We start from the raw sequence: 62,091 nt of genomic DNA, 5'->3' as shown, positions 1-62,091 counted from the left end.
CGAGATCCGCTCCTCGAGAGCAACGACTGCGACTCCGAGTCCGTCTCCGACTGGGACGCCGTCCCATGGCCCTGCTGTTGTTGTTGTTGTTGTTGTTGCTGCCTTCGATTGACTTCGATTGCATTGGCATTGCCGCCGCGTCATACGATTTAATTGCTGCGATTGTGTCAGCAGTTTTCTTGTTACTTGTCTTCATCAGCCGCAGCAGCAGCCGCAGCAGCAACAGTTGCTGGCGCAGTCACCTCCATCGCCTCCTTAGCCTGGCCGCATTTGTTGCGGAAGGGGGCGTTTTGTGCCCAATCCCAATCCCAATCGAAATCCAAGCCTTATAGGCGCTCAATAATTTGTTGATCATAATCAATGGTTGACTGACATTTGCCGCTGCCTGTGCTCAGCGAGGCTCAGCTTTTCCTTTTCTTTTTTTTGCCGCTTTGATTTTGTTTATTTTATTTGTGTTATTTGTACCCGCACAAAGGCTTTGTTCGGTTTTCGATGGATTTCGTCTAACAAAAGGCAGCCAAACTTGTTGAAAGCCGTTTTATCCTTTTGATGAGGCGCTCCACACACACACACACACATCTTCGGGCCATGACGTGCTGCAAAGTCAAGTATGCGGCGGCGGGCAAATGAAAAGCAAATGCCGCTGCCACTGGAGTAAGCCACAGGATAACTTGGCAGCGTGGGAGACGCCCAAAAAGAAAACTATATATAAAGCTATACATATCTATATATACCTATATATATAGTCCAACGACAGCAGCTCTTGTATTTGTTTCTATAAGAAACGAAAATCCGTTTGTTTTGTTTCAGTTTAATGCTCGAATCGCATGCGTAGGTTTTCCATAACGATTAAAACCCTCATATGTCAACTTGGCCCATTCATCATCAGACGCCCGAGACAGGAATTGGAACTGAGACTCGGGTTCTGGGGCTGGGATTGGGATTGGGAGACACAGTCGCCAGACACTTGTCTCGCAGACACGAAATGCTGATGAGCTGAAATCTCATCAAGAAGTGTCTGCATTAAGCCACAAGCTGCACTCACAATAAATACTAGTTACCTTAAATAAAATAACAATTATTTAGACAAATATCTATAGCTACATTTTACAGGCTTCATTTAGGCAAAAACTATTGAAAAATAGTCCAAATACATATTTAAATTTAATGCGCTCTCTTTGCTAGGCGGGTTTTTCTCTCAGTGTATGTTGTTGCGCTTGTATCTGTATAGATTTTGGGACTTACAGCACCTACTTCAGCATTGAGAGACACTAGCTGGCTGGCTGACTGGCTGACTGGCTGGCTGGGCTTGATGACTTAATTTTCATTTCAGTCTGTAGGCTCCATAGACCCAGCATAGCTGGGGCTTCCATAACAGCAGCTGCTACAGGTGCTGCCTGCTGTTTACGGAGTGCAGTTGGAGTTGGAGTTGGACTTGGCGTTGGAGTTGGAGTTTGAGTTGGTGCCGTCGACCACTTGAGCGTCAGCGCAGTGACACACGCAAGTGTTTGGCTTGTCTCTGGATATGTTAGCTGCAGCTTCAAGCTCTCTCCTTGCTGCACTCGTACCCTCATCAGGGGCTCAATGATGCAGCGTTTTTTTGTTTTGTTTCTCTTCTACGCATCTCTTTTCTAGGCACATCTTCAGCTCTTGAGTATTTGCTTAAATCATTATGGTAGCGCCTGCAGATGATAAATCTATCTTTTATTAGCATTTCCAAAATGTTGCACACGTGTTGCGCTAAATGAGTTGTTTGGACTTGACTTCGGCCAATCCAATTAATTCAATTAAATGTACATTTTTCTCTACATAGAACCTTGGCCAAAAGTCGATCGCCATTTGCCACAAGAAGACAACTCAAAACTTCAGACAAATTCAAGTGAAATCATTAATAAAAATAAAGTTTTTTTTGGTTCTTTCTTTTTTTTTTTTTAGTTGGAGATTTATAGAACCGTAAGGAAACACCCCGAGCGACTCGTGCTGTCTGTGTCTCTGCGTTATTTCCTTTGCATGGAGCATCGGGTGTCGTATATAAATCGCGTGCTGCACTGGAGGTCTTCAAAAACGCTTACGAGTTGATGCCCAGCGGCCAGGCTGTGCGTCCGCATCCACATCCACATCATCAGTGGCAGCGGCAGTGGCAGCCGCCTGTCTGCCGCTCTGTGGCCAGCTCTCATTCATTTGGGGGCTGTGGCACTGGGTGTTAACCGGCCACGGAAGAAGACCAAAGACCCAGCCCTGCCTGCGGTCATGTTGAACGAACAAATACGCCACGGTGCTGTCCGTTGCCCCTCCATATCCTCCCTGACTGTCTGCCTTGGCCTGGCTAATGATGAGCGCATTGTTGCCGGCTAGAACGCGACTCGGTTGCTCAGATCGACGAGTTGAGGGCTGCTCGAGTTGTAAAACAATAAACACGAATTGCCAAATACCGAATGCCATGCGATTTAATGGCAACAAGATTGATTTCCTGAAATCCACAATTTCGCACACTATATAGTATATATATATATATATTCGAGTGATATGCGCCGAAACTGAAAAACCTTGAAACACAGTCACGCAATGAGCGTGGTCCAAGCAACCAGTTCGTCGCACTGAACCTGACTCCAAATCTTGGCCCGATCGTGATAATGATGTTGAGTGCGTGGTATGGGGCAGATTCCATGTTTTTCAGTCTTCACTCTTCAGCTTCCATCCACACAAACACACACACACCCTTGTCTGTGGGTCTAACAGCTTTGTTAACAACTTTGCGCCATGCAAGAAAAATTGCCTCTTTTGGTGTGCAGCGTGGGCCTCAGCATCGTAGAAACCAGATCAAGAAGTTGGGACTCTTTTGCAGTCAGTTGCCATATTGAATAATAAAAGCATCCATTAAACTTATTATTCAAATTAATAATGGTAAGCAAAGTAACTAACAGCGTTACAATTCGGACTATAACCATTCACATCCATTCCCATAGAACTCTTGTTCACTTTGCGTACTTATACTCATTTCACTCATGCTCGTACACATGCTGCTCTTTCCTGTACTCATATTATCCATGCTCATAGTCAAACTACTCATTATTGTACATATTCTACCATTGATCATACTCATACTCATGCTACTTAATCTTTTTTTTTTATATTTATGCTCATAGTTTTACTACTCATTCATGTACTTATTATTCAAATGCTTACCTATGCCCATACTCATACTACTCATTCTTAGACTTATTTTACACATGCCCATACTCAGACGACCCATACTTAAATTCACTTTACGTAAGCCTGTATGCAAATATTTATTCTACTCACACTTTTACTCATACTATTCCAGCTCATACTCATAGCATTAATGTTATACTTATACTACTCATAAATTTCTCATGCTACTCATAATTATTACCTTTGTTGCGAATAGTCATACCACATATATACAATCTTCTACTACTCAAACTCACCCTGTATAATTGGCAAGGGTATTCAGAATTGGGTGCGACTCGATATTTTCCATATTTTTTTTCCTTTTCTTTTTTTGGGTGGCAGCTATCATAGTCAGTCGCTGTGTAAGCCCCGCTAGCGAAATGCAAAAACAAATTGTTTGTGGGTCAGCCAACAACAGCGAAAAAACCAAAGTGGAAGAGGAGCCAGCAGAGGGAGGAGCTGGCAAAAAAAAACGAGCTTTTGGGCTGCCCTAACAAGAAGGACGCGGACGCGAACGCGGAGGCGAACGCGGACGAGGGCGTTTGCCATGTTGCTGCGCCGAAAGCTGTGTCCGCTGCGAAATTCAAGGAAAACGAGGCGATGCAGCAGAAGGAGCAGCTCTTGGTACATTTGGCCGCAGGCGGCAACTCGCCTCGTCTGGGCTACCAGGCTGCATGGGCGACTAGGCAGCACGGAAGCCTAATGGCCGCTGCCAATGTGATTTGTGATTTGTGTTTTTCGGTATTTGCTGCCCAGTTTCCATGGAAAACGTTGGCGAGAAAACTGCAGCAAGCCAGTCGCATTCTATGCCAAGCGCTGGGCTATGGCAATGACAAAGCGCTGCAAATGGAGCACAGTGCAGACGGGAGGGACTTGCAGCATGCGGCATGCTAATTTATGAAGTAGCAACTGGCAGCGACATGGATGCGGTAATTATAGAGCTTGGCAACTTGTTGCCAAACCCGAACACGCCAAAGTGCATGAATGAAAAGAAAGCCAAAGCCAATGCCAAAGCCAAAGCCGAAGCCAGTTCCAGTTTCAGTTTTCGTCTCAAGACTGCGGCAAGCGGCAGCTTCTTCGGCCAATGTTGGCCATGTTGCACAGAAGCTGTTCTACGGCTGGCAACTGCTGCTGCTGCTGCTGATGCTGCTGCTGCTGCTGCTGCTGCTGTAGCTGCCGCTCGGCGAGGCAACATCAGGTGAACGCGCCCACTTGGTTAGCGCACTTGGTAGTCCCTCTTGTCGAGGGAGAACGACTAGCAGATACCCTACTACGAAGAGCATGCAAACTCTTCTTTATTTAGTTCCACATTTAGAAAACTTTTTAATAACTTCGGAGATATTATTTCGCTCTTTGGGACTCGAATTTGACAGATAAGCCGGTGCATATAACAGAAAACTAGGTTAGATCTTTAATTGAAGAGGTTGCCGGAGATGGTATCTATGCTTTAAAAATCATAGAGATATGCATATAGAAAATCGATATTAATCGATTTTGAGGAAATGGTATATAAAAACTGAGAAATTCACGATTTTTGCATACGTTACAAGAACACGCTTGCCAAGTTTCCTATATATCTAGCTTAATAAACTATAAGATACTCTTGGAAGAATTTATGGTTAATCTGATATTTATCGATTATAAGGAAATGTCTATACATGGTATATAATAAGTGGCGTAGTTTAGGATTTGCATATGTTTTACAGAAACCCATTATCCTTTAGCTATAATTATTCAAGAGCAATACTTAAGCTAACTGTCGATATTTATCGATTTTGTGCAATTATACAAAGATAACGATAATTCAAACTTATTACGGACTGTCGGGCGCTTAATTCTGCCTGTTACAAGCACATGCCGCAGAGCAATATATCCCATTGTCAGCCATTTGCAATGGGTATTGGGCATGCCAAAAAGGTACTGGGCCCCGTGGCGATTTTTTGTAGTTTGTTGGCCAGCCAACAACGTACGTACGTGGCAGCAACATTTTCACAGCAACATGCGGCAGCAACATAGTTTACACACCTACCGAATGCTGGAGCCGCCAGCAACATGCACTTAACTGGTAGCCGAGCTGCACTTTATAATGCACAACATGGCCATGTCGGCCATGTGGCTGTAGCCAGTCGACGCTGCCTTGATAGATGCTGCCTAACGGCTGCGGGCGCTGGGGCGTTGGGGCGTGGCCGCCGCACAGCAACAACTTGCACAAGCAGCAGCAGCAGCGGCAGCGGCGATCCGTTAGCTGACTTGTGAGCTTGGGCCTCATTTGCATGGCACAAACTGGGCCAGAATTAGCATTAACCCAGTTGGCCGTGGCGAAATTGCGCCCTGGCGCTAGCAATGACCTTGCCGGGCCAAGGATCAGTCAACTGATCCGGCAACCTGCGGTGCGCTGCACAAGCTCTCAACGCACTCTGACAAATTAGAGCAGCGACAGCGGCAGGCAAACTGCAGGCGGCTCATTAGCGCAGCGTTCACCTGTACAGGTAAAGCTGATTATAATTAACATCAGAGCCCTTTCGCACAAATGCAAAAATTTGTGTGCATGTCGAATTTCGATACGTTTGCAATTTGACATAAATTGTGCCTCGGATTAGTGCGGCAGGCGGAGGAATACAGAAACTGGAGCGCTAAGGTGTGAAGGTTGCATGCGGCGAGAGGCTGAAGCCTTGCTGCGGCGTTTCATTAAGGGTGTCTACACACAAAATTCTGAAAACGAGCTAAAACAGAAATTAAAAGCGCAGCCGCCTCTCATCATCATCAACCCACACAAGCACACACACACACACACGCACACACAGAAAGGGAGATACATCGATTCAAAGCAGACTTTAAAGATGCCGCCGTGGTTGGCCGTGGCGCCGCCGCTCAAGACAATATAAATCATATCACCCATAAGGCTAAAAAGGCTGCCTCGCTGCCTGTCCCTCATCCTGGCAATTAATTTTATCTACACACACATATACATGCACATATACATGTATATATATTCGACTTTATCAAATCAAACAAACTTCGTTTTTACTTTCGGACCATTTTGTATATTTGTTTTGATAATTTCCCGCGACAAGTCTAATTGATTCCATGTACCCGTTGTTCCTTCTGCTGCTGCTGCCGCCGCTGGTATTGCTACTGCATGAGAGCCATGGATACAGGTGTGATTTGCCACACGCCCCGTATTACTATGCGCCGCCAATGAATGCCAGCTGTAAGCTGGAGTTGGAGTCCACTCAACTGATGAATCGCAGCAACTCCATGCAGAGCGTGACGGCGGAGCGTCTGCAGCTCAGCTGCTGTTTTGTTCTCTTCGAGAGTGTGGTACTCTGGCTGGCGGCCAGGCTGCTCATAGCCTAGCGAGCTGATCTTTATGGGATGCCACTTGAGCGCGGCGGATGCGATGAATCGATCAACAACAACAGCTAAAGCTAACAGAATGTCGTACATGCAGCTGCGCTTTGCCAGAAACACACGCACATGCCCTCACCCACACACACACACACTCACACACAACCAGTGCAAATTTGTACTACTCTAATTGCGCTTTTGGTCGACTTCCATCTCCATCACGTCCGAGTTGTACGCGTAGAGGGCCCCAAATCTAATTAAATTGTTTAGTTGTATTTTTTTTTTTTTACAATACAAGCCGCATTATTAATTTTTTATATATTTGTTTTGTTGTTTTCTTCTTTTTTTTGGGGGGGAATATTTGTGCAGCCGTGCGGCGCCCATGTCGCCCATTTGGGCGCCATAAATGGCGGCAAAAACGCTGACAAATGTTTTCTGTCAAAACACAAATTTCACCTCACTTGTTGTTATTGTTGTTGTTGTTGTTGTTGTTGTAGTTGTATTTGCCTATTTGATAATAGAGCATAGGGCACGTTGCACAGTGGTGCAGAAGTACGATAAAAGGGCGGCACTCAGGACCAGTGTGACCAGCTGTAGCCAAGAGAACTGCTGCCAGCTGACGAGCCGGCGAAAATAGCCACATTTAGCTATAAATAGCTATATATGGCTGCGAATTGCAAGTGTACTTAATTGTTTCAAGGCCAGGGACAATAAGATTTTAGTTAATTTACGCGCTTCTATATATACACATATCTATCTTTATACACATATATATTTTTGATTTAAATTTACATGTTCGCGTTTATAAATAAAGTGCCAAAAAAAAAATGTTTTTGACAAGCGCTTGTTAACTATATATAGATTGATATGCTGCTGTGACAGCTCGCACAATTAGCATAAATTAAAAATCAAGTATTTCGATTTCTACAGCTGCGTGACACTGTGCAGGCGCATAGTGTGCCATGTTTTTGTTAACTCTCAACTTGGCTCTGTCAAATGTGATTCAATGCTAAATTAAACTTTGGCTGGCCGAAGCAAGGAAGCCAAGCGCTGAAAAATAAAAAGAAATGTATATAAAAAAAAAAGCAACAAGTACAATATAATTTAAAACGAATTAAAAGCGCAGCCATTTGAAACCCCAACCCCCAAACGCAAACCGCAGCAGAAGTAGACAGCAGAGTCACAGTTTTAAATGCCGGGGTTGCCAGTTGTGACGCTTCCAATCAAAAATAGCAACAAGTTAATTTGAGCCAAACGCCCCCACCAAGAAAAAAATGAAAAAAAAAAAAACAGTGTACTTTGTCTATTTTTAGTTTTTTTTATAATTTTTTTTTTGAAAAGTCATTAAATAAAATGTGAGCCAAGCAATTTGAATATTTGATGGCACGTTGTGCGCTGTGCGCTGTGCACGTTGGTTAATTTAAGGTGATAATTGCTTTTTAATGTGACACAACTAAATTTCGTGGCTGTGCCGGAAGTTTTTCCTATTTTCCTATGCGCATGTGCAGTCAAGAGGCGCGCACACACACAAGCAGTTGTTACGTGGCTGGCCAGGTAACAACAATGGCAGCAACAACAACAACAGCAACAACAACAACTTGTGCGACAGACAAAAAGTGTCAACAATTATTTTCAAATTTGAAAACATTTCATTTTGGCCTTTTTTTTGGGTGACGCTGCTTAAAAGGTTTCCCAGGTGTGAAATTGTTTAACACTGGAGGTTGAGCTCAGTTGATTTATTTTTGGTAACACACAAATAATAAAAAAAAAATAAATAAATACGTAGCGCGCAGCGTTGCCAGACAGCGCAACGAACGGATATCCTGACTAGGCGCGCAAGTTTGTTGCCTAAGTCTTTCGTTTTGCACTTGGTTGGGGACTGGTTTTTCATTTTCTTCTCTTCATTTTGCCCAATTGACGCCGCAGGAATTCGCCAAATTGTGTGCCAAAGTCACGCGTTCGTCCGGGCATGATCCAGTGGCACTTGCGCAGGCGCCACAACACGCACACACACACACACACACACACAACAACAACAACAACGACAACAGCATCGATACTTTTCAATGAAAACATCAACAATGAGTAAGAGTCGTCGCCGTTGGCGCTGAAAATTTATTGGCATTGACGTCCAATGGCGGCCAATTAACGCAGGATGCTCGAAGCGCCAACGCCACCAGCGTTGTTCGCTTGAAAGATGCCGCCCGGCTGACCGGCTGCCCGGCCGCCAGACATTCAGCCCGCAGCTGCAGTGCTCTCTCGGCGTGCAATGAAGTCGTTTCGCGCTAGTCGTAAAGTCTGATTTATTTCGAATTGTATGTCAATACACAGGCACAGACACACACACACACACATACGGAAGCAGCGGCAGAGTTGGTTCCTTTTGGCAGGCAACATGGGGGCCGCAGCTAATGCCCAACCACGGGCGGTCCGTGCGCGCTCAGCCTGACCCAATTTGGCGCCTGCTGCGGCGCTTTCATCAGACTCCTCGTACATCATAAACAAATTCATAAAAGTCTGCCGTCCGCCAAAATCCGCCGAAGATGCATGCATAAAATTTATGGCGTTGAAAGGCGCATCGAATGGCTTTTATTTTTGTTGGCTTTGCTTATTCTTCTTCGTATTCTTCTTTTTGTTGTTGTTGTTGCTGTTGTGAGGTCAGCGCGTAGTTGTTGCTACTAGAGCGCGCACTCATTAAAATGTAATTTGAGCGCATTGTTTCGCATTTCATTTGGTCAAGTGAACAGCACATTCTCCGTTTCCATTTCACTTCATTGAGTTTGCCAACAACAACCCCCAAAATAAAATAACTCAAACTCCGACCACGGACATTGTCCGGCTCGCTCTAGCTGCCGTCGTTTAATGCGCTCGATTTGATTGATTTATAGGCGCTTGCCATCTCGCTCGGTACGCGCGACCCGTCGCGACCCTCGCGGTCCTTCGTTTCCCTCTCGGCATTTGTGGCACATTATTATTTAAATGATAAATTGTATTGCCCGGGAACTTTGGCTTTTACGGAGTTATAGAAGGGTGGGGGGGGGGGGGGGGGGGGAGGCTCATTGCATTCCATTTGCTTTTATTGCCCACCTTTGTAGGTGTTTCCGTGTTGTTGCTTCTTCTTCGCTTCGCTCTTCTCTCTTGTGACCTCTGCTGAACATTTGTGAAGAACCCTTGACGTTTTGCGCTTTCTCAATGCCTTCTCTTGTGGGCGTTTTGCTGTGCATTTCAAATTTTCCGTTGATTTTGGGGTCGTTTCGAGTGGTATTTTTTTCTTTCTTTGTATTTATTTTGTGCTAGGCCTATGCGCAGCAGCGACGCGTCAGCAAACAAAATTAATCGTCTCATTTGTTCAACAGCAATGCGGCGCTTGGCTTTAATTTTACTGGGCCTTAATGTTATTTGGTAATAAAATCGATTAGGCTACCGTATTTGAATGCCACGTTTATATAGTGGTGATTTTTTCTTCTGATTTAGTTACTGGGGCGTAAAGTGAGACATCAATGGCAGAAGAAGTGCGGGCCATAGTTAGCTACTTATTTAGTTGATTTTGACGAAGCCTAGTTTACGCTTCTAATTATAATATAATTAGCGCATAGAACCTAATTTAATTTCGATTGAATAAAAACTAGTTTGGTCAATACATATATTCTACATATTTTAATAGTATATTATTGTGATATGTGCTTCGAGAGGTCTTTAAGGCAATTGCCTGAATAGGCTTCCATATTGTTTTTGCAATCGTTAAATTAATATATTTAATTTCATATTATACTATTATAACTCAAATCTATATTTGATCTATGTTTAGCTAGATTTACGCAGGCAAATTTATATAGTATTTGTTCTTATGGAGGACTTTAAAGTATTATGTGAAGCCTTATAAAGTATACTTTATGAATTCGCATAAAACACAACCTCAAGCAATATTAGACCGTTTTGTGCTTAAGATCAAATTAATATATGTATATCGTGTCATATATCATATCTAATAAGCAATTGATAGAATAAATGTTAAAAGTTAACTTCAATAGATTAACTGTCTGCAAGGCTTTTAGATAAGCACCCGCGATTAGGAATCGAAATTTTATTGTTAAGCCAATAAAACATTAAACATTTTGTGCAAGCTTTTGTCGTAGACGATTTAATTGAATGGACAATTTTTCAAATTGACTTGCAAACGTGTTTATTTAATATATTTGCACGTGTTGCCCGCGTTCAATGAAGATTGCAATTCGATTTATGTGCAATTATTTGGGATATACGTAGGGCACAAGCACAGACACACACAAACACAAGCACACACACACACACACGCACACACGGACAGTGGGAAAGTAAACAGTGGCAAAAGCCAATCATAATTTGCATTTAATAAATATTTCATTAACTAATTGCAACAATTACGTTCATTTGAGTTTCTGCCCTCAAATTAGCGCAGCGCAGCCGTTTGCCAGGGATTACAATTTTAATCGGATCAGTCGGTACGGTACGGTTTGTCCAATAGAATTTGATTTTAGTTATTGATCGTTGCACGTTTCTTGTCTAACAGTAAGACTGCGCTTAACTTGGCTAACGCTAATTGCTTCAGCGCGCTGCTTATGAATATGCAACAGCAGCAACAGCAGCAACAGCAGCGGCAAAAAACAAATAATAACAAAAAAAAAAGCCCCGCCAAAGCGGAAATCCTCCTCGGGCGCACAGGTGACAACTTCTGTGCGGTCAGGCGGTTGGCGTCGGGGAAGGGGGGGGGGGGGGCACGTCGTTTGCTGACGTGCGCCGCTGCCAAAGGTTCTGCTTGTCTTGTGTTTCTTTCAAAAAGTGACCCGGCTCGGCCGCCGTCTTGTGAATGAAGCATTTTTTGTTGCGCGGCATTGAACGCTGCAAAGCGACAGCGACGCGTCGCCATTTTGAATTTCTTGCTCACCAGTGGGCGGCGTCAGTGAGAGAGCGAGAGAGCGCACGCGCTCTTTGCGTATGCATGTAGATATGGCTGTATGTGTATGTGTGTGAGTGTGCTGTGCTGTGCGCTGTGCTGGGGGCGTGAATAGCGCAGTGCAAGAGTATGTGTGAGTGAGCGAGTATATATATAAAGATGTGCGTGTGTGTGCATGTGTGTGCGAGTGCTTGTGTGTATTGTGTTTTTGTACCTGTGCAGTTGAGCGACGTCAAGTTGTGGGCCAGTTTGACTGGTTTGTTGCTTTCATTGTTGCTGTTGTTGCTGCCGCCTGTCAAGTTGCTCAGTTTGGGCAAGTAGATGGCGCTAGTTGTCTTGAAGTGACTTTAATATTAAAGTCAGGCCGCAAAACATGACAAATTTCAACTATTTTGCAGCTCTCACGAACAAATATATTTTATGCATTGACAAATATAAGCTGACTGGCTTTATTTCTTACACTCCTTTGGCTAACAGACACACATTTGCTAAAATCATAAATGTACTAGCTTCGTTTGTTTACCTAAATGCAACTGTTGGTTGCGTGCCACAACGAAATAACAAAAAATTATAGGTTCAACAATCAATTTAATAATTGAGACCATTGCATTTAATCAACATTATTTAAAATGTCAAAATATTTGCACTTTCAATGGCAGCGCGCGTCGTCGTCGTTGTCGTTGTCGTTATCCAAAAACCGTAAAACCCATAAGAATGCCAGCTCAAAAAAAAACAAATTTGCATACAAATAAATGTTGATAATGCTGTAAATCCCCCAAAGAGGGCCGCTGCTGCTGGCCACGCCCCAATTGGGTGGCTGGAAGGGGAGCGTCACAAAACTAGACGACTGCCAACAACACAGTTGATACACAAACGAATACAAAAATGAAAACAACAACAACAAAAACAACATTATAAAACACAGAAACACATCAGCACAACGCTATGGGCGCCCCCCGTCCGCGTTATGTCCATTGATAAAATTTATGGTATTGGTGCGGTTTCAACGCCAACCGCTGCCGCGACAGCTCACACCGATGCACACACACACACAGTGCGGTGGCAGCGACGCGACAGCAAACCGGTTGCCTCAATTGCCATTGGTGTTGGCCAGTGAGCGCTGCCAACCGTACAGCTGCCGTCTCGCTCGCACCAAGCGTGCAGCAAGGGCAACCGTTGCGCTCGCACGCGACAGCGACAACGCGGCAAAGCGACAGCTGTCGTTGCCAGCCACGACAACGACGACGACGGCGGGCAGCGCGCAATCGCAGCGCTGAGCTCGTACCTAGTCGTATACGCACTTTGTTCGTGGTTGGTCGTTGTTGCTGTCGCTCGTCGCAGCGCCGTGTTCGCCCGGTTCGTCTCGAGTCTCGTTTCACGATTTACAATACACGTTTTTTATTGCCCCGATTCACTGGAGGAGATTCTCTTTCTGATTCTGTTTCTGATATCGTGCCCGTCGCGTTTGCCGTCGCGCAAATTGCATAGATTGTTGTTTGCCGGATTGATTGTTCAGTGTCTCCCTTGTCTTGGAGTGTGTGCATTTTATTCCTGAATGCCAATTAAATGCGGGCAACGCGAAAGAAAGGCATTCAAATACAAATTGTTACAAGTGGTGTCATCAAAAGCAACAGCAACATCAACTACAGCAACAACAACAACAACAACAACAACAAGTACAACAACAACAGCAGCAACAACAACATCAACAACAACAACAACTGTAACAACAACAAAAGCAACATCATTATTATTATGATTAAAAGTTGACCCAATTGCGAGTGCAACAGTTCTCGAGTGCAAACCCAAATACAACAAAAGGAAAGAAAATATAATATTCCAAGTGTCTTCGCCACAAATGCTCCAAAAGGATTTACGCGCCCAACTAAATAACAGTTAATACTCTAGAAACTTGTTTAATGTGCAGTTAAAACTCAAGCACACACACACACGTACACATACACACACACACACACACACACACATCAATATCACACCTTTACACCCAAACACACACAGGCAGCTGCATTTGTTGTCTTTTGCATTGATTTCCTGCGCGCGCGTTCCGAAGAAAAGCCGTCAAAATTCTTGATAAAGTGGCCTCAATAGGCGCCAACACGCTCAATTTTACGGACCTAGGGAGCCCCTACGAGGGGCCTCCCAGCACACCACAATCGGGCATGGATGCGCCGGACGCACCGCATACGCCCAAATATATGGACGGCGGCAGCACCGTGCCCGTCAGCGCCAGCATCACGCCCGGCGTCAATATACCCGGCAAATCAGCATTTGTCGAGCTGCAGCAGCATGCCGCCGCCGGGTAAGTCAACGTACCACATACATGCCACATGCCACATGCCACATGCCCCAAGCATCAAAGTGCATTCATTGTTTGCCTATCAGCGCCACAGAATCAACCGGCAAAAATGTCAAAAGGACAAACACAACGCTCTCATGCAACTGACAAGCTGCATGTCTGACTGACGGACTGACGGACTGACGGACTGACGGACTGACTGACTGACAACTGCCTGCCCCGTTCAGTTTTAGCCTGCAACTCGTAAGCGCTTTGTTATCAACTCGGCGTCATCAGCTCTTAATTTAACACACCCAAAAAGAATTGACTTTAGGGCGTTAACCAGATCTTTATTGGACTTTAATTTGGTCCCAATTGTATTGCTCCCTGCTCCTATCTTGGGCTGATATGCAAAGTAATAAGTTATTTGTCAGTTATAGATACATATTAATAGATGTTATAGAAAACTAATATCATAAGAGCTTGAGCTAAATAAGCAATACAATTTGTTGAAGAGCATGATATGAACACCATCAATAAGTACTTGAAGATTAGCAAAAGCTTTTAAATAAATATTTGTGAAGTTGTATCTGTTAGCTTTAAGCAGATCAAGATATATCTAGCGAAAAATGTATCACAAGCACATTATTTGTATTTCTGTTTGATAATATTAAATCTTAGTCTTAGATGAAGATTTGAAGCCTTTAGATTAGATAAAGATTGCCTTCGACTAGATACAAAAGAGTTCCGCTTTATTTATGCCTGCCCAAAAGAGTTAGTTTTAGCCTTGACTGTCAAAATAGAAAGTATGGCAAAAAAGTTTGCTTTTAAAACCAAAACTAAATGAATAAAGAACAAGTTTGAGACAGTAAATTAAAATATTTGAATGGTACGTGAATCCTTCACGTACCTATTATAAGAAACCAGATACTTCCATGTTGCGATCAGGTCTTCGTTTGTGTTCACTTTCGAACGACTTTCAATTTGTAGTTGCAATATGGATTATCATATAAAATATTCATATTTATATATTCAATCAAGTCCAACTTATAAGATCTAATAAATAAAACGATTCATATTATTATATTAGAAATATATGTTTAGCAATCAAGTCAAACTTGTAAGATCTACTTAAATTACCGAACCATTAATATGGATAATATTTGAAATATATGCCCAGCAATCATGTCAAATTTATTGAATAATGTAATACCAGATCCATATCAATAAATTCCAAATATACGCTCAACATTCAAGTCAAACTTATTCGATCTACACAAATGACAGATCCATAAATATGGATAATATGCGAAATATATGCTAGGAAATCAAGTCAAACTTATTGGAACTATTGAAAATATATGCCCAGCAATCAAGTCAAACTTATTGGATAATGTAATGCCAGGCTTCATATGTATATATTCAAAAGATCAAGTCAAACGAATGATCCATATTAATATATATTTACAATATATGTCTAGCAATAAAGTCAAACATGGACAGCTGTCAATGCATTTACTTTTATCTGAAGTATAAAATCTTCGGCTCAGTTCACCGCTGGCTATTGGGCATAATAAAAAGCGAGTTTTATCAGATTGCAAAACAACATATTTTTAACATGAGGATAACTTTTATCAGCTGATCAAAACAGCTATCAGCATATATGTACGATACACTACACTTGTGTACACATACTTGCCCTTACTTTAATATTTCACTTTATTTATTTTTTTTTGTTTCTTGATTAAAGAAGTCACTTGATGTAGTTGTTGCATTTATGCCAAATGGTACTTAAATGTATCGGGGCAACTTTTCCGGATTTATTTTATGCTGGTTGTCCCCATTGCCTAGGGGTAACCGGGGCACCCGGGCTTTGGCTCCCCGATTTGCCTGCGGCAATGGCAACGGAAGCCAAAAATAAATTCAATTAAGTGCAGTTTAGTAAAGTTCGCTTTAACTTGATATATGTATGCATATATATTTGTGAAGAACTGTAGGGGTGCGTTAACATTCGTAGAGCACTGTACATATTAGTTATGCTAGTTGTGAGTGTTTCCCTGCCTCTGTGTAAATTGTTTTTTGCAACGCACGATTCGATTGTTCATTATGTGTACATATTTCATTGCATTTTGCGGTTTGCGTTTTGTCAAGTTTTGTTTTTGTTTTTGTTTTTTTTTAATATTTTTTCGTGGTGCGTGTGGAACTTGGCTCGTCGGTTCGTCGGTTGGTTGCCCAGTTGCCATATTGCGGAGTTGAGTTGCGGTTTCACTTTGCCAGTTGTCAGTTGTTTCCGTTTCCGTGTTGCCTTTGCCCTGCCCCCCTACCCATTCCCCTATCCACGCACCGCACCGCGCCTTATTGAATATTTCATGGCTTATTATTGGGCAATCGGTTAGAAATGTTCCAACTCTTTGGAAAGCCCTGGGAAACTGTTCAACTGTTTCGACTGTTTCGACTCACTTTAAGGCCCGCGGCTAAAGAAGTGTTAACAAAATATTTACTAGCTGCATGCTCTCTGCCGCCTCTGGGCCCGAAACAATTTTTATTGATTTTCCTTTAGCCATATCAAGTTTAGGGCTTTAACTAAATAAAGTCATGGCAAAAGTTGTTGTTGTTGTTGTTGTGAGAAATAAAGTTTCGTTTGGACGCTTTGTGCATTAAACATGATATTTCTAGTGGAACTGAGGTTTTATTTTGAGGTACGCTGGCATTTCATACACGTTGTACAGCACTGAAAATGTGTACACAAAACACGCAAACTTCGCCCGGCTCAGGTTCGATATAGTTTTCCATGCATTTGTTGTACTCTGACCTGAACTGGCGTGCCAAAAGGCCGACAATGAATATGCCATGAGCCACAAATGGGCAAATAGTGAAAACTTTTACCTTTCCGCCTTTCAGCTCTGATTTTATATATATTTGTATATATTTTCTGGTTTGTCTTTGCAGTTACGGCGGCATACGCAGCACCTATCAGCATTTTGGTCCGCAGGGCGGCCAGGATTCGGGCTTCCCGAGTCCGCGCAGCGCCCTTGGCTATCCATTCCCGCCCATGCATCAGAATTCCTACTCCGGCTATCATTTAGGCAGCTATGCGCCGCCCTGCGCCAGTCCACCCAAGGATGGTAAGTACCCAAAAAACAAAACTCATTTAATGCTCACCACTTTTTGCCTCAATTGTTCGGCTGCGCACATCATTTAACGTTGATCAGCAGCTGTGGCGATATCTTGAGCTCAGGCTGTGCCTTTGGCCTCAACTCAAGCTCTTTAAATTCGCACTTTTTGGCGACACTTGAACTCGAGTGGGCAACGCTCGCTCAAGCGCTTTTGTTGTCATCCAAAATGGGCTTGACTTTGACAAGAAATACCCTACGTTCAATAACACCACAATCTTATTTAATAATAATCAAGCAGTTGGCACTTCAAATCAAAACTTTCCAAGAAGAGAGCAGCTGTGCGGGCAAACACACTTTCAATCGGAAGATTTATCCAAAAACTGAACTTAACTTAAATAATTCTAGATATAAAAAAACCAACTGCATCAGCTTTAAGCAGCATTTGTGTATTGTTTTTACTTTATTATTATATAAAAGACTTTATTGTGCCAAAACGAGTCTCATTAAATTTCATAGTCCATTAGGCTTAATTTTAATTATTTTCCGCACCTGCTTTGTTTTTATAGAGCTCTAATATTGTTTTTATATAGCAACATATTTGCCATGTAGTTTAAAATGTAGGTTTGCAGCAAAACCTTGATAGAAGATTTTTTGAGCGAGATCGCAAAGTTCCTTTTGAAGCAAGCCGAAGTTTCAATTGATTTTTAAACTATGTGTCACAGCTTAAGCCAATTAAAATTGGTCTCAAAATAAGCGAAATAATACAAATATTAAAATAGGAAACTATTGAGCACTAGAACAAGTTACTTAACTTGGGGCCCCAAGCATTCAACTCAACAAATTTTTGGGCAGAGAACAAATCTAGCCCGCGATTTCTTCTTTGAAAATATTTAAGGCCTGCAATATTTTCAGCAGAGCGGGCAATTGTATTATAGAAAATTTTATTGTTTTATTAAATGTTTTAAAAATATATGCTAATTAGAAATTAGATGTGCAAAGTTAGTTTCAAGCAAACGTGTCCAAAGAGAGTTGACAAAAATACAGAGAAGCTAAGATATTTGGTAGAGACAAATTGATCGCGATATTCACAGTGACTGGCATAATTATAATACAAATTTTATGAATATATATAATTTTTAGAAAATATATGCCAAACAGAAAAGGCTCACATAAAGATATATATAGAGAAGTTAAGACATCTTCTATGTATATATTTATTCTGATAATCGGAATATAGAATTCATTCAAAAGTTTTGTTAACAAATATGCCATATAGAATATATATAGATGTGTACAAATAAACATATCTATTAGAGTTCGAATCGAGCCATGAGCCGAACTGACAAATATATAGAGAGAATATATCTTTATGTGATATTCACAGTGTCTGGCATAATTGCGCGCTTGACTGTGACATTTTGTTTAACTATTCGCATTTTGTTAAACAATTTAGTTGTGTTTGTTGGTTTTTTGTTTCGTTTTGTGTTTCGCTTGAGCAGTTTTGTTCGTAAGTGAAAAGCAATTCATTTGCCCAGCTATAAATGCCTATACAATATACACTTATATATATATATATGTATGTATAGTTCTCTGGATTGAACTGCAGCTTGACATTTGTCACACATTTATCGCGCATACGCCGCATTGGGCAGGGGCGGCAATCAACCTTGCCTGTTGTCTCCGGCTCAATTGAATGCCGTCAACAGCTGATCGCTAGCCAAAAAGTTTTGCGCGCCAAAAATGCTAAATATACGCCTAATAATAAATGGCCCACTGACACACACACACACACCAACACACACATATGCGGCTGTTTGTGTAATTATAATTGCCGTAATTACGCTTTCGTTTGGCGTAATTAATTACACCATTCTTTGCTGTAGCTGCCAACGGCCAGCGACATGTGCAGCAGCGATCCAATAGCTGCGACTCACACACACACGCACACACACGCACGCACACACACGCACGCACACACACGCACCAGGGACCTGGTGTCAGTCTGACTAATGGCCCATGTGGCACGTCGTCTGTTGGGTGGTCACCAAATATATATATATATATATATCCATCTCGCTCGCACGCAGCCATTTTGTCATTATAGCGGGCAGCACGTGCTGCGGCGCCAATATTTTCGACTCAAACACACACACACTCAGGCGTACACTCAGGTAAGGGTAACGTTTACCTTATATAGGCGCTTAATAATAGTCGCTGGATATTTGTGCTTTTTTTTGTGTGTGTGTGGCAACAATTAGCAATTGCAGTTGAACCTGGGCAGCGAGTGCTTTGAACTTTTGCTTTTGTTTATGCCGCATTTGTTAATTAAACTTAATTGCGGCAACAGTTTTACAAGTTACTTAACGTTCGATTTGGCACTGCCCAAAATGCGAGCTGCTCTCCATTTGGTTGCCCGTTGCGACTCGCTGTCTGTCTGTTTGTTATGCATTCCAGCTCGGAGCTCATAAATATGCATTAGCTTTAAGTTATGCACAGTACGTACACACACACACACACACATAGACACACACACACAACAAATCGTAGTCGTTGCCATAATTCTTAGGCCTAATTATAAATTCATCATTGAGCCCTTTTACAGCGCATAAATGTCTTCGTTTTTGCTGCCTTTTTGTTTCTTTGTGGCGCTCGAAAAATATGCACTCCTCATACGTTTCGTTTCGTTTTGGTTTCTTTTGCAGACTTTTCAATCTCAGACAAATGCGAGGACTCCGGCCTACGCGTCAATGGCAAGGGCAAGAAAATGCGCAAGCCACGCACCATTTACAGTTCACTGCAGCTCCAGCAACTGAATCGACGTTTCCAACGCACCCAATATCTGGCACTGCCCGAACGTGCCGAGCTGGCGGCGAGTTTGGGCCTCACGCAGACGCAGGTGAGTCCTCTACACAATATCTATATCTATATCTATATATACACATAGATAAATTAAGTATAATGTAATGTAAGTTGAAAAGGGGCGCAGACTTTTCAGCAGCAGTGTTTGCTCGCTTTGATTTCTTTTCTTGCTTGCAATTCTCATTCTGTTAAAGCTGTGAAGAGGCCTAAAGCCTCGATTCCAGCGACAGCTGCAGCAGCAGACTTTTTTGTGCAGATTTTTTGCAGCTTTATTCTTTGCTCTCAATTAAGGTTTTATTATTATGATATATTTACAAAATATATAGTATTTGAGCTTAGCTATTGGCTTGAAGGCTAGTTTTGTTAATTGAATTTTTAGTTAGAGAGAAAATCAAGAATTCTTAGCTAGAGTCAAGCAAAAATATAAAAATCGTCCTAAATGAGGTTATTTCTTAAGCTAAGAAGAATATTCTTTTTTCTAAAACTCTTTATAATGCCAATCCCTAAATGATATTCCCAAATATAGTACTCAACCTAAGCAAGTATCTACTTACAATTAGAATGATTTACATTTATTTAAAGTATGTAAATTCCTTTTTGATTTATGCTTAATTCCCAATGCTCAATGCTTAAATATTTTTAAATATTGAAGAAAGAAATGCACCTGAAATCTCTTATAATTTCAAGTACATTTCTTTCGCTCTTTCTTCAAAAGAGTTATCAGAAGTTTTTAGATTTAGAGCTTCGGCTCAGTCGAGTAATTCCCTGAAAGCTATACGCTGCAATATGGCAAAAAGGGAACTTTCATGAGATATGCAAACATTACTGGTCTCAGAGGTCCTCTAAGCGCCGACTCAATTCCCTGGCGACAGGGTCCTGCCCCTGGGCAGAAACAACAAAAAAACCGAGAGCAGCAGCTAAATGCATTTCAAATTGAATTGTTGACATGCCGCTAATGTTGACTGACAAACGAGCCAAGGCAGTCGCAAGTAACAACAACAACAGCAACAACGCCCACGCCTGTGACCCACACACACATACATACAGTATCTATGCATGCATATAGATGTAGATACATAGATACATAGATGCACATATACATGGTTACAAGCCGACAGACGGGGCACTAACGACTGTGTTTAATATCATAATGTATGCGCGCTCTTCCCCTTGTTGTTGTTGCCTTTTCACTCATTTTGCACGTGTGTCAATGTCAACTTTTGTATGACGACTCAGCAAAAACAACAAAAAAAAACAGCAACAACTGCGACGAGTATCTTTTAAATGCACGCGCTACTGCCCACGACTAAAAGAGAGAAAGATACAAAAAAAAAAGAAAAATAATTGTTGTGAAAAGGCAAAAACAAGGCCTGCCTCTGCCATTGTGGCTGGCTTGGGCGACACCCACCCAGTTTTCAGTTCAAGTTCCCGTCCATAGTGCGCGATTCCCGTACCGAGTCTCCACGTCAAACTGTGCCGCATTGTTTTTCCACAAAAACTTTTCCACATCAACAGCAAAAATAGTTGCAAAAATAAATATAAAAAAAAAAAACGAAAAACAGCAACAAAATTGTAACAAAAAGGAAAACAAATAGATGTGAATGAGTCTCGTTTTTGAGAAATTTATTGATAGTGGGCGTGGGCTTCCTAATTGAATTAGTGTGCCACAAAAGTTCACGCACACAGACTGAGGCACATTGTAACTCAGCTGAAATGAAACTTGTAAAACAAGTTGAAGACCCTGTTGTGTGTGTGTGTTGGTGTGTTGGTGTGTGTGTGTTGCGTGGGTGTTGCTCAGCCGCAAGTTGTTTATCAAGATAGTTATTTGAATACGGCTGCGTTGCAGACACAAGTCTCGGCGTCTTCGGCGTCTGAGGCGGGGCGTGCCACACGGCGGCTGTGTAATAAATTCTTGTGCCAGGCCAAAAGCAGTTTACTTAGTCACCCCATAAACGCTGATTTACAAGAGGGCTCAAATGCACACATAGAGAGAGAGATATGTATATATATAGAGGCCTAGACGCGGGCGCCATAAAATGTGGCGGGCACAGCCGAGCGAGGTTTTTGGCCGGGCAGCTGTCAATCGATGTCCGCATTGTCAGCGCATGCAGCTTTTTCGAGCTTGGCCAAAAAACAGCTAACTAAACAAACAGCCACGCCCACTGCTGTATATTGCAGTCAGTCAGTCAGTCAGTCAGCCGCAGGCTGCGACCACAATCAATTTGCCTTTATCTGGCTGACCCTGCGGCATTTGCTGCACTATGCAAGAGGGGTTATTTAATTTATGACTGCAACAGAGGGTGTCCAACAAAAAAAAAAAAAATGCAAAAGAAACTAACTGTTTCTTTGAGCCAAGTCCTGGCCGGGCCAGGTCCTGTCACTGTGTGTGGCCGGCCGGGATAACTTTCGCTTTCGGCGGCGCGTGTTAATTAAAACCGCCCTCGCAGTTAAGTTCAGTTCGGCAGCCGCAGCGGAAGTTTTTTATTGATTTGCCAGCCATATAGCTTAGCCATAGCTAAGTTTTGTAATTGTTATTGTTGTTGTCCAAAGCCACGCCAATGTTTGACCCGTGCAAACAAACCATTGTGCTTTGCCTCAAGATTTATGCGTTACACAAACAACAACTGCATTGGCCACTCGAGCCCCAGCGCCAGCCCCATGTCTTAATGGCCTTCAGCGGGCAACGCCGGACAAGTTGGCCAAGTTAAAGCTTTTAGACGTTTCTTTCTTAGCTATATACTAGCGTATATTAATATGGGTTTGTCATGAACCAGGTAACGTTCAGCAAGGAATCGTTTTTTCTGAGCCGCACTCAAGTACAAGTTCCAAGTTTTGTCAGCCTATCTATGTGAACTGGGCTAACAGCTCGATATTGTGGCTGAAACTAGGCATAGCTGGAGCGGGGTTATGTATATATCAAGCAGCCAGCTCGATCGTAGCACTATATATTTTAGCTGTCATGGGCATTAATTGAGAAATTTTTGATGTTTTTATATGAAACAAGTTTTTAGTATTTGTGGACAGATTCTAGATTTGCAGCGGTTATGTTTGCATAGAGGCTTACTGCAAAATTTTAATTTAATTTTAAATAATTTTTCATTAAATTTTGCTTAAGATCCGACTGCCATATAACAATATTCAATACCCCAGAGCAGAGCATTAAAACTTCGTTAGCTTGCAACTGGTTTTTCACTCCTGCCTTTATTTTTTTTGTGTTGTTGTTTTGTTTTGTTTAGTGTTTTTTTTTTTTTTTTGGGCGTGTTGTACAATTTGTTGTTCTTAAAGTTTTGCATGTCGAATACACGTATTCGCATTTCACAAAATGCAGGCAGGCAACGTTTAGCTGAGAGCTCGGAGCTCGCAGCTCTCGACTCACGGCTGACACTGACAGCTCGTCGTCCGGCCTAGCCTCAATCTGGCGACACGTTCTAACACCTGCTAATGAAAAATGCAACAGCAATGGGCAATAGCTATAGATATTGCCGTATATAAAACTGTACTATACAAAACTGTGGCAAATTAAGCTTTTGTTTTTGTATTTGCCGCTGTTTTTTTTATAGCTGCTGGTTTTTTATTTTCATTTTTTTTTAATGCTGGCTGCAAAATATAATTATGGTAATTTCATTATTATTATTTTTTGCGTCTTCTGCTGCTGCAAAGACTATATATAAAACTTGTTTCTGCTGTCGGCCGTCAGCTGCCTTCCCAGACAGCCCCCCGCTCCCCTTCACACTCTAGTCGGATCTTTCACTTGGCTTTAAGTACGCGCACTTGTAGTTTGATTTTGAAAGTGCATCCGGTGGCGGCTGGATGCCAGATCAATATGCTACTATATGCCTATATACAAACACATATCTATATACATGTGTGTGTTCCTGTGTTGGCGAATCGCTTTCGCTTTGATTCAGTTTCAATTAGAGCTAAATGCTGGCTACTGTTTTCGTGTTTTCTTGGCTTACACCGCCTGCCGCCTAATTGAATAATTACATAGAACGTTGGCAGCTGATCGCCAATGCTTCAATATCAAACAACAAAAAAAGAAAGAAGAAGGCACCCAAAAAAAAAAACACACACAAGCTCGAAAAACTCAAACTCAAAGCTGACAGCGCGAGACAAACGCAAACACTCCAAAAATAATAATGTATACAATAAAAAATCTGTGAAAAAAGCCGAAATTAAACAGCGCTGCTGTCCGTGCGAACCGCTCAACAAGCTGATCTGGAAACGCAAAGAAGAACCTTTTAAACTGCGTGTTTATGAGCTCATATCGGCACATTTTGATCTGGCTGTGCCTGCTCCCACAATAACAACACGTTGGCAAGAAGAGGCCCCGGCTGGAAAGGGCGCAACGGCTGGCTAAGATTTTGTAGGAGGCCACGCTGACTCGAAAACAAAGGATTTTGAGGATTTTGGCAGCAACATCAAGTTTATGTTTAGCAGATGAACTGCCAAAACGGCGCTTGTGAGCGCTAAAAAAGATTCCAGACTCCGCGCAAAATGTTCGCACGACAAATATAATAAATATATATAGAAATTCATAGAGTTAGCAAAGAAAATGAGTTAAGGCGAGCTTTCGCTGAAACTTACTTAATTAGAACTTTTTCTAAAATAATTGTAATTCAAAAAGTGACTATAATTAAGTTTACATGTTCAGAAACCAGGAGAAGCAAAAATAACAAATAATAATAATAATAATAATAATAATAATAATAATAATAATAATAATAATAATAATAATAATAATAATAATAATAATAATTATAATAATAATAATAATAACAATAATAATAATAATAATAAATTAGAATAAAAAAAAATAATGAAACTAATAATACAAATGTGTATAACAATAATACAAATCATCGACAACAATAATACAAAAATAATATTAATAGGAAAATTAATAAGAACAAAAAAAAAAAAATACAAATCATATTAATAAGAAAGTCAACACAATAATATTAATAATGAAAATACAAAAAAGAATAATATTTATTATAAAATTAATAATGATCACAATAATAATAATAAAATAAAATATTAATAATGCAAATAAAATCGGTGTAATAATAATACAATTTAATAATATTTCAATCATTTTATATTCTCCCAAAACGACTTTAAGTGTGTGAGGTCAGAGCATAGCAAAAGGACTATGCTTTCCATACACAAATATTTGGTATATGTGTGTGAGTAATTATGTATGTATGTGTCGCTTTTTCTTGGCCTTAAAAAATTATTGAAAATGAATAATTTCTTTAAGCAACTCTTATAACTAAAAGGCTGTGCTAACATTTTTTGGCTGGTTTGTTCAGCTGCCCTGGCCTGTCTGCAAAAATCAACAACGCCTGCTGTGCGTGTGTGTGTGTGTGCGAGTGTGTGTGTGTGTGTGTGTTGGCTGCTGCACGCAGACGTAGACGCATCGCCCACGGTGCACACCTTTGCAGCAGCCTTTGTTGCGCTTGTTGCTGTTGTTGCTGTTGTTGCTGCTGGCAGCGATAAGTCTGCTCCACCCCTAGCCCCAAAAGAGCGCTGGCACTGATATACAGCAAAGGTCATGGACTTGAAAAAAAGCGAAAAGCACACACACACGCACACACACGCACACGCACTGACCAAAAGTTTCCGTGGAATTCCAAAGAAACTTTTACAAACATATTTGCAGGCATTAAAATAAAAATTAAAATTAATTTGCACAGCAACCGCATTGCGTTTAGTTTTATTAACTAAACTAAATGTGTGGCAAAAAAAAAAAACTAGCACAACTCGATTTAAATAATACAAGTGTCGAGTTAGTATCAGCGGCTAACTTGGAGCGACAGCAACGAAAAAAAAAACAAACTAAAATGAAAATGAAAAACTGGCTGACCGCATTTAAATGCTCAGGCAACGAACGTGACGGCAGCAGCAGCAGACACAGCAGCAACAACAGTAGCAACAACAGCAGCAACAACAACAGCAGCAACAACAATGGCAACAACACATCGTATATCAGTGATTGCCTGATTTACGCGCGCAATGTCAATTAAATTATGGCACATAATACAATGTAACTCAACAACAACAGCAATAACAACAACAACATGTCTTAATCACACGCACATTGCAACAGCAACAACAACACCAGCAACAACAGCAACAACTTTGAGTGACCCACCAGCAGCAGTTGCTGATCGTCGTCGCCTCCCTATGTCGAAATTTTGCACCGTGCGTTCGCGTAACAGGAACTTTGAATTAAGTTTGATCAGCGCAGTTGCTGTTGTTGTTGCTGTTGCTACTGATGCTGGTACTAGTACCTACATCAACAACAGCAACAAGAGCAACAACAACAAACAAGTTGCCATTAACAATGATGCATTGCCCCGAACCGGAGCGACTCAGTGTCTCAGCTCCAGCCGGGCAACAGACACGGACAAACTAGCGGGTCGGGACGGGCGGGGCGGGGCACTTGGGCAATTGCTCACACTCTCGGCTCAGCTCGTTGGCAGAGTGTCGCCTCATCTCTCAATCATCTGGCCCGATCGCCATCGAGTGACAAGTGACCGCATTTGCATTTGAGCGAGCGCATCTAATGCATAGTAAAAGTATCTGCGGCTCGTACAGATACAAATGTATCTTGCGCATAGTATAAGTACAGATACATAAATGTATCTTGCGCCGAGCGTGCCTTTAATTTGATTATATAGTCAACATTTGTGTATTGTTTTACGTGCTGTTTGCGCAATCTTGATGCGGCTTGACATCATTTTGGGCAATCAAAAATAAAATAGAAAAAAAACAGACAAATGTGTGCCAATGGTTGTTGATTTAAGTATTCGAGAAGTTCTTTCCTGAGCAGTTCTCGAAACTGATTCGTTTCGGTTTAGTTCTTCAGCGGAAGCTCTTTGAAAGGTTCCATAACGAATTTGTGTTTTTTTGGAAAGCTCTTCGAACTAATTCATTTCGATTGATTCCATAACGAATTTCAATTATGGGCAAAGGTATACCTCTTGTCGCTAGGAACTATGCTCCTGAACTAATCCACATTTGATCTACCTTCCACGCCGCAATAGGGAGCTCTTCTTCCAGCTACTCTTAAAATCATAACAATTTTGCATCTCATATATTTTCATGCCTGACTGCGTCTATTTGTCGCATTTGAATGTTTGCTCTCACTTTTTTTGCCTCTACTTTTGTCTTGACTCCTTGCGGGATTTACCTGCTTCGCTTATAACAGGTTGTATCTATCCAGTCGGGGCAACTTCTGCTGCAGCAACTCATCAACTTGTGGCTATCTATATCAACAGCATCTATCTTAATAGCAATAGAAAGCAAGTTGGGCTCCTTTTCTTCTAAGTTTTTACTTATCATTAAGTTTTCTGTGTTACAATCGCCTGCAATATCCTGTCCTGGCCACTTCCTATTAGTTGGCCCAGCTGTGGCCCAAGAGATTTTGCCGCTTGTTGAAAGCAAGTTTCGCATTTCATTCACAATATTTACAATATTCACAATGCACCAAACTGGTCAGCGGCTCAACGGTGCAGCCTCATCAAATGTGGACAGCTGTGGTGCAGGAAATTACAAAATACAAAAAGTGTGCAAAAAACCGGGCGACAGTTTTAAGCGTTGAAGCCTGCTCAGCCCCTGGCTCCAATATGGCTAAGTGAGAGTATTCAAATAAATAAAATTTTATGTTTATTGCGCATAGCAAAAATGCCGCCGAGTGAGCCAAAAAGAGAGGGAGACAGAGAGAGAGAGAGGGAGCCTGGCAGACGACGGCGTCTATCTGGCTGGCAATAGATCTGAGCCAAGACTTGGGCATGGCTCAAAGTATTGACAAATAAAACGTGGCGGTTGCGTTAAAGGCTGTTGGCTTAATTACGCGCATATTTGTTGACACAAACACACACACACACACACACACACACACACTACAGACTGTGGCCTCAAGGATGCGTGCCCGTCCATGTCTTTGTGTCTGTGTTTACAGCTCAAGATTTCAGTTACGCGATAATCACAATAATTATTATTTTATTATGAAAAGAGAAACAAAAAGAATCAACTTTATGACGACGAGGCATTGACGGCACAAAACCAACTTGGCAACACCCCGCCCAGGCTCGAGCTCGAGCTGGAGCCCGTTTCTGTCTTCTGATGTATTCTTAATCGATTCGTCGAGATTTGCGCGCTGTGGCCTCTGGCTTTGGGTGGGTGCACCACGAGGCAGCGCATCGGGCTGGAGTAGGAGTGCGGGAAGAGTACGGGACTGAGGATGAGTCAGCGCGAGCTCATGTTATAATTGGTTCTCAAATTTGCGAATCTGTCTCGTGCAATAGTTGGCAATACGAAGCGGCTGCAACCCTTAGGAAAACCCTTAAACCCCTTCAGCCAGCCCCAACTCCTGCTGCTGCCTTGGCCTTGTAAATGCGATGCCAATTAAACTGCTCGAATATCTGTTCGTTGTTCTTGTCATGGGGCCATGTACTTTGACACCCCAATTAATGTTGCTTGTTTTTTTTGGGGGGTTTCTCGATGCGAGATGCGCGCACTGAAAATCTTTAGAGACAGCAACAACAACAACAACAACAACAGCAAATGACAACAATAGCAGACAACTTTTAACGCTTGGTTAATTTTGTACATTTTTCCACTCTTTTGTTTGTTTTCTGTACTTTTTTTTTTGTAGTTTTCCGTGTGCTGTTTTTCCATTATCATGATCGCTGTTTTGTGATATCCGTTTGTGCTGTGTGAAAATGCATAGAAAAAAGTCAACAACAACAACGAAAACGAAAACCTTAAATAAAACGACAAATAATAGTTAGCTGGCCATGATTTCATTTGGCTTGGTGAAAAAAAAATATTTAAATTACGACTAAACAAAACAAAACACAACTAAACAAAAACGACAAAAAAAAAACCCCAAAGAATGCGCTTATATAAATTGTGCAATTACCCGCCACACTTTTTTTTTTTTTTTTAAATATTGTTATCTGTTTTTTAAGATCTCATAAAGTGAAATGAGATCGTCACCAGGGCGTAATTATGAATTGCTGACCACAAATATGATTTGTATACAACGCATATACCCATTTAATAAGGGCTAAAGCAGGGCATGATGTGCTGCAGTGGACACATACAAGCTTTACAAATATCTATACATATACCTCTTAATTATTAAGAGCCCATCTGAGCTCAGGATATTAGCTATCTAGATATATATCCATATGTAACCCATTTGAGTTAACAAGTCTTGGATGTAGGGTATAGCAGGGCATGATGAGCAGTAATATATCCCCTAATATATCCTAATATATCATTAATCATTAAAAGACCATCTGAACTCAGGAACTATAAGAGCTAGAGTCAGCTAATTTTATATAAAATATGGGGTATAGCAGGGTATGATTTTTTCTAGTAGTCTCATGTAACCTATCAAGATATAAAACCATATATATCCCATTAATTATGAAGAGAGCCCATCTGAACTCTGAAACTATAAGTGCTAGAGTTAAGTCCTAGGTATACCTAACTGTAGACCATATCTCACGTTTTATTTTCAAGATAATGTCTCTTTACGCCTTTCAATAATTCTTATTCTTGTCAAGCTGTTTACAGGGTAACCTTTCTTCTACTATGCTCACTATTTGAATAAACATTTATAAACCTCAATGTTTCGTGCTTTTTGTCCGTTTCACTTAATTTGTTAGTATGAATTGTTTTAGTTATTTAATAGTATATATATATAATTTTTTGTCTTCTCCCAGCGCCAGGCCCGTTCCAATTTAGTGGAGTCGGTGTGCGACGGCCTGGAAAATGTTTCAAGTGCATTTTTATGAGCGCTCTTTAATTTTGTGGCTATGCAACGCCGCAAAAGAATTTGTGCGAGCAGAAATTTAAATAGCGGTAATTAAAGTTGTGGTTAAATAATTGACCAAGTGCAGAGCAGCAGCTTTTAATAAGGGGGAAAATATGGACAAAGAATTTCTAACTATCCAAACAAAACATGCTCCGATATTCACATAAGTTCGAAGATTTCAGAATATCTGGACAGCAGTAACAGATCTTGCAATATATATATATATATATATATAAATGCTCGTTATAGAGTTGAGCTATGATCTATTATTGAATATAGATTTCTGAAAATTTCCTCTCGCAACATCCGAGCAAAGTACAGGGTACATTTCCGTACAACTCAACGTTATCCAATTTACGTCTTTGCAAGCGGCGCATTGTTACATTTCCAGCTTGAGTTGGGCTTCCCAGAATATAAATCTCACAAACTTTTCGTATATATAGTATACAATAACGAATAGATACGTCAGTATCGACACGTGATCGAGTATATTAATCAGAGACAACAAGTATGCGGGTATTTCTTTCAATGGAATCGCATTAATATTAAACAGACAGCTTGGCTTTAAGTATTTACCAAAACAGCAACAGCTGCGTCTTAAGCGCTGGCAACCAAAAAAGAAAAAAAAAATAGTAAAAAATATATATACTTTTTGTTAGATTGTCAGTTAGCTGCCCCTAGCCCCTAGCGAGCTGAAATGTACTTTTAGCTGGTTCGACTGTCACCTGCTGCAGGCAGCGAAGCCGAAACTAAATTAAATATGACTAATATTTTGCAGTGACTGTAGCACACACACACACACATACACACACACGCTGAGATAACAAAAACAACAATAAGCAGAGACAGAAAGCACAACAACAACAACAACAACAACGTTGACTAAGTAAAACTTAAATGCGCGTCGCGCTCTCGAGTTTTGTTCGACAAAAATTTTTATTATTTTTGCTGTTGTTATTGTTGTTGTTGTTGTTGTGCGCGTTCCGCCCCGTCACGCCCTCCTCACAAGCCAGCAGCGACGCGACGTCAACTTGGAACTTGGAACTGCAGCAGCAACTGCTCCGCAGTCCCCCCTCCCTGCTGCTGCTGCCGCTGCTGCTGTTGTATCTGCTTAGAATCTCACCTTGACAATTGTTGATCAAATGTTGCCGCCAATTTATTGTTGAAAAATTTTTGCGTCAGCTGCTGCTGCCGCTGCTGCTGCTGCTGCTGCTGCTGTTTTTCATCATAATTTTTGAGCAGTTGTTGTTGCTGTTGTTGATGGATTACAAAAGCACAACTGCAACACTGACTCAGTTTTAGTTGCTGGCTACAAATTAGAATTACAAAATTTCAAGGCCTTGCAGGTGAATCAAAAACGAATGAGATTTCAAATTCGCTGCTGACGTCGCAGTCGCTGCCGCTGCCGCTGCCGCAGCCGCAGTCGCATTTGTGTTCGTTTACGTATTCGCAATTCGCATTGCATGCTGCTGTTGTACAATTTTCAATAGTTCACAGACAAAACTGTGACTGGAGTGTACATGGGAACAGTTTCCGGATTTGACAACAATGTTGCACAACAGAAAAACACGGCTTTAAGAATGGCAACGGATACGCATCATCCGTTGGGCTGTGAACAGTCGCGAGATTTGTCGCAGCAGCAACTGTTGCTCCCGCAGCTGTTTGCTGTTGCTCCCGCTGCTGTCGCTGCTGCTGTTTAATTGTTTCTGCGTATGCGGCCAGGAATGGCAAAAGGCGCATTTCGATGTGCCTATAAAGCACTAATTGAGTTAGTAAAATGCTCGATTTGTCGCTAGAAATTCTCTAACTTGGTCAATTGGCATGCGGCTGACTTGTTTGCCACTTCGCTGGAATACACAGCCCAAAATGCAACACAAGCTGTGACCAGAACGAGGGCTGGCTCCTGGGGCAAACGTCTAACAACTTTATCAACTTATTGTATATTAACGTATTAATATAAATGGGCCGTGTTCAATCGAAACTTGCTGAAAGTATCTGAATGCGTGTATCTTTCTCCTGTCACATTTTATGGCTCGCTTCAAGTACGTGACTGAAAGCCAACAGCAGCAGCAGCAGCAGCAGCGGCAGCTGGTGAAATGCTCATGCGTGGCAGCGATTAAGCAATCACCGTAGCAACAGCAACAGCAGCAACAGCAACAGCAGCAACAGCAGCAACAGCATCATGTGCCTATATAGAAATTAGATCAATATCTTTATTTATTTATAAATTGTTTTACGTGGCTGCCTCCAAGGAGTGCGCTCATTTCTCATTAAGCGCAACGCCGGCAACAACCAGCAGCAGCAACAGCAACTGCGGCAACAGCAACTTGTTAATTGTTGTTGCTGTGTTAGAGACGTTATATAAACTGGCCGCTGACTGTTGCAGAGTCCGCTCCGGCCTTGCCTAATTGCATATTTATTGTTTATTAAGCAGCGTTTCCCGCGGGGCAAGCTCATAACTTGCCACTGGCTGCTGTTGCTGTTGCTGTTGCTGCTGCTGCTGCTGCTGTTGCGTCTCATTCACTTTTACGCATTGCCTATATATGCATAAATTAATGAAGCGCGCGCCATTCATTGCACTGCGTCTAGTTGCTCATTGATAAAGATCAATGGCATAGCCGAGACAACGTCACACAACACCCCGGGGAACACAGCACCGTAGTCGGAGATCGTAGTCTAGGCCAAAATGGTCAACTTGTCGCATACTTTGCATGGCCACGGCTTGAGCTTCACTGAGCAACAGTCGGCAGCATAATTCCAGCCACGTGCGTGGCCAAGCCGGGCTCCGTTTGAGGTCAACTAGCTGCAATCTCTGGCAAGCTGGGCAAACATGCCCGCCGGCCACGTGTTTCAACTTTGAACGTGGCTGCTGCTGCTGCTGCTGATAATGTTGCTGCTGCTGCTGATGTTGGGGCACGGGCTGCCATCGATTTGCTTTCAATTTGTTTGGCAGCGGCTGGCCAGGCGGTGTTAACTTGCGTTCATTTGCCGTGCTCCAAAGGCTAAGATGCTGCTGCTGCCTCTGCTGCTGCTTCTGCTGTTGCTGTTGCGTTGCCGCCTGGCCTTGAAGCCTTTGAGCGTTTTTTGTTGAAACTGTTGCCGTTGCTTTCTACTTTAGTTTATTTTTCTGATTTTTACTTTTTGGGTTTTCTTGTTTTTCGGCGCTTTTGGCATGCACATGGGGTAGGCGTTGCCCAAAACAGCCCGCAACGATTTTATTTGGAAATCACTTTTGTTGCACCTACCCAGACCCAGACCCGGGCCCAGGCCCAAAGTTCCAGTCCAGGGCCAGAGAGCTGTGTCTGTGGATGTGTATTAGTGTCTGCTTTTTCGGATTTTTTCTCTTTTAGTTAAGGTTAAGCAGCCGCTGTTAACAAGCGGCGGGGCAAACGAAAGACTTAGGCAACGAACTTGAAATAAAAAAAAACTACCTTTCGCCTTGACTGTAGAACGTTTGCATGCGGCCTTTAATGAGCTGTATAGCTGAGGCTGAATACTGAAGACCGCGTTCGACTGTACAGCATGTGCGTGACACTTGACTCTAGGGCATGGCACATGGCTCCACCGAACGACAGAGCGAGACAGAGAGAGAGAGCGCGAGAGAGAGAGAGAGCGCGAGAGAGAGAGAGGGAGGGGTAGGGTTAGAGACGTGCGCTTTTCAAAAGAAAACTTTTTTTCTCTTTGCCACGACATGGCATTGTGTTCATTATTATTTATATATATATTTTTCGTTTTCGTTTTCTTTTTTTTTTTTTTTTAATTTTTGTAGTACTTTTTTAAGTCATTGCCTGCCCTGCGGCGCAACGGCAACAGTTGCTGCCGCTGTTGCTGGCTGCATATAAAATTATAAACAAATTTTGCCGTTGCCAGCACGTAAAACAACAACATGAGCAGCAGCAACAGCAGACAATCGCATGCAATGTACAAATTTTCCAACAATGAAAAGGCAGCAACAACAACACAAACAGCAACAGCAACAGCAAAATAATAACAATAATAAAATGAAAATGCTACGGCCGGCAAGTTGCGTAATCCGTCAACCATGGCAGTCAAAAGAGCAACGCAGCGAGAAGAGCTAAAACAACAGCAACAACAACAGCAGCAACAACATCTACACACAATCTCAGCTTAGACTCTTGTGTCTTTGGCAGTGGGTGGGGCTGCAGCTAGTTGTGGTTTCTCTTGCACGCAACAATTGTGTAGCCCAAAGACAACATGCAAAGCGACAACAGCAGCAGCTGACACAAGAGCAACTGTTGCTGCTGCTGTTGCTGATGTTTGCTGCTGCTGTCGGCAATCGCGAATTTGCAATCTATTCCTTAAACATTAAATAATAAATGCGTTTTGTTTTTGAGTTTATTTGGCTTTTACTTTTTTGTGTTTTTGTGCTAGATAAAAATCTTTGCCGCGTTTTATGAATGATCGCCAGCAAGTGGCCGCTCAACCCCTTCCAACGTCTTCCCCTCAACTGCCCCCCCCTGCCCCTGCTGTCAGTGCCAAAAAGCACTTGTTGCGCCAGCTTCAACTTGTTATTGTTGTTGTTGCTGTTGCTGCTGCCCGTCGCCGGCTGTTGACGAACAACTTTAGCGACAAGATCATAAATCAAAATTTTATTTCATTTCGCTTCCCCTCTCTCCCCCCCTCTCTCTCTCTCTGTCTCTCTCTCTCTGTTGCGCACATTTAAATTTTTATGATTTTAGTTTTTTTTTTATTTCTGCTTCTTTTGCGCATAAATTAAAAATTGCCGCTGCGCTGGCGATTGCAGCGCGATTAAAATAGATTGTCCGTTGGCCGCCGCCTGGCGACCGGCGACCGGCCAGCGCTGGAGGATGACGTCGCTGCCTAAGCACGTCGCCATCAAATACCCACTGACTAACTGACTAACTGTCTTAGTGGCTGACTACCTGGCTACCTGGCTACCAGTCTTGAGCGCAGCTGGCGCGTGCTTGTGTTGTTGCAAGGAAAGTTTATGGCCGTTAGCTGTCATAAAAACAAAAAGCTGAAAAGGAAAACAAAAGCCGAGATCAGCGAGTGAGCGACGCAAAATTCAAATGATGCCAAAATGAAAGTGAACACGGTGCGTATGCGCAATCTGAAGCTCAGGAAATTATCAATGGATCAGCAGTTGCTGCCGTGGCAATTGCTGCTGCTGCTGCTGCTGCTGCTGCTTCTGCTGCTGTCAATTTGGCTGCTTCGCAGGGGCCGCATTTGAATGTGCCATTAATCAGGCTAAACAAAATGTTTACAAAATGTAACAGCAGGCGGGCTGGCAAAATGCGGCAAGAGCTAATTCAAAGAGCCGCCAGCAGCGGGCCGGCAAGTAAAATGGTTTTAATGTTGGCCGCTTTTGCAAATTCGCGCACCAAAAATGTGCTGAAAATATGTTAAAATCTTGTTGCATGGAATTTATGAATGAAAAGCCAAGAGCCACAGCAACAAAAAGCCAACTTATTGTTGCCAACATAACAAGCAACAAGCTGAGAACAATGCGGGAAAAACACACCAGGCAGCCCAGATTGTTGCTGCCGCTGCTGTTGCTGCTGGCCATAAATTTGTGAACAGCAACAGCAACAGCAAGAGCCAAGTGCAACGCTCGAGAAGTAACAAAATTGCACATTTTGCAGACAACATTTGCAGCTGGAAAATGCAACAACAACAACAACAACAACAACAACAACAACAAGCGTCGCAATTGCTTTTGTTATATATTTTTGGGGGGCGTTGTTGTTGTCATTAGCCGGGCGCAGCGCTGCTGTCTCGTCTATTTACTTTTAGACAACGGAGCAGCAGCAGCAGCAGCAGCAGCAGCTAATAAAGTGGTAACTTCCTTGGAGCTGCATTATTTATGGCCAGCGAGCGCGGTCCGGGCCCTTAGCCGGGGCGTGGCATTGCCATAATTTATCATAGAAAAGGCAAAAGTGACGGCGACTGTTGTCAGTTTCTAAAGAAACTGAAAACGGTTTCTTTTTTGGCTTTTTTTGCAGTGTTTTTTTTTCTTTTTTTTTTGTTGCTCCCACACAAATCATGCAAAAAGCACACACACGAATATGTTTGGTTTGTTCAATAATCAATTGCGTTATCTTTTCCCACGTTTTAAATGCTCAACTGTCAAATGAATTAAATGCCCAGCCGCCAGGCGATTTGAATTAAGAACAAAAAATAAATAAAACGCACTTTGGCTAAGTCCCACAGAAACCAGTTTCAGCTGCGCGCACACACAGGTGCGCAAAGCTCTGATATGCAACAGCAGCAACAACAACTGCAACAACAACAATTGCAACAACAACTGTTACAGCTTGACTATTAGAAAGCCTGGACATTTGGCCGCTGTGGCGCATCTGTTGGCTGTCGACTGGCCATCAATTGTGGTTCTGCCACGCATAAATTATATGCCCAAGTGACATATTGCGGAAGTGATCAACCAACAAGATGCGGCAGAAGAAGAAGCAGCAGCAACAGTAGAAGTGTTGCCATATGACTATAAGCACGCTACAAAGTGGGTTAAAAGGATAATGCCAAAGACTTAACGCAGATTTTCGTTGGATTAGCCGAAGAGCTGATACCCTTGCAATATGCGAAATTCGCTGAGCGAGCAACAATTATGTTCTATGACAGCTAAATGATTTAGTGGGAAGATTTTAATTGAATTTGGTGAAGGTTTTTAATATATGCATACACGCCTTTAATATATATATGTATAGAAAATGTTATCCCATATCTGGCGGATGCTTTTCATCTATACATTATATGTATAGAATATTTTATCTGCTATCTCCAGTTTGAAGAACATAACTTTTAGTGGAGTCCAGCTCCTGTAGAACATATAGACACATAAATGGATAAACATGAACAAGTGTCTCTTCAATGTGCCTCGCACTTCTTGATCATATAATACCTAATATACCCTCTTTGGCTGAAGGGTATAAGCAAAAGTCTGGCTAAGAAGACAGATCTGTCGGTTGCTGTGGCTGCTGCTTCAAGTGACACAGTGACATGCTAATTTCTCGTTTCAGTTTTTTCTTCTTCTTCTGCTTCTTCTTTTCGCCGTTGTTTGCCATATTTGTCCATATGAAAGTGGTACAAATTGATGCCACAGAAACCCATGGAGCTGCAGATGTGGACGACGAGTACCTCATTGCCATGACATAAGGCTGATTGACATTTGACAGACTGTCCGTCCGTCTAGCTGTCAGACAGTCTGTCCGACTACACTTTTACTCTCGTGCGTGGTTTCTACTCTTATTTTTTTTGCATAAATATTCGAGTGGGGCACATCTCTCTAGAGTTTGGCTAAAGTATTCTTCAGGAAATATGCCAAATATTTGGGTGTGTTCATATTTTCCGGGCAATTGCCGCTTTTAGTTTGTGTTATGTAATTTGTGTTAACACACTTTTTCTCAAGCTGTCAAAACATATTTCAAATGCAAATCCGACACTTGAGCAGCCGTTGGACAAGTCAATTTGAAAGTTTATCATTTTATATACATATTATGAAAATTATTCACATTATTTTATGTGGCGCTCTCTCGCTTTTATTTGTTGTTATTTAAAAATCTAAGAGCTAAAGATATTTGTGGTTTATTTTGGAAACGCTTTTCGACAATATTTTATCATCGAGCTCATATTTTGCGCTTGGTTTCTCTTGCGTAACCGCTGACAAAAACTGTGGCGGCAACAACAAAAACAAAAGAAGTACTAGAAAATAATAATAATTATTAAAAGCTGCTGTAAATTGTGTCTTAGGCATCTTATGTATATAGAGAGTTATATATTCGCAAGAACTAGCTAAACGATGCTCGTGAGCAGCTCAATTGAAGCGCTTCACTTGCCCCCGTTCCCAATTCGATATCGTGTGCCGCTTGATTGCGCATTCAATCGACATGAAAATGAAAATGAAAATCAACAATAAACAGACACAACATTTTTTGGCTACCGTCGCCGCCCAGTGCCAACGTCGTCAATGTCAACGATCCGACAGCGCGAGGCGACAATCCAGCGATCCAGCGATCCGGCGATCCGGCGATCCGAGCGATTAGCGCACATGTCTGCCATAGTCAATACCGGTAGTTATCGCTTAATTGAATCAACTGCCGGCGGAATGCACATAAAACTCAAGCCCAGTCGCAGGCGCAGGCCCAGAGTCAAGCTCCAAACATTGCCAAAAGTCTTTTTATGGGGCGACATAAAACGCAGCCAGTGAAATTCGATGGCAAAAGCCACATCAAAATAGGCAGCAAAACGGCTGTAAGAAGTTGAGCATCTCAGAAAGTAGCAGACTGACAGATACCCTATAACTAATTCTGATGTGACCCTGTGCTAGCTTATAACTTGTGTGCGATTGTCCAACAACTTTTGACATACTTGGATTGAGTAGAAAGATAAAGCATATCAAAAACTAGCAGACTGACAGATACCCTATAGCTGCGGTAGCTTATTGCTTGAATGCGATTGTCCGAATACTTTTGGCAAGCTTAGATTAGATAGAAATATAGAGAATGTCTAAGAGTGAAAGATACCCTGTAAACAAGTCTGAAGATTATTTCAGAAATAATGTGTTGTGTTTTCTGTGCGAAAACTTTTGGCACACTTAAATAAAGCAGAAAAATATACAATTTTAAACAGTAGCAGACTGGCAGATATCCTAAACCAAATATCAAATATCCACCTATATCTACCCAAAACCAACCCGAAGACCAGGCGTTGCTGCTGTTTAGAAATACACCGAAGGTTTCTGCTGTTCGTTACATACTTACACAAACGTTAAGCATGCCCTGTTCCCGTTTACGGGGTATATAAAGAGTTAAACAAAAAGAAAAGAGCGCATGCTACGCTATAAAAATTCAGCCAACCGCGAAGAACGACCTTGAACAAGTCGGCTATAGATAAATATATGTATTGGAATACGGCTATATACACATACATATATGACAATATATATATATATATATATATATACGGCTACAATGTACGCCAGGTCTATGTGAAAGATTGCAAACTGTAGATACAGTTAAAAGCGCGCATAAATAGCATTAGATACAGATACGCGCTGCCGTTTTGTATCTATATTTATACATACACTTCAGTCAGAGCCGGAGCCAGAGATTGAGCTGCTGCGGCAAATGCTGCCGTTGGCTTTCAAAAGTGAAGTGCGCACAGCTCAGCGCACAATTAGTTCTACACAACAACAGCAACAACAGCAACAACAATAACAACAACAAGAGATACACGTCTCGACTCGCTGCGATTCGAAAATGAAAATTGAAAGTAACTGTGAGATACATTTTTGGCTCATTTGCTGTCGCTTCAAGTGTGTGTGTGTGTGTGTGTGATTTTTTTTTAATCGACTCTGATGACGAAATTAAACTCATGAATATACTCAGACTCATAATCACACTCACACTCACACTCACACTCAGACTCAGACTCTTAGCTGCTGACAAGATTTTTCTGCTGGTGTCACACGCTGCCAAAATGTGTTTCTGTTTTCTGTTCCTGCTGTTGGATGCATTTTAGCTGCCAGCTGCTTTTCACAAGCGTTCACTTTTAATTTCATATGAAAAGCTGTTTGAAAAGCCGTCGCCGCAATATAAAATAAAACTGTAACTAACTTAGTCAATAGATCAATCGATTTACAATCGATTCTCTTTTGAATGTTAATCGCTGCGATACTGGGCTATTACTTAATTAAAGCCGGGTCTGCGCTTTTTATAGCCAAACAGACAACTTAATTTCTATTTACGGTAATTCACAACACAAACTGAAACTCATGCTGACTTGTTGACGGCCTAGAAATTGCGTCACAAGTGCTTAGAATATCTGTACATCGAAATAGATTGTATGCAAATACAATACAAATATATGTATGTTTTTTGTTTATTTATGTCTTGTTCTTTGGGTTTTGCAGGTGAAAATCTGGTTCCAGAATCGTCGCTCCAAGTACAAAAAGATGATGAAGGCCGCTCAGGGTCCGGGCACCAACAGCGGCATGCCTTTGGGCGGCGGTGGACCCAATCCTGGTCAGCATAGTCCTAATCAAATGCACAGCGGTAAGTGCACAGCACAACACAAGGCTTTATATATACGATAATAGTACTCATAGAGCACACATATCTATTCTCTTTTGGTCTTCGAACAGGCGGTAATAACGGCGGTGGCTCAAATAGCGGCTCACCCTCACATTATCTACCTCCCGGACATAGTCCAACGCCATCAAGTACGCCTGTGTCTGAGTTATCACCCGGTAAGTGCTTAAGATTTATATATATAACCTTAATGACTAACTGATTGACGGACTGCATGATTGACCGACTTACTGATTGACTGTCAGACTGACAGACTGATGAACACAGAGCCCAAGCTGTAGGAGCTTGCTTTATTTTTCCACTTGTATGATTTTGGAAAGGACGTTCTGCCAAGGACCAAGAAAATTGTTAACTTCAGAAGTGAATCCATTTCTATCCCGAGCTAAGATCTGATATGCCTTAGAGCTTAGTTATTATCACTGTTAAGACGCTCCGCCTAAAACTTTCCCATTATCGGTCCTATCTAATTCGCAGAGTTCCCACCAACGGGTCTTAGTCCGCCAACGCAAGCGCCATGGGACCAGAAACCGCATTGGATCGATCATAAGCCACCGCCGCAAATGACACCGCAGCCACCTCATCCAGCGGCGCCGCATCCGCAAACGCATCACCACAATCCGCCACCTCAAATGGGCGGTTATGTGCCGCAGTATTGGTATCAGCCCGAGACGAATCCTTCATTACTAACGTGAGTACGCAGCCCAAGGCCGAAACCAACTACTGCCAAAATATTGTCGCCGCCTGCTAACTGACCAACAATTTTCTTTGCTTTCTTCTTGTGTTTCTTCATTTTCCTTGCAGCGTGTGGCCGGCGGTTTAACAGCACCAGAATCAGCTGCACCCGCCGCCAACCCCCGCCGCTGCCGCCGCCGCTGCCGCTGCTGCTGCTGCCTCCTGGCCGCAGACTGCGGCAGCGCAGTGCTACGAGGCAAGGCCCTGCGCCGAACTGAATCTGCACCACAATGCCCATCCTCATCATCATCAGCATCAGCATCATCATCAGCAACAGCAACATCATCATCATATACACAATGATGCGGTTTTCGTGGGCGATGGCGACGGGGTCGCGACGGGCCAGTGAATGTGACCCAAAAAAGAAAACAAAAACAAAAACAAAAATATATATATATATATACATAAACAAATCTTAGCCAATAATTGATTATTGATTGAGCATTGATTGATGGATATATAAGAACATTGTAAAATATTAAATAATTTTGTATATTTAAATTTGAAAATGTGAATGAGTCGTTTTAAAGTAAGTCTCTCTAAGAAATAAGAATAACAACAAATTCAAATAATTAAAAAAAAAAAACATTCCTCAATATAATTTTATGCAAGTATAAAACGTGTCCTTCACATTGTTTCTATATAAATATATATACTTTTTTTATGTAAACTATAGCAAATTGCATATTGTATAAATATGAACAATAAAAAAAAAAACAAACGAAAAAAAAACACAAAAAAATAAACAATTTAAAAAGAAATCAGCTGTTGATCTTAAGCCCTTTTTTTGTAGAGCCCAGCAAACGCAAAGGTATAATTTGTTTTTGTTTAGCTTTTTAACCGCTAAAAAAACAAAAACAAAAAAAAGAATCAGTAAAAATCAGATCTCAACGGAATATTTTGCATATAATCTTTTATAATGAACTCTCAAATGCACTCGAAAACAACAACAACAATAACAAAAGCAGAACAAATATTTTTTTCATGTTATGTGCAATATAATTAATAAAAAAAAAACAAATGAAAATAAAAATTGAAAAGCCGCTGTCAAGTTCATAAAAAAAATAAAGCTAACAACAAACTAAAATGTGTAAAAAAAGCGTTTAAAACATTTTTATTGTAAATTTGTGTAAAAAAAGAACAAATAACTTAAGCTAAATTAATATTAAAAAAAAAAACGCAAAACAAAATGTTAAATTAAAAAAAAAAAAAACACACACACAACATAAAAACTGCATAAAATGTAAATTAAATATAAATATATAATTAAAGGCAAACCAACAATAAGTATATAAAGCAGCAACAAAATATATATTAATATATATATATATGTATATATATATATGTATATGTATATTCATGTAGAGCTTGCTGTAGCTGTAATTAGTAATTTAATTAATTAAGGCGGTAATTAGTGCTTGCGGTTAACTGTAGTTTGATTTAAAGGAGCAGCAAGAACAACAACAACAACAAGAACAAGAGCAGAGACACATGAATTTAGTTACGTGTAATTTTCAGTTGCATTGTAAACTATTTAATTAACAACAAATTAACAACAAATTGAAGAGAACAAGAACAGTTCATAAATAGTTATGTATATGCTAGCATTTAATTAATTAAATAGTTTTAATCTAGAAAATGGCAACTACTTTCTAAATAAAATAACAATGAACAAGAGCAACAACAACTCCCAGCTCGCACACACATGTGCATATGCACACACATACATATACATACATATATATATATGTACATGTATATATGTAGTTGTGTGTGTGTGTGTGTGTGCTACAGAGCCAGAAACCAAGCGTAAGAAAACCCCATTTAAGTTGTAGTAATTGTCGTAATTTTTAAAAACTAAACAAATCAAATCAAACAAAACAATAAAAACACACAAAACAAATGAACAAAATAAAAACGAAAAAAAAAAACAATTATATATATAAATACATGTATTTGAAGATGAAATTTATTGTTGAATCAAAGCCAAAAAGCGCAGACACTTGACTGCATTGCCTGGCGGGGGGGGTGGGTGTGGGATGGGGTTAGGGGTAGGGTTTGGGCTGTGGCTGGCACGCGTCGCACATTAATGCATTTACATTTGCACACTTTAGAGTTGAACAAAAAAAAAAAGAGAAGAGAAGAGAAGAGAAAGAAGTTAAGTGGCATTTGGTCGGCGGCACGGCGGGCCGACGGAAGGAAGCATAAAATCTGTTCCATTAATCATAAAGAATGCAACAGGATACGCTTGAGGCTTACAGGCTTTTATCCAGGCTGAATGGTTACATTATGTGCTCAAGTCAAGTGAGTGCGAGAGCGAGAGAGAGACGGGGGGGTTGGGAGGGAAAGCAAGAGACAACGAGCTGAAGAGGCTGCGCATTAACAGCCTTCAAGTGGCCGCCAATTGAGGCCATTGCCTGACGCCAGACTTGCCAATTGCCAGCATAATATGCCTTTAAGTTCTATGTACAGCTAATTCAATTTGGGGCCAACATTTTGGGCTGAGTAGCTGCCGTTTTGAGGGCTCAAATATGTGAGGCTGTGCACTGCAAATCAATCAAAGCGCAAGAGATTTGAGTTTTGAGTCCTGCCGCAAGCAATTCACACACACACGCACGCACACATGCATACACTCTTCACTCAAGTTCAAGTCTCTTGCTTCAAGTCAAAGTCGGTTTAAGAAAAACACACACAACCGCGAACAGACCTCAACTGTCGCCTACTTGAGTCTTGTTTTTTGCTCATTAAATCAACACCTTGTGACCATTGTGGCCGAAGTACAATGGGCCAGCAGCGTGGACAGTGGACAGATTTGTTGGCAAAATCAAAGAATTTGGCTGACCGAGCCAAACAAGGCCGACTCAAGCTGTGGGCACCCGTACCAGGCAGTCCGACGGTCAGTAAATGTCGTAAAGGGATTTTTGCATTTGAACGTTTTTGCGATTTCAATTTAAAATGTTCAGCTCAATGGAATGGGCATGCCGAGGAATGTGCAAATTCCTGCCTCGGCCACAAAGGAGCACAGCTTCTGAATTTTATTTATATATACATACATATAGATTTCGTAAGGCTCAAGCACTTGGCCTGTAGCTAATCCTGACTTTTAATTGATGCAAGACAATGCAGCATTTGTCTTAGCTGACGGCTTACTCAGACAGCTTGGCAATTGGCAGCATATAGATACAGGTATCTGACAGATACATTTGGCCAAGCTGCAGCTACTTCACAAAAGCTGGAGTTGACTGCTCAAATTACTTGCTGTACTTAGCGTGTTTACATAAATTAGCCAAGAAGTGACGTTCGCTGCAGTTGCAGTTGCAGTTACTGCTGCAGTTACTGCTGCAGTTTCGCAGGACGTTGCAAAAGTTTTGTGCTAAAGAATTTCCTCGTAAAAATGACGCATACCAAACTTAGACACAACGGGGACAACGCATCGTCGTCGTCGTCATCGATGTCGATGTCGCCGCCTGACGATCCGTTCCAAAACTGAACAAGGCTTCGTCCAGTTCCATGCCCAGGCCCAGGCACAGACCCCAGGCCCAGGCCCAATACCAAATTGGTATTGGTGTGTCGAGCAGGCGAAATACTCGTACAATAAATAACGCAACAAATAAAAGAAAAACTAAAATAAGTAAATGTAAAAAAAAAAACAACAAAAATAACAACTACAGGAATCTACGAAATGCAATGCACCGAAGCTCCAAATACACTTGCTCACAGCAATAAAAATATATAAAATAAAAAAAATAAATAAAAACTTGAAGTAAAATTAAAATGAAAAATATATAATATTATAATATAATAATAATATATACAGTTATTCAGTTGGGAAAGAAGAACTTCGAAAAAATTAAATAAAATTAAGTAAAATTTAATATAAATATATATTTAATAAAATAATTAACAACATAAAGCACTTTGAATCAGCTTCACAATAAATATAAATTTAAAATAAAATGTATAAATAAATTAATAGAAATTCGGCTGTAGCCTATCTTGAAATGGACTCTAAAGTAAATATAAATTCAAAATAAATATATAAATAAAATAAAAGAAGTTTGCCTGAAGCATGAAGCTCAATATTATATATAAATATAAAATATTTTAAAATATAAAATATTAACAGCTCGCTTGCAGCATACAATAAAATATTTTCAAATATCTGTCACAAACGGCATGCACAACTGAATATACCCTGTGCCAGTGCATAAAATATAAAAATAAAAACAAACAGCGCTGCAGTTGAAGTTATTTGTGAAATTCATCCGTCAAAGTCGCTGCTGCAACGGCCCTGGCCACTGTCCGCCGTCCACCGTCCCCCGATCCTCGTCCCCCGATCCTCATCCCCCGTCCCCCGTCCGCTGGCCAAGTCGGTCGTCGCGTCGCTTTGCGTCGAGTCAGACTTTGGGTCTTTGGGGCTGTTTTGGCTGGCGTAAAACTTAAAAAGCGTTCCTTTCATGGCTTTGCCATTGTCTTTGGCCGGCTACTGGTCATGCCGCATGCGTGCTCCGCTGCTGGCCCGCTGTTGGCCCGGTCTGGCACAGCATTCCTGGGCAACGTTCGCATGGAATGATGAACGATGTGTCGCTGATGACCTGATCAAAGTGGAGCATCTGCACGCATATCGATTGCACTGCACACTGCTCAGCTTCTGGATGAGCTGGGTTTGTCTTGGGGCAGGGCTTGCAGCAGGGGCTGCGGCTGCATGTTTAAGGACATGACATTTTTTGTCGTACCGTTTGCTAAAATAACTTTGTTAAGATTTTTGCAAGCTTTGCAACTCGCTTTGGGGTATTTTGGGGCCGCAGCAGAGCTGCACTTGGACTCAAAACTGAGGGCTGGCATAGAAAACAACAAAACGCAGGGACAAATTTGACATGGCAGCTCTAGCAGCAGGACCAGAGCCACAGCCACAGCCAGGTTCTTTGTTTTTGTTCCCTGCATTTCAATGAGACGCGATAAATCTTGCAACTTGCCACTGAACCAGCAGAGAGACAGCCACTGGACCTGCCCTGACCAGTCACCAGTCACCAGTCAACAGTCAACAGTTAACAGACAACGACACTCGTCGTTGTTGTTGTTGTTGTTTGGTTTTGGCCTGGTCAGTAGTCGGTGACCGATTTTATGACAAATGTATTTTATGAACTGTCAAAATAGGTGTTGAAAATGAATTAATTTGCTCTCGACTGACGGACTGACTGACTGACTGACTGGCCCGGCAACAACAAATACGTTTTGGCGGCAAACTTCAGACTCGTAAGCGTGACATTTGAGGGAGAGGAAGAGGAACGAGGGGGGGGGGGGTTGTACTTCAGCTGCGCCTGCGCCGAAATATGAAACTGCCAATTACCAACTGTGACTTCCTACGCAATCAGCTCAATTCCATTCCCACAGCATATTGACATGCCCCTGCACCCTAAAGAGTCTATCAAATCTGTTAATTTAATCAACAGCGAACGCATTTAGCGCTCGCGGAGGCGTGGCACTCTATGCTCAGGCACGTGACAAACGTCCGTTTGAAGTCCAGAAATGCAGCTGGCTCAGCCAAGTAATTCGAGTATTATATATGCTATATTCAGCTATAGTATAATATATAGGAGAATCTTTATGGAATCGGATATAGTCAGCTGCAGAATTATTTGAAGGAATCTGAATCGGGTATATATAATATTTATCTGCAACATCATATAAGGAAAACTTACTATGAAGGCTCGACTTTATGGAATCGAATATATATATACTATATTTATCAGCATCAGGCATGACTTAATGAGATCGGATACATATTATGTTCAGCTGCAGGTTCAGTTGAAGGATACTTAACTATGTCAGACTCTATGAGTTCATATCATATATTATATTCATAGCCATATTATGGAAACTAAAGCTATGTCAGCTTAACTTTATGACATTGGAATTATCTTATTAAAAGGACTTTCTGTATTCTCTCTGCCGTTTTTTTATGGCTTGAAGCTTGCAATTCTCAACAAGTCCAGCCTAATAAAAGTATTTCGGGACACATATTAAAAAAACCCTTGCCTAGGGTAGAAAAGAGATGCATTTTTCTTTTAATGTTTTACTTTAGCTATAATCCAAGGGCTTCTTATCATTTACTATGGCTATTCCTAGACGATCGGCCAGTCAAATATGTCTCTATAGAGTCGAAAGACAATTTGTCTGTTTTGTCGCGCTTAAATAATAAATAAATTGATGATCTACCACATTGTTTTGGTGGATTTGTATTAAACTCGTTACTATTATTGTACAATTTAATTATCGAGTGAGTTTATTAGCTTATTGAAAGATTATAAATAAGCTCACCTGACAGGTTTTCCTACTAAATACATGACATTTATTGAAAATTGAATTGAAATTGAAAAAAAAACAATAACAATTTTATTGCACTTCCTGCTCGACAGAACAAAGCGATTAAGTAGGAGAAAACAAAAAGATGCAATTCCGCAAGCCTTTTCGCGAAAATTCACATTTTTATTGAACATATCTATTGCATATATTGGCGCGACATTCTGCATCTGTATATGCATCTGTGGCTAATGTTTTATTTATTGTTAGCCAACACTGGCATTAGACATTTCGAGCAGCCAGTGCAGCATATGATTATTGTAACGTTTTCATAAATACATAAATGAATTGTTAAAGAGCACAACGGCAAAAATGCGAATATGCTCAGGAGGGCGGAAGGGGTTTATAGAGGGGCTGCTGCTTTCCCAGAGCATTGCATTGGGCGTGAAACGCGTCTTATGCGAATGTGTGCCTCATGTTTAATGCGAAAGCTGCAACTGAACAGGCAGCAGCAGCAGCAGGAGACTCAGGTAAATGTGTGTTGTGTGCGACACCTAACACAGGAGGATCTGGTTGTTGTTGTTGTTGTTGTTGTTGCTGCTGGCACCTTATGCAATGGCCATGGTCAGTTGTTCACATGGTCACAACCAGCAAGACTCTGGGGACATACTGCAGCATACGCAATAAACACATTAACGTGTTATTTAGTTGTCAACACGAACAGCCAACCGCTGGCCGAGCCAGCCTTTGATATCAGCCGGCCAAGCAGAATCTGAAGCAGCCCCGACCGATCCACATGCTCTCCCATATAAATGTATATATATATACGTATATATCTGTATGCTAAATGTTAAATTAACTAAATCTAAAGCGAAGCAAAGGCATCGGGACTGGACCCATTGAGGCGTGTGGGTGCCTTAGACAAAGGCCGCGCTGCTTGACGGGCAAAACAATGCGCAAAACTGAAGCACAATGTGCTGCGGTCAAGTGAAGCAACTGGTGCCCCGTTCCCAGGCACACAGATCAGCAACAACAACAACAACAACAACAAGTAGAAGAAGAGAAATGCCGCGTCATGCGGCTGAATGTTTGGGTCGGATGGATGAATGTTTGGATGGATGAGCGTGTAGAGTCTGTGCCCGGCACATTTGAGAGATATGTCATAAATTGATAGAGCCAAGTGCTGGGCTGCTGCTACACCCGCTACACACACACACACACACACACACACACACACACACACTATCGCACGCACACACAATTGTCGTCGCGACGAGACATACACAAAACTGATTTATGATTATTTCGCAGACAATTAAGACAAATAAAAGCAGCCAAATTCAATTAAATCCATTAAAAACTAAGGCGCTCGCGAATTCTGAGCAGAGCCCCATTGAGGAGCCCAGGCTCCCACACACTCAATTTGGGGGGCGACAACTGTGTGTGCGTGCGTGTGTGGGTGTGTGTGTGTGTGCCCCTTTATGCTGCTGTTGCTGTTATCCCTAACAGTCGATTGAATTGCTGCTGCTGCTGGCAACAACAGCAACAACAACGACTTGACCTCTGGAGGTCAATTAAATTGACTCGGTTTGCGGACGGCCGTCGAGCGGCGCTCTGAAACAATTCGATTAGAGGGGCAACAGCAACAACAATAACAACAGCAACAACAACAACAACTTGGCTGACATTCACATTCATTGCCCGAAAGTGTTTGGGCTAATCAAGATGTGGCTCATGCAAACAAGTTGAACTTAAGGTCGCGCACAATGGGCCCAACAATGTTGACAAATCAGCGTGCGAGTTGAGGGTGCAATGTTGCCCAAGCACCCCCCCTTAACCCCATCCCCCTACCACTCATCAACCCGCTGACAAGCCAAACAGACAGACAGTCGAGCCGTGGAACAATCGGACAGGCAAGTAATTTATTAGAATGGTGCTTTGATACTCAAGCGACACTCGTCAAGGAAAGTTACTCAATTAGCTCTTGGACCAAAGGTACCATATTTCACTTCAATAAATGTGCTCTATAGGAAATGTGTGCGACTATAACAAGCTGCTTAATGATATTTAGAAAATTCTTCCAGAGAGAACGCTATAAATAATCTACTTTTGCAAGCGCTTAAAATAAGTAGTACATAAATCAAATTAAATATAATCGCTTTCATACATATTGCTATAGATTTTCACCCTTTTTTCACCCATTGTAACATTTAAATAAGTCCCCTTTATAATTAGTACACTCAGCAGATATTCCAATTGGCTCTAAAGGGATATATTGCAGTTAAAAAGTGCTTGAAAGAAGCAGAAAAGGTTATTTCAAAATGTACTTGCAAAGGGAATATAATCAGAGAGGGGACATTGGGGAATTTGTGCAGACCGTGGGAAATTATTTCTTTGTTTGTTCTTTTGATCTCATTGCATATTCAGACAGCTCCTGCATAAGAACGTAGCTCAAATGTCCCATGTGTCAACGTCTCTGGTCGTAATGCTTTTGATCCCGTTACCTTATTTGTGCATGCACCCGCAAGCTCTTAGGCAAGAAACCAGCAATGCAGATAGTGCACAGAAGCTTTTGTTCTCCTAGGAAATTGTCTAAGTACGAATGCCGTCTCAGCATAAGCAAAAGCTTTCTTGGGCAATTTAGTTTGTGCGCGTCTGTCCTGCCGATCGTGTGTGTCCTCTGCGCGTGTGTACAAAATCGTTTATTAACCAAGTTTAATTAGTTAGTTTGTATCAAATGCAATAGATTCGTGTGTGAGAGTGTTTATTATATATAATCTATCAGTTTTCCAGCTGTTTACATAAAGATAAGCATGCATATTCTGCAATTACGTGTTGTTCAATTTTTGGTGCAGAGCTTTTTCACAAAGTGCAAATTGGCGCCATTTGTGCGAAGTGCAAATGAAGAGAGAGAGAGAGAGCGAGAGACCGAGAGAGAACAAGTTAATATTATGCAGCTACTCTTAGAGAGGTAAGTGCGCTCTTATATTTATTTACTTTTATAAATTAAAATTCAATTGGTTTTTATCTGAATTTTTATGCCCGAATTAAGGGCTGAACTTATATAATCAAATGCGTTTGCATAAATAAAGATGTTGGTTTTCAAAGACTCCTTATCCAAGGGTATTTAGACTTCGGCGACGCTTTCTATACATTTCTGTTATTTACTCTTTGACCTTTTGGGAGTCATTCTTTGGTTAAACTGTTTGCACTTAACCGCATTGGCTATCAATGAAAATAAACGCAAATTCAATTTGATATCACACTCAACACACACACGCACACAAATACCGCAAAAGTTTGTGTGCAAATGATAATGCACACGCATATATATACATACACACACACGCACACACAAGCGCTGCCTGTCACTGTGAGTTAATATTAATGGCGGAACCGGAAGCAACGTTTGCCATGTTTGTGGCCAAAAACTTTTTGCAAGCAAAAGTATTTAAAAAAAATATATATATAGTATTAAACAGTTATATGAGCCGCAGATACAAAGCATTGCACTACGTGATATGATTAAAAATGCAATAATAACTAGCAAAAAGGCCTGCGTGTGCTCTGTGTGTATAAGTGCGAGTGCGAGTGTGTGCGTCTGTGTGTGTGTGTGTGTGTGTGTGTGTGTGTGTGTGTGTTTGTGTGTGTTTATTCATCATAATCGCACCTCGCATCCAAATCAAATTGAAGTGAACAGCGTGTCGCCCTCCTGCTGCGCGAAACACTAAATACTTTGCGTTAATACAAATGCAGCATGTGGTGTGCATTATGTGTGTGTGTGTGCGAGTGTGTGCATTTGGCATTCATGCATTTGGATTAGAATGCAGCAGCCACGCCCACAGCACTCGCACGATTCTTGCACTGTTTGTCTGTGCATTGTTCGGGGCCATGTGCGTTTTTGCGGATTATCATTGTCGCACTTTCAGGTTTTTTAATAGATCAATTTTCAATCAATATGTTTTCGATATCGAAACAGGGAATAATCGGCTTGTGTCTGGGGCAGGGACAGGGGCAGGGGCAGGGGCACAGCGGGCAGTCCATTCTGCAGGCGTGCAACAGCCTAATGCACTTTTGGGCTCAAGCTGCAGTCTCCCATGGCGCAGATTGGATGGAAAAAAGTAAGCGGGAGAGAGAGAGAGAGAGTGAGAGAGAGGGAGCGTGAGAGAGGGGGAAGAGGAGCGAGTGTTGTTTACGCTCTAATTGCGGCCGCATAGCTGGAGCAGTACCTCAAGAAATCGATTAAGTGAAAACCCACTGGGAGGTGCAGCAGCCAGCAGAAAAGCCCCTGCAACCGGCCAGCCCATTGATCATTGACGATCTTGTCGTCGCTGCTGCTACCGCTGATCGCATCTGGGGATTTTGCTCAGATTCGTTTGTTTTTTTTCCTTACCCTGTTCCCAAATGAAAATGTCTTGAAAAAAAAGAGGTATATTGCAGTTGTGCAAATGTGTGTAACGGGCAGATGAGGCTATCTGTGATCCCACAGAGTATACACATTCCTAAACAGCAACCGAGTCTAATTAGCTAGTTTCACCTATTTCATCTATTTTAATATATAACAGATCGATTGCTATACGCAAATTCTGTTTACTTTCGATATCTTTTCATTTTCAATGTCTCGCTTTGCTCTCCTTAAACTCCCGCCTACAGGGTATCACGCCGTCGAGCATCATCGCGCAAAGCACTGTTACCTGTTTATTGTGACTACACAATCTATTGATGTTGATCGGGTGACCGGGGCGGGCAACCTGTTGGCTCTGTTGATCGCATTTTGTAATTTAATGCTCGGCTTCTGGTTAATTGCCACTTTCATTGTTCAATGGACGCTCGATGTGGCCAGACCCCGTTGCCCTATTGGTATTCATTGATTCGTTTGCATTGATGATAGATGCATTCACTCTGTAAGAAATGGGTATGCCATTGCCCCTCTCCCCAACAGCCCCTCTGCGTATGTGTGTGTGTGTTTTGTTGTGCTTTTGTTTTCGATTTGGCTTAGTCTTGATTAATTTCAGTTTGAACTTTGCCGTTGGATCAGCTTGCGGCCCATAACAATTTTTCATTTCAGCAGCCTCAAGACAGTCGCATCTATTCGTTACGCATGTTGAGATTCTTTCTCATGTTTCTTCACACCTTAAGCTTCGCTGATCAAAATTATAATTGAAAGCAACTTTAATATGAAACAATTAGCTACAGAATGGGCCAGGATTCGATTGAACTATTTGCAATACCGAATTCCTTATGACGTAGTCGGAACGCTGATTGGAAATTTGTATGATTTTTTGGTGAAAGAGCAAAACGACGAACAGATTTGGAGTAGAAATGTGTAACTCATGAAGCCAGTTATGGAAGTGGGAAATTTTGGCATATGTCTAACTAGGATATTTTCACATGAATTTGGACTCAGAAAAATGTGTTACCAGAATGAAATGCACAATTGATGTAGAAGCAATACAATGCACAAAAGTCCAAACCTTATAAAAATCGGTTGTGTATTGACCGAGCTATGGGGATGGCAAGTTTTGACCTACGTCTATATAGGATATTTGAGGGTACCATTTTAACATGAATTTGGACCCAGAAATATGTTTCCAGATTGAAATGCACAATTGATCTAGAGGCCAAACCATGCACAAAAGTCCAAACCTTATGAAAATCGGATGAGATTTGACCGAGTTATGGGGGTGGGAAGTTTCGACCTATGTCTATATAGGATATTTGAGGGTACCATTTTAACATGACTCTGGACCCAGAAATATGTTTCCAGATTGAAATGCACAATTGATCTAGAGGCCAAACCATGAACAAAGAAGCAAACCTTATGAAAATCGGATGAGATTTGACCGAGTTATGGGGGTGGGAAGTTTCGACCTATGTCTATATAGGATATTTGAGGGTACCATTTTAACATGAATTTGGACCCAGAAATATGTTTCCAGATTGAAATGCACAACTGATCTAGGGGCCAAACCAAGAGCAAAGAAGCAAACCTTATGAAAATCGGATGAGATTTGACCGAGTTATGGGGGTGGGAAGTTTCGACCTATGTCTATATAGGATATTTGAGGGTACCATTTTAATATGAATTTGGACCCAGAAATATGTTTCCAGATTGAAATGCACAATTGATCTAGAGGCCAAACCATGCACAAAAGTCCAAGCCTTATGAAAATCGGATGAGATTTGACCGAGTTATGGGGGTGGGAAGTTTCGACCTATGTCTATATAGGATATTTGAGGGTACCATTTCAACATGACTTTGGACCCAGAAATATGTTTCCAGATTGAAATGCACAATTGATCTAGAGGCCAAACCATGAACAAAGAAGCAAACCTTATGAAAATCGGATGAGATTTGACCGAGTTATGGGGGTGGGAAGTTTCGACCTATGTCTATATAGGATATTTGAGGGTACCATTTTAACATGAATTTGGACCCAGAAATATGTTTCCAGATTGAAATGCACAATTGATCTAGAGGCCAAACCATGCACAAAAGTCCAAACCTTATGAAAATCGGATGAGATTTGACCGAGTTATGGGGGTGGGAAGTTTCGACCTATGTCTATATAGGATATTTCAGGGTACCATTTTAACATGAATTTGAACCCAGAAATATGTTTCCAGAATGAAATGCACAATTGATCTAGAGGCCAAACTATGCACAAAAGTCCAAACCTTATGAAAATCGGAAGAGATTTGATCGAGTTATGGGGATGGCAAGTTTTGACCTACGTCTATATAGGATATTTGAGGGTACCATTTTAACATGAATTTGGACCCAGAAATATGTTTCCAGATTGAAATGCACAATTGATCTAGAGGCCAAACCATGCACAAAAGTCCAAACCTTATGAAAATCGGATGAGATTTGACCGAGTTATGGGGGTGGGAAGTTTCGACCTATGTCTATATAGGATATTTGAGGGTACCATTTTAACATGAATTTGGACCCAGAAATATGTTTCCAGATTGAAATGCACAATTGATCTAGAGGCCAAACCATGCACAAAAGTCCAAACCTTATGAAAATCGGATGAGATTTGACCGAGTTATGGGGGTGGGAAGTTTCGACCTATGTCTATATAGGATATTTGAGGGTACCATTTTAACATGACTTTGGACCCAGAAATATGTTTCCAGATTGAAATGCACAATTGATCTAGAGGCCAAACCATGAACAAAGAAGCAAACCTTATGAAAATCGGATGAGATTTGACCGAGTTATGGGGGTGGGAAGTTTCGACCTATGTCTATATAGGATATTTGAGGGTACCATTTTAACATGAATTTGGACCCAGAAATATGTTTCCAGATTGAAATGCACAATTGATCTAGAGGCCAAACCATGCACAAAAGTCCAAACCTTATGAAAATCGGATGAGATTTGACCGAGTTATGGGGGTGGGAAGTTTCGACCTATGTCTATATAGGATATTTGAGGGTACCATTTTAACATGAATTTGGACCCAGAAATATGTTTCCAGATTGAAATGCACAATTGATCTAGAGGCCAAACCATGCACAAAAGTCCAAACCTTATGAAAATCGGATGAGATTTGACCGAGTTATGGGGGTGGGAAGTTTCGACCTATGTCTATATAGGATATTTGAGGGTACCATTTTAACATGAATTTGGACCCAGAAATATGTTTCCAGAATGAAATGCACAATTGATCTAGGGGCCAAACCATGCCGAAAAGTCCAAACCTTATGAAAATCGGATGAGATTTGACCGAGTTATGGGGGTGGGAAGTTTCGACCTATGTATATATGGGATATTTGAGGGTACCATTTTAACATGAATTTGGACCCAGAAATATGTTTCCAGATTGAAATGCACAATTGATCTAGAGGCCAAACTATGCACAAAAGTCCAAACCTTATGAAAATCGGATGAGATTTGACCGAGTTATGGGGGTGGGAAGTTTCGACCTATGTCTATATAGGATATTTGAGGGTACCATTTTAACATGAATTTGGACCCAGAAATATGTTTCCAGATTGAAATGCACAATTGATCTAGGGGCCAAACCATGCAGAAAAGTCCAAACCTTATGAAAATCGGATGAGATTTGACCGAGTTATGGGGGTGGGAAGTTTCGACCTATGTCTATATAGGATATTTGAGGGTACCATTTTAACATGAATTTGGACCCAGAAATATGTTTCCAGATTGAAATGCACAATTGATCTAGAGGCCAAACCATGCACAAAAGTCCAAACCTTATGAAAATCGGATGAGATTTGATCGAGTTATGGGGGTGGGAAGTTTCGACCTATGTCTATATAGGACATTTGACGGTACCATTTTAACATGAATTTTGACCCGGAAATATGTTTCCAGATTGAAATGCACAATTGATCTAGAGGCCAAACTATGCACAAAAGTCCAAACCTTATGAAAATCGGATGAGATTTGACCGAGTTATGGGGGTGGGAAGTTTCGACCTATGTCTATATAGGATATTTGAGGGTACCATTTTAACATGAATTTGGACCCAGAAATATGTTTCCAGATTGAAATGCACAATTGATCTAGAGGCCAAACCATGCCGAAAAGTCCAAACCTTATGAAAATCGGATGAGATTTGACCGAGTTATGGGGGTGGGAAGTTTCGACCTATGTATATATGGGATATTTGAGGGTACCATTTTAACATGAATTTGGACCCAGAAATATGTTTCCAGATTGAAATGCACAATTGATCTAGAGGCCAAACCATGCACAAAAGTCCAAACCTTATGAAAATCGGATGAGATTTGACCGAGTTATGGGGGTGGGAAGTTTCGACCTATGTCTATATAGGATATTTGAGGGTACCATTTTAACATGAATTTGGACCCAGAAATATGTTTCCAGATTGAAATGCACAATTGATCTAGAGGCCAAACCATGAACAAAGAAGCAAACCTTATGAAAATCGGATGAGATTTGACCGAGTTATGGGGGTGGGAAGTTTCGACCTATGTCTATATAGGATATTTGAGGGTACCATTTTAACATGAATTTGGACCCAGAAATATGTTTCCAGATTGAAATGCACAATTGATCTAAAGGCCAAACCATGCACAAAAGTCCAAACCTTATGAAAATCGGATGAGATTTGACCGAGTTATGGGGGTGGGAAGTTTCGACCTATGTCTATATAGGATATTTGAGGGTACCATTTTAACATGAATTTGGACCCAGAAATATGTTTCCAGATTGAAATGCACAATTGATCTAGAGGCCAAACCATGCACAAAAGTCCAAACCTTATGAAAATCGGATGAGATTTGATCGAGTTATGGGGGTGGGAAGTTTCGACCTATGTCTATATAGGACATTTGACGGTACCATTTTAACATGAATTTTGACCCGGAAATATGTTTCCAGATTGAAATGCACAATTGATCTAGAGGCCAAACCATGCACAAAAGTCCAAACCTTATGAAAATCGGAAGAGATTTGATCGAGTTATGGGGGTGGGAAGTTTCGACCTATGTCTATATAGGACATTTGACGGTACCATTTTAACATGAATTTGGACCCGGAAATATGTTTCCAGATTGAAATGCACAATTGATCTAGAGGCCAAACCATGCAGAAAAGTCCAAACATTATGAAAATCGGGTGAGATTTGACCGAGTTATGGGGGTGGGAAGTTTCGACCTATGTCTATATAGGACATTTGACGGTACCATTTTAACATGAATTTTGACCCGGAAATATGTTTCCAGATTGAAATGCACAATTGATCTAGAGGCCAAACCATGCACAAAAGTCCAAACCTTATGAAAATCGGATGAGATTTGACCGAGTTATGGGGGTGGGAAGTTTCGACCTATGTCTATATAGGATATTTGAGGGTACCATTTCAACATGAATTTGGACCCAGAAATATGTTTCCAGATTGAAATGCACAATTGATCTAGAGGCCAAACCATGCACAAAAGTCCAAACCTTATGAAAATCGGATGAGATTTGATCGAGTTATGGGGGTGGGAAGTTTCGACATATGTCTATATAGGATATTTGAGGGTACCATTTTAACATGAATTTGGACCCAGAAATATGTTTCCAGATTGAAATGCACAATTGATCTAGAGGCCAAACCATGCACAAAAGTCCAAACCTTATGAAAATCGGATGAGATTTGATCGAGTTATGGGGGTGGGAAGTTTCGACCTATGTCTATATAGGACATTTGACGGTACCATTTTAACATGAATTTTGACCCGGAAATATGTTTCCAGATTGAAATGCACAATTGATCTAGAGGCCAAACTATGCACAAAAGTCCAAACCTTATGAAAATCGGATGAGATTTGACCGAGTTATGGGGGTGGGAAGTTTCGACCTATGTCTATATAGGATATTTGAGGGTACCATTTTAACATGAATTTGGACCCAGAAATATGTTTCCAGATTGAAATGCACAATTGATCTAGAGGCCAAACCATGCCGAAAAGTCCAAACCTTATGAAAATCGGATGAGATTTGACCGAGTTATGGGGGTGGGAAGTTTCGACCTATGTATATATGGGATATTTGAGGGTACCATTTTAACATGAATTTGGACCCAGAAATATGTTTCCAGATTGAAATGCACAATTGATCTAGAGGCCAAACCATGCACAAAAGTCCAAACCTTATGAAAATCGGATGAGATTTGACCGAGTTATGGGGGTGGGAAGTTTCGACCTATGTCTATATAGGATATTTGAGGGTACCATTTTAACATGAATTTGGACCCAGAAATATGTTTCCAGATTGAAATGCACAATTGATCTAGAGGCCAAACCATGAACAAAGAAGCAAACCTTATGAAAATCGGATGAGATTTGACCGAGTTATGGGGGTGGGAAGTTTCGACCTATGTCTATATAGGATATTTGAGGGTACCATTTTAACATGAATTTGGACCCAGAAATATGTTTCCAGATTGAAATGCACAATTGATCTAAAGGCCAAACCATGCACAAAAGTCCAAACCTTATGAAAATCGGATGAGATTTGACCGAGTTATGGGGGTGGGAAGTTTCGACCTATGTCTATATAGGATATTTGAGGGTACCATTTTAACATGAATTTGGACCCAGAAATATGTTTCCAGATTGAAATGCACAATTGATCTAGAGGCCAAACCATGCACAAAAGTCCAAACCTTATGAAAATCGGATGAGATTTGATCGAGTTATGGGGGTGGGAAGTTTCGACCTATGTCTATATAGGACATTTGACGGTACCATTTTAACATGAATTTTGACCCGGAAATATGTTTCCAGATTGAAATGCACAATTGATCTAGAGGCCAAACCATGCACAAAAGTCCAAACCTTATGAAAATCGGAAGAGATTTGATCGAGTTATGGGGGTGGGAAGTTTCGACCTATGTCTATATAGGACATTTGACGGTACCATTTTAACATGAATTTGGACCCGGAAATATGTTTCCAGATTGAAATGCACAATTGATCTAGAGGCCAAACCATGCAGAAAAGTCCAAACATTATGAAAATCGGGTGAGATTTGACCGAGTTATGGGGGTGGGAAGTTTCGACCTATGTCTATATAGGACATTTGACGGTACCATTTTAACATGAATTTTGACCCGGAAATATGTTTCCAGATTGAAATGCACAATTGATCTAGAGGCCAAACCATGCACAAAAGTCCAAACCTTATGAAAATCGGATGAGATTTGACCGAGTTATGGGGGTGGGAAGTTTCGACCTATGTCTATATAGGATATTTGAGGGTACCATTTCAACATGAATTTGGACCCAGAAATATGTTTCCAGATTGAAATGCACAATTGATCTAGAGGCCAAACCATGCCGAAAAGTCCAAACCTTATGAAAATCGGATGAGATTTGACCGAGTTATGGGGGTGGGAAGTTTCGACCTATGTATATATAGGATATTTGAGGGTACCATTTTAACATGAATTTGGACCCAGAAATATGTTTCCAGATTGAAATGCACAATTGATCTAGAGGCCAAACCAAGAGCAAAGAAGCAAACCTTATGAAAATCGGATGAGATTTGACCGAGTTATGGGGGTGGGAAGTTTCGACCTATGTCTATATAGGATATTTGAGGGTACCATTTTAACATGAATTTGGACCCAGAAATATGTTTCCAGATTGAAATGCACAATTGATCTAGAGGCCAAACCATGCAGAAAAGTCCAAACCTTATGAAAATCGGATGAGATTTGACCGAGTTATGGGGGTGGGAAGTTTCGACCTATGTCTATATAGGATATTTGAGGGTACCATTTTAACATGAATTTGGACCCAGAAATATGTTTCTAGATTAAAATGCACAATTGATCTAGAGGCCAAACCATGCAGAAAAGTCCAAACCTTATGAAAATCGGATGAGATTTGACCGAGTTATGGGGGTGGGAAGTTTCGACCTATGTCTATATAGGATATTTGAGGGTACCATTTTAACATGAATTTGGACCCAGAAATATGTTTCCAGATTGAAATGCACAATTGATCTAGAGGCCAAACCAAGAGCAAAGAAGCAAACCTTATGAAAATCGGATGAGATTTGACCGAGTTATGGGGGTGGGAAGTTTCGACCTATGTCTATATAGGATATTTGAGGGTACCATTTTAACATGAATTTGGACCCAGAAATATGTTTCCAGATTGAAATGCACAATTGATCTTGAGGCCAAACCATGAACAAAGAAGCAAACTTTATGAAAATCGGATGAGATTTGACCGAGTTATGGGGGTGGGAAGTTTCGTCCTATGTCTATATAGGATATTTGAGGGTACCATTTTAACATGAATTTGGACCCAGAAATATGTTTCCAGATTGAAATGCACAATTGATCCAGAGGCCAAACCATGCAGAAGAGTCCAAACCTTATGAAAATCGGATGAGATTTGACCGAGTTATGGGGTGGGCAGTTTCAACCTATGTCTATATAGGATATTTGAGGGTACCATTTTAACATGAATTTGGACCCAGAAATATGTTTCCAGATTGAAATGCACAATTGATCTAGAGGCCAAACCAAGAGCAAAGAAGCAAACCTTATGAAAATCGGATGAGATTTGACCGAGTTATGGGGGTGGGAAGTTTCGAGCTATGTCTATATAGGATATTTGAGGGTACCATTTTAACATGAATTTGGACCCAAAAATATGTTTCTAGATTGAAATGCACAATTGATCTAGAGGCCAAACCATGCCGAAAAGTCCAAACCTTATGAAAATCGGATGAGATTTGACCGAGTTATGGGGGTGGGAAGTTTCGACCTATATCTATATAGGATATTTGAGGGTACCATTTTAACATGAATTTGGACCCAGAAATATGTTTCCAGATTAAAATGCACAATTGATCTAGAGGCCAAACCAAGAGCAAAGAAGCAAACCTTATGAAAATCGGATGAGATTTGACCGAGTTATGGGGGTGGGAAGTTTCGACCTATGTCTATATAGGACATTTGACGGTACCATTTTAACATGAATTTTGACCCGGAAATATGTTTCCAGATTGAAATGCACAATTGATCTAGAGGCCAAACCATGAACAAAGAGCCATAGTTTATGAAAATCGGATGAGATTTGACCGAGTTATGGGGGTGGGAAGTTTCGACCTATGTCTATATAGGATATTTGAGGGTACCATTTTAACATGAATTTGGACCCCGAAATATGTTTCCAGATTGAAATGCACAATTGATCTAGAGGCCAAACCATGCACAAAAGTCCAAACCTTATGGAAATCGGATGAGATTTGACCGAGTTATGGGGGTGGGAAGTTTCGACCTATGTCTATATAGGATATTTGAGGGTACCATTTTAACATGAATTTGGACCCAGAAATATGTTTCCAGAATGAAATGCACAATTGATCTAGAGGCCAAACCATGCACAAAAGTCCAAACCTTATGAAAATCGGAATAGATTTGATCGAGTTATGGGGGTGGGAAGTTTCGACCTATGTCTATATAGGATATTTGAGGGTACCATTTTAACATGAATTTGGACCCAGAAATATGTTTCCAGATTGAAATGCACAATTGATCTAGAGGCCAAACCATGCACAAAAGTCCAAACCTTATGAAAATCGGAAGAGATTTGATCGAGTTATGGGGGTGGGAGGTTTCGACCTATGTCTATATAGGACATTTGACGGTACCATTTTAACATGAATTTGGACCCGGAAATATGTTTCCAGATTGAAATGCACAATTGATCTAGAGGCCAAACCATGCACAAAAGTCCAAACCTTATGAAAATCGGATGAGATTTGACCGAGTTATGGGGTGGGAAGTTTCGACCTATGTCTATATAGGATATTTGAGGGTACCATTTTAACATGAATTTGGACCCAGAAATATGTTTCCAGAATGAAATGCACAATTGATCTAGAGGCCAAACCATGCACAAAAGTCCAAACCTTATGAAAATCGGAATAGATTTGATCGAGTTATGGGGGTGGGAGGTTTCGACCTATGTCTATATAGGACATTTGACGGTACCATTTTAACATGAATTTTGACCCGGAAATATGTTTCCAGATTGAAATGCACAATTGATCTAGAGGCCAAACCATGAACAAAGAGCCATAGTTTATGAAAATCGGATGAGATTTGACCGAGTTATGGGGGTGGGAAGTTTCGACCTATGTCTATATAGGATATTTGAGGGTACCATTTTAACATGAATTTGGACCCAGAAATATGTTTCCAGATTGAAATGCACAATTGATCTAGAGGCCAAACCATGCACAAAAGTCCAAACCTTATGAAAATCGGAAGAGATTTGATCGAGTTATGGGGGTAGGAGGTTTCGACCTATGTCTATATAGGACATTTGACGGTACCATTTTAACATGAATTTTGACCCGGAAATATGTTTCCAGATTGAAATGCACAATTGATCTAGAGGCCAAACCATGAACAAAGAGCCATAGTTTATGAAAATCGGATGAGATTTGACCGAGTTATGGGGGTGGGAAGTTTCGACCTATGTCTATATAGGATATTTGAGGGTACCATTTTAACATGAATTTGGACCCCGAAATATGTTTCCAGATTGAAATGCACAATTGATCTAGAGGCCAAACCATGCACAAAAGTCCAAACCTTATGAAAATCGGATGAGATTTGACCGAGTTATGGGGTTGGGAAGTTTCGACCTATGTCTATATAGGATATTTGAGGGTACCATTTTAACATGAATTTGGACCCAGAAATATGTTTCCAGAATGAAATGCACAATTGATCTAGAGGCCAAACCATGCACAAAAGTCCAAGCCTTATGAAAATCGGAATAGATTTGATCGAGTTATGGGGGTGGGAAGTTTCGACCTATGTCTATATAGGATATTTGAGGGTACCATTTTAACATGAATTTGGACCCAGAAATATGTTTCC

The 62,091-nt window shown here is 41.1% G+C and overlaps 1 protein-coding gene across 1 annotated transcript; it reads left to right on the top strand.

Annotated features, from left to right (window-relative positions):
- Nucleotides 1-13,511: 13,511 nt before the first annotated feature.
- Nucleotides 13,512-41,373, top strand: LOC115762179 (homeotic protein distal-less). The gene is made up of 7 exons (XM_030704300.1): nucleotides 13,512-13,793; nucleotides 16,719-16,894; nucleotides 19,588-19,781; nucleotides 39,484-39,625; nucleotides 39,715-39,819; nucleotides 40,136-40,349; nucleotides 40,463-41,373. Exons 1-7 carry the CDS (start codon nucleotides 13,654-13,656, stop codon nucleotides 40,479-40,481), a joined length of 990 nt encoding a protein of 329 aa, XP_030560160.1. The 5' UTR covers nucleotides 13,512-13,653; the 3' UTR covers nucleotides 40,482-41,373.
- Nucleotides 41,374-62,091: the final 20,718 nt, after the last annotated feature.

Source organism: Drosophila novamexicana, unplaced genomic scaffold (genome assembly GCF_003285875.2).
Source record: "Drosophila novamexicana strain 15010-1031.04,08,12 unplaced genomic scaffold, DnovRS2.1 tig00000564-arrow-pilon, whole genome shotgun sequence".
NCBI classification, from domain to species: Eukaryota; Metazoa; Arthropoda; class Insecta; order Diptera; family Drosophilidae; genus Drosophila; species Drosophila novamexicana.
The sequence above is the reverse complement of the archived record's forward strand: the minus strand, read 5'-3'. Positions and strand labels throughout refer to the sequence as shown.

Coding starts and splice junctions, on each gene's coding strand:
- LOC115762179 (XM_030704300.1), top strand. CDS start 13,654: ATGGATGCGCCGGACGCACCGCATACGCCCAAATATATGGACGGCGGC. Junction 13,794..16,718: donor CAGCAGCATGCCGCCGCCGG/GTAAGTCAACGT, acceptor TTGTCTTTGCAG/TTACGGCGGCATACGCAGCA. Junction 16,895..19,587: donor CGCCAGTCCACCCAAGGATG/GTAAGTACCCAA, acceptor TTTCTTTTGCAG/ACTTTTCAATCTCAGACAAA.